The sequence below is a fragment of the Ylistrum balloti genome, unplaced genomic scaffold (assembly GCF_031769215.1).
Source record: "Ylistrum balloti isolate Yb309-2 unplaced genomic scaffold, AGI_CSIRO_Ybal_v1 Utg370054, whole genome shotgun sequence".
Classification (NCBI taxonomy): Eukaryota; Metazoa; Mollusca; class Bivalvia; order Pectinida; family Pectinidae; genus Ylistrum; species Ylistrum balloti.
In genome coordinates this window covers 336,798-408,886 of record NW_026782105.1, presented here as the reverse complement: position 1 = coordinate 408,886, position 72,089 = coordinate 336,798, and the positions used below count along the sequence as shown (strand labels likewise).

The 72,089-nt window shown below is 35.6% G+C and overlaps 1 protein-coding gene across 1 annotated transcript; it reads left to right on the top strand.

The window, feature by feature from the left end:
• The first annotated feature begins 59,628 nt into the window (after positions 1-59,628).
• LOC132549344 (peptidase M20 domain-containing protein 2-like) lies at positions 59,629-70,545 on the top strand. The gene is made up of 6 exons (XM_060213273.1): positions 59,629-60,003; positions 62,850-62,998; positions 64,316-64,458; positions 69,106-69,260; positions 69,659-69,899; positions 70,394-70,545. Exons 1-6 carry the CDS (start codon positions 59,629-59,631, stop codon positions 70,543-70,545), a joined length of 1,215 nt encoding a protein of 404 aa, XP_060069256.1.
• The last annotated feature ends 1,544 nt before the right edge of the window (positions 70,546-72,089 follow it).

The following is a 72,089-nucleotide window of genomic DNA, read 5'->3' as shown; positions in this document are numbered from 1 at the left end:
TAATGTCAAAAGAATAAAAGCTCTTAAACCAGAACCAGTAGAAGATTTTAGAAGCACGTTTCAATGACTACAAGATCACTTTCATCGGGCAAATAGCCAATCTGAAGCATACTAGTAATTATGTAGGTAGTGTAAGAAATGATAAAGAAAACTTTCAACTTTTCCGACTGTACTACATAATGGTTGATCGCAAAAGCTGATTGATCCTTTACCATCTCTTCATTAACCACTAGAACAGAAGTTCTTGTAACACAACCAGAAGGAGATTAGAGTGTTGTCTTCGAGCACCGTCACGACTTTGCTCTCGTATTTGTCGGTGTCCATGGCGACTTTGGCTTTCCCCTTGTCTGCTGGTAAAATCATGATAAATTTGTTCGTGCTGAATTGTTTAAGTGCAATGCGTTCTTCCTTTGATATGTTGTTTGCTGGTAATTTGGTCGATTTTAAGACACCTGCCACTTGACCTCAGTTGGTCAACCTTAGTTCTTACATTGCCTGTGTTGTGGCTATAATAAAATCATCAACTGGACCTTTGTCTGGGACAATGGCATAACTGAAACCCTTAGCTAATAGTGTTTTTTGTAGTGTGAGCTACTTGTTAGATATGTTAATTACTCACTTATTCAGCATAGTTTTATTGAAATTCCTATTTATTTTTGGGCTGTTGTTAGTAGATATCTCTATCGGACGTTTCAGCTTCGTCAAATGGCGGTCTTTGGTCGCGTTGAACACTGTTTCCACATATTGGAAAGTATTTTGTATTCCACACACCAGAGACGTGTGTTATATACGTCTCTGCTGTAGCCTAGGAATATATATCCTCTCATCTGAGAGAATGCGTTGGAACTCTGACACATCCTGACATTATAGAAGATTTTTTTTATGTCTGAGCTCGGACATGTTTGTGTACAGGTAAGTCAAAACTATAACAAGGTGGGGATAACTAGGCAAAATGGCATGTTCATACATCGAAGTCATAATGTCATAATCTACATTTGTAAACAAAAACAAAAAAATCAATATACGTTGTCTGTTTTGTCAATTATTCAACCATGAACTGCACATTATAATCCTATGGGCAGTCACAACCAGATCATGCACAGGTGTGTGAATCTATATGTAGAACACACTCGCCTGTGTAAATCTAACAAAAGGGCTCCATTGTTAAGTAAAAGATTGAATAGGGGTACTGTTCATCACTTTGGAAAAACTAGGCAAAACAATTTAAAACTTTTTGTTTGTAAATGTAGCTGATGGTATCAGTATATCAGCTGATCAGTCCATGAATGAAAATATGCCTTTTTAAGTGGTCAATTTTTAAAAGCAGTTTATAACTTACTTTTACACAAATGTGTCTGAATTCTAACACAAATGTGTCTCAGTTGAGACACAAAATCCTCAGTAATGAGAGGATGTCTCGGAGTTTCAACACATATTCCCTCAAATGAGAGGACATTCCCAACCTGATGAGTTCAGTATTGATACAAAATTGATGATTGTTCACTATAGTAGATTCTCAAAATATATGTATAAAATTTTAAGTACGCTTTTATGCTAAATTGAAAATCCGCGAAGATGGACATGATTATAAAGGTAGTTTGCCTTGCACAAGGTTTATCCAAAATTTGTTAATTCAGTATGTTATTTAAATCTTATTTTAGAGACCTCAATGAGCTGCCTTTGCCACCCATGAGACGTACTGCATCGACAGTTCCTAGATCCTGGAAAGAAGGATTGTATCCAGTTGTTATAGACGAAAATAATATTGATCCAAACAACACTGTACTCTTAGATGTTGTAATTTGAGCCCAGATTTATAACCTAATGTTTTGTAAGACTATGTTTCAATAATATGGTTACACCTTTCTGATTCTGATGTGAAATATTTAATTAGGTTTTATAACTGGTGACTCATTCTGCCCTCTGATTTGATGAGTGATTGTGTCACATGAAGATTCTCCAATGTCTTATACATGTTCAGACCACTGTCAAGATTAACCATTATGACGTCATTGGTTGTGTTGTAATAGTTTATGAAGTTACAAACAGTCAAATACAGTGTAGGCAGTGCATCTCATGCCTGGTTCGCATTGTTTCAAGGCTTTTTTTCTTCAGTAGTTCATCCATATAATTTACATGTACCATAATTAAAATTCACTCACTCAGATTAAAACACTCCATAAAGATCAACATCTCATAGACAAGTGATGACATGTGCAGCTATTAATGAGCATATTTGGAGGCTAATATAAACGATGTCATGTTTCTGGAAAGCACTTCTTGACATATAGTAACTGAAACAAACTTTGCTACTGACCTTCAAGATCCAATTTAAAGTTGCTATAAAAGAGCAAAATTAAAATCTTTGTGCTAACTTAGGAAGTAAACATTCAACAACATATTTTTTCATAATACTAAGGATTGGTGGCAGAATGGTTATGACATCTCCCTGTTTTTCACTTGCCTTCCATTTATTGCTTATGTGATCAAGGCTTACATTGAAAAGTCGCTAGGTACAGGTTGCAGTTCAGTGGTTTTACTTGAAATCTGCTGACCCTGGCTGTCCATACAGGACATCAGGCATCATTATGACCTTTTTTAATGAAAACAAATACATGCATTTACATTTAGTAATATATAGTCATTAATGCATTTTTCTTTAATTTAGGTTGGGACAGGAAATATGATGAATACAACAACCAGAAGATATTGTAGACACTAGGAGTGTACCAGATAACAACGGAATATTGATAGAATTAGCTGTCAGTATAAAGGAAAACCTTACCTCTGGTGGAAGCAAAACAGACAGTGCTATTTCAATATGACTGAAAATTCACTCTGATGTAGATGAAGTAATATCAGGAAACTGCTTAATGCGGGTGAAATTTATAAGCAATTTAAAAGTAGAACTGTCTACATGATCAACTCTAGAAGAGATTTGTGTCCACTACTAGGTGATGCATGGGATTACCGAGTTGTGAATAGCTCATGCGACAATTTTTATGTCAAAACAGAAACTCTAAGGTTTTATTTTCGAGAGAGACTACCTCTTGTGGATCTCCTGCTTTACCCTGACCACACAGAAGAACACTTCTTGGCGAGAGGGCAAATGTTGAATTCCTTATTTGTACGGTGTCCTGGCAACGGAGGAATTGTGCCAAAATTGTTAAATGGAAATTTTCTGTAAGCCACAACTTTCAGAATGAGATGGTAACACTGTCTAAAGATACATGTATTGATATACGCATGATTTAGTGAATATTCAGTCAAATGTTTTGAATTATTTAATTTTTTTGAGTTTTTACTGAGAATATTCAAAATGGTTGTCATACCAAATATGCTACTATTTGAAATTCTTCATGATACATTTTGGCATGACCCATTAACCAAAAATGTTATTTTAAAGTATGTTGAAGTGCTTGAAGACATTACTTCGCCTTAAAAAACAAGGTTTGCGTAGTAAAGTTAGGGGAGGAATGCAATTTCAAATTTTCAAGAAAAACTTGCATGAGTTAAAATATTCATGGGATGTACAAGTCAAGGGGCACTGTTGTGAAAAAAGTGTTGAAATGGAAAAAATGGTTTCACATGTAAAAGACATAGAAAATAATATCCTCAGATATGCCAAACTTAAGGAAACAGAGGAACAAACACTTCGAGAAGAAAAGAAAAATATAAAGCTACAGTTGAAAAAATGTGAAAAGGATTTAATCGAGAAAGAAAACATGATTGACAATATGAAATCTTCTCAGTGTTCCCTTTCCTGTCGAAAGCGAAAACCATTTCAGGAATGTACTGCTAGCAATCAAAGTAAACGCAGAAAATATGAAAAAGACTCATGTACACTATCTTCTATCGAAAATGAGTTGCAAAGTCACAGGTGTGATTCTAGAAAGAAATGGACTACGGGAAATTTTAAATTTGTTAAATGATGATGAAAATTCAACTTTGTCCGAGTCAGATAAAGGCTTGTTAAATACTTAACATTTTTGACAAATTCAATATCTCGCACAAAGCATATCATGAGTTAAGTGTTATTTTCAAAACCATTCCTAAAAGTCATGTTATTCAAAAACATATCTTTGAACTCAATGCAGGATTTACCATAGTGAATACACCTGATGGCTTGGGAGTTCAACAGTCCCTGGAAACATGGTTGAAAGAGGTAGTGAAAAAAATGCTATCAGAAAACCCTAGGATGTTTGAAAATGGTATTGATGGTAAGTTGTCAGCTGATGGAACTATGATAGGGAAACGTTTGCATGTTGTCAATGTGACATTTACAGTCCTAAATGAAAAGAGATGTTCGTCTGCAGATGGAAATTATCCTCTATGTATAGTCAATACAAAAGAGGGTTACCATGAGTTATGTTTGGCTTTAGCAGATTTGCTTAAAGAGGTTGGCTCACTTGAAACTCTACTTATTGATAATCAGAATTTTGATGTAAGATATTATTTAGGAGGAGATTATAAATTTCTTCTTTTAGCAATTGGAATAGGACATATATCAGCTGAATATTCTTGCATTTATTGCAAGTGTAGTAAAAAAGAGCGAGCAGATTTCACAAAAATGTGGTCAATGTTTGATCAAAATCTTGGTGCACAAGTATGTTACCAACAGATAACAGAAAACAAGGACAATGGAAGGAAAAGGAGCAAATCTTTGAAACAGCAAAATTACTCGCTGAACAATCCACCATTATTTCCAACCATTCCTTTGACAAGGGTTATTATAGACCATTTACATCTGTTTCTGCGGGTAACGGACAAGCTCTTTAATTTGTTAATTTCAGAATTAAGGATGCTAGACAATGTATCTGAAAAAAGTGTTTCAACAGCTTGATAGAGAAAAAATCAAACATGTTGCAAGTCTTGAACAAGTGGTTTTAATGTTTTGAATAGATTTTCACCTAAATGTCAACAAAGACAGTACCGTGATTTGAGTGGTCCAGAAAAACTTTTTTTCAAAGTGTAAAGGATCGGATCTTCTGGATGATCAAGAGTGATCTGCAATGCTCCAATCTCTTTGAGATCAGTTTATGGTCATTAACAATCATATCAAAACTGATTGTCCAAATCCTGATGTAATCCAGCCTGTCATTGAGTCCTGGTTTACACAGTATCTTAAGGTTTACCAGGCAAAGGATGTCACCCCTTACATGCATATCCTGAGATACCATATTGTGGAACTTACAGTTACTTACAGTTAAACGGAAACATTGTCAAGTTTTCTCAACAAGGTCTTGAAAAACTGAATGATGTCATTACAAAAACATACTTCAGAGGAAGTAATCACAATGGCTTGACTGCTCTGCAGCAACTGCTGGAAAAGCAGAATCATGTTGTTATGACAGAGAAATCTGAGAGGCAACTGGAACGTACTATCAAATGCAGTAAATGCAAGTGTCCAAACCATAATAGGAAAACTTGTGGTTATGAAACAGCGGAAATAAATTAATGATTTTGGCTTTCAGAAACGATAATTAATATTTATTCCTGAACACTTTTCAGTGAATGACCCATCTCTAAATAAGAATCTAGTCAGGTTATAAAACTGAAAGGTTGTAAAATCTCTCATAATTATTTCTGTAGACCAAATCAATATTATAGGATATGAAGGTTATCATTATTTACATGCATCCATGTTATAAACTAATTAGGGTATTAATTATGCCACGCATTACTGTATATTTAAGGTTGTTTAACAGCTTGTAACTGATTTGGTTTTAGCCCACCATAATCAGATGGTGGGCTTAATAAATCACCATTCATTCGTCCTTGGTCGTCCGTCCATAAACAATTTTTGTTATCACTTTTCTTGAGAAGTAATGGATAGATCTTTCTCAAATTTCATATTTAAATTTCTCTTGGTCCCTAGTTGTCTGATTTTGGGGCTGATCAGAAAATAAAATGGCTGACAGGTGGCCATCTTGGATTTGGATATTAAAAGTTTGTTATTTCACTTATTTCTTGAGAAGTACTGGTTTGATCTTTCTCAAATTTCATATGTAGGTTCCTTTTGATCCCTGGTTGCCAGTTTGACTTTTGGACTGATAACAGAAACCAAAATGGATGACAGGTGCCGTGGCCATCTTGGATTTTGACCGTTAAATGTTAATGTTGCTAATTCTTAAATTCTGTGAGAAATGTTCAAAAATCATATAATTCTTACCAAATAACAGAGAAATAAAGGCAAAAGATTAAACTTTTAAAGACCAAATAAAAAACAAACAAAATCCCTCTGGGACCTCTTGTTTAGTTGTACTTGCCCTGAAATACTAATAGACTGAATGAAAAGTTATTCGTTGTATTGGAATCAGTTGTTCAAGGCTGCAATAAGCGATATAAATTGTAAGAGCACTGATGTTTCTGAAGATCATGGCGTTGGGACATTCACATTATGCAAATTGTATTTGTATACAGCAGCTGATGTGTTTGATTTGTAGCAGTATCAATGATTACTGCAAGTTTCCTGACAATTCCTGTGTTATTTTTATAGCTGACTTGATCTCAAGTCGGGGAACGAAGGTTCCTTCCCCTTCTTGTCCATCTATTTAAAGACATTTTTTCATCATTGGTTACTTCATATAAATGAGATTATAATAGGATTCAATGGTTATTTGTATGTGGCAGTCACAGAGTTATGGTTATGGCATTATTTTTTTAAAATCTTAAATCCCCAGTATGTTTTATTTAGAAAGTGCCAAATAGGTATAACCATTAGTTTTGGAAAAAAAGTGAGCTAGTCAAAGAGATAAAGGTGTACACTTTATCTTGTCTGAAAAGATCTGAAGTTCTTCAGTATAATGATTAATTTCATATGTTTCTTCAATCTTAAAATGGAATTCCATCAGTGTATTGTGATATTGCATTTTGATGATTTAATCAAATTCTTTGGTATTATTATTAACTTCATGTATTACATTTTTCTTTAGTCTTGTAATGGAATTTCATCAATGTATTATGATGTTGTATTACTTACTTACTTAGCGATACTTAGCGATAATTTCTGGTACAGGATTTTTAGTCCTCTACACCAGACTCCTTATTTGTTTGATCTGGCTGTGTTTCTCTCACGCCACCTCCGATGTTTATATTGGCTCTATAGTTGTCATAAAGGAGTTCTCGGTCTTCCCAATGCTTGTCCAGTCTGTTCTTGAATGCATTTATAGATGGTGCTGTCACAATATGTTCGGGTAGGCTATTCCATACTGGCGCACTTCTGAGAGTGAAGTAGTTCCTCCTCATTTCTGAATTGCTTTGCTGGGGGTATATTTTCAGTGAGATCCCTCTTCTCCCTTGACGTAGTGTCTAATCTTTCCATAATTTCACATATTTTGTGGCTTTGGGGTCATAGTACTCATGTATGATCTTGTAAAGCTCTATCATGTATCCCCTTACTCTTTTATAGGCCAGTGTTGGTAGTTTTAGTCTTTAAACGATCTGGATAGGTCATTCCTTTTAGACTAGGTATCTGCTTGGTTGCTCTCCTCTGTACTCCCTCTATCTTATCTATATATTTCAGCTTGTATGGATACCATATTGTACTTGCAAAGTCAAGGTACGTCCTAACTAAACTTTTATAGAGCGGAATGAATAGCTCTCTGTCTAGGTGCTGGAAGGCTCTTCTGATGATGGCGAACATTGAATTTGCTTTGTTTATTTTTTCACATATGTGATTTTCAAAAGATAATTTGTTGTCTATTGTTACTCCTGTGTCTTTTTCTGCTACTTGTAGTACTACATTACCAAGTGTGTATCTCTGGATGCTTTGTTTAGGTGATTTCTTTAGGTGCATGTGGGTACATTTATCTGGATGGAATTTAAGGAGCCATTTGTCACTCCATTCTGCCATTATGTCCAAGTCTTTCTGAAGTATATTATAGTCCTCTGTACTCGATATTGGTCTGAAAATTTTGGTGTCATCTGCAAACAGAAATATCTGCGAACTAACTATATCTCGGAGGTCATTTATAAATATCACGAATAATATAGGTCCGAGCACTGAGCCTTGGGGAATCCCTGAGGTCACATCTGCTCATTCAGAATTACTCCCGTTTATTGTTACTCTTTGACATCTGCCAGTTAAGAAACTTTCTATCCATTAATTCAGTTCTGAGCTTAATCCATATGATTTTAGTTTGCTTAGTAGCCGTTTGTGTGGTACAATGTCGAAAGCTTTTTGGTAGTCCATATATATGCAGTCGATGGGGTTTCCGCTATCCAAAGCATTGGTCCATTCATCTAGTACCTCCAGGAGCTGCAAGCTAGTCGACCTTCCGGATATGAAACCAAATTGTTTGTCAGAGAAGAAATTGTTGTTTTTCATGTGGGTTATAATATGGTCTCTGATGAGCGATTCCAGTGTTTTACAAATGATGGATGTTAGACTGACAGGTCTATAATTCCCAGCTTTTCTCTTATCCCCTTTCTTGTAAATGGCACTTACTTGGGCTCTTTTCCAGTCTTTTGGTATTTCCTGGTCCCTCAGTGATTGTTTAAATAAGATTGTCAATGGGTAACTTATACTTTCTGTTGTCTCCTTCAGGAATCGAGGATGCATTTCGTCTAACCCTGGTGATTTATCCGTTTTCAATTTATATAGTTTCTGCTTCACCTCCTGCCGTGATATTTCAATGTTTGACATTTTATTTATGACTTGCTTTTCCTCAAGGCTTGGTATACTTCCTCCTTGTTCACAAACAAACACTTTCTTGAGGAAGTTTGATAGTACTTTTGCTTTTTCATGGTCTTTTTCTGCCAGTTGCGAATTTGGGTCTTCACTGTCTATATATAAGTCTCCGATACCCTCTTTAGTCTTTGCCTTTTGATTTTATGTATTTCCATACTGCCTTTGGATTTGATTTCGATAAGTTTAGCTCGTATTCTTTTTCTCCTCGTAATTTGCCTTACTTTATTTCTCACTCTCCTGTACTGGCGTTGGTTCTCTTCATTGTTGTTTTGTGTTACTTTCCTCGCTAACCCGTGCTTTCTTCTTATGAGGTCTACAGTTTCCTTATCCATCGGAAAATCTTTCTTCTTATTTTTCTTTGCTGGATTTATTGTCATAGTTGGGACATATTTCTCCTCAATCTTCTTAATGGTACTGTGAAAAACATCCCAGTTTCCTTGCATGTCTTTAATTAGTTCTTGCTCCCAGTTGACCTGCTGTATAACTTGGTTTATTCTTGCGTAGTCTGCTTTGTTGTAACATTTCCTATTCTTCAATTGGTTAGGTATCTTTGCATAGCAATTAAAATCAAAACATAATACGCAATGGTCACTCTTCCCAAGTGGACTTTGGTGGTCAATGCTAGTTACCATGTTCTTTTCATTTGTAAGGATCAGGTCCAGCAAATTTGGGGTATCATTTCCACTAAATCTTGTGGGGTTCTTCACATGCTGGTAAAGGAAATTGTCTTGGACACATTCGACAAATCTATATTCCAGTGATTTTGTTGATTCCAGTCTATGTCTGGGAGGTTAAAGTCCCCCATTAATACTAAGTGAGAGTGGTTTTTTTTATTTGTAGCTTGGTTTATGAGCTTTATAAGATTTTCATTGTTGTCCTTGCTCCCACTGTCTGATCTATATATTAAATCAATGAGTATCTTATCATTTTTGTTTAATTGAATTTCAACAAATAAATTTTCTTGGAAGTCATTGCTGACCTTAATTTCTTTTGCTGTAAACATCTTGTTGATGTAAATTATTAGACCTCTCCCAACATCATTGTCAACATTCCTAGAAAACATATTATATGATTCCAAACTGAATTCAGTTGGTTGAATTATTATATTATACTGATTTAATCAACTTTAAAAGTTTTCATGTATGAAAATACATATGGTCCATAATGGAATAACCAAGTGCTCAAATATTAATGAATGTCAAGACATCTAGTCCCCAATTCTATCATATCTTGCCACGGAATTTAACAATTTTATTGAGTACCATTGAGTTCCGCCTATTTAGAATACATGTTCAAATAAAAACTATTATGACTTAAAGGACGTGAACAAGACTAAACACACTATTTGCTGTAATACACATGTATGTTAATATTTTTTTTGTTAATAAAACAATTGTTAATATCCCATGTTTTTCTTCGTCATTGTTCATAATTAATTTAGATAAATAAACGGGTGGATTTCGCCCGTACACCGGTCGATAAGAAGACTGTTCAGATGGAATTACGGAGTCTATTTTGGGCAATCATCCTTGATATTTCATTAGATGGTAACAAATGTGTTAAATGACGTCATAGTAAAAGTAATAATCGATTGGTTGGCCACAAGTCTGGATATCCCAGACGGACCGAAATAGGTCGAGTGGCGTTCTTCACAACTCATGTTGTTAGTTTCGCCATTTCACTCAGATTTTTTTCTTGAATTACGGGTCCTTGAATCAGAAAGTTGTCAAATTATAATGTTAACGACAAAAGACTAATTAGAGGTACCTATAACTCAACGTTATAACTAAAGAATGCTGTAAATCGCCTGAAAAATGAGATTAAATGCATATTTTTGTATGATGGCCCGCGGTTAACTTGTGGGCGTGGCTGATTTAACGGGAAGGTAACGCGTGTTCAACGACAAAAACTTTCCAATATGCTATGGGCTACACTATTTCGACATTATTGTACATAGGATTCAAGTACATCTTAAAAGTCAGTCGATTCCTTACCATCTCGTACACTACGTACGTCAGTGCTAGTACGCTCTCGATGTATATATTTTGGATTTTTGCTTTTAAATTTTGTGTTTTATATAACTTGTGTAAATCAAATACTTGTATGGAACAATAATAGGATAACAATTGGTGATACGATTCTGAAAGGCTTTTTATATTGGTACATCAAGCATTTCAATACAAACACAATAGTATTTTCTTTATCGAAAGCATAACATCGATACTTATTGTTTGAAATATGATTGAAAAGTCTCAGTTTGGTAACAAATTTATGATATCTGGAAGCATGAACTGACCAGACTTGTTCTGTCTACGTTGCTTTATATAAAGAAAATACATAAAAAAGTAAAGGTTCGAAATCATTTGATGCCCTGTTAAACATATAGCAGAGCCAAACAATGAACTACACTGCATCATACAAATGTTTGTTCCGTCTAGGACTCGACTCATTAGCGGTGCTCAGAGCCTGAATCTTAAAACCTAGAAAGGACTGAAGAAAATCTGAAGTTATTGAAGTTAGGAAGGTGCACTTGCCGTGTAAATCAATAAATTCCTAATTTATTCCTAATTTATTCCTAATTTATAATTTCAGAAATTGTCAAGTAGATATGCATGTTCTGGACCGTGCTACTATTCGAATAATTAAAACGTGGTATGCAGTTTATATATTCACATACAGTGTATACTAATACTAGTTTCAACTCGATAGGGCGTATCATCGTAGTCAATGTGTTTGAAGAATTTGGCAATTCCTTTTACGACCAAAGTAGGACTTCTCATTGCTGGATACAAAAGAAATGGTCAATACAAGCACGGTGAAGACTTAAAAAAAGTAAAAAAAGCTTTGAAGAGCCCAGATTCAATAAGAGAGACTCATAAAAAGAACAGATGTTTTTCTCTAATTGAAAGGAACAAACTAGCCTCATTATCTTGTCCTATAGAGATTATTGTGGAAAGAGGTTCACAGAAATTACGAATCATACAATGTTTACTATTCTCAAAACTGTATATATCTCGTCAAACAAAAACTAGTAGCCTGGATGAATATTTTTAAGCACAAATACCAAAGTTGTCTGCACGTGTTTGAATTACTATTTCCAAAGGGTCATTTTACCATTTCATTCTGCGATATCGTATTGATATACATGGCTAGATTTAGGATGTCCCATCGCTGTATTGTGCTATGTCTTAAAATTCATCATAATACCACTGTAATATCAGCGACATAATCGTGGAATCGAAAGTCAGTTCTTCGAGCTGATCATCTGTGCACTTTGCTTAATTATCCATTCTTGTGGTATCTCATAGGTTTAACAAGTTTGAAACATTTTCAGACTTCAAAAAATGGCCTCATAGTGTGGTTGTGTATTGTAGTAATTATTGACTCTACGCTACGGTCCAAGCACAATAAAATTGGATGCCTCCGTCTTTGCACGTTCGACATTGCTTCAACTTTTGAAAAACCTCAGGCAATACTCACGTCTGAGTCAGTGTTAATGCATACTCGTCCATGGTCCTGAGTACGTTTATTTGGTGGTACATTTGATAGCATGACCATTGCACATCCTACTAAGGTGCAGTTGGCTGATTGTGCTTGTCGCGTCATTAACCATTACATAGATTGAATCTACAGGGTAGATAATATCGAAAATGTCGACTTAGTTTGTCTAAAATGTAAGCACCAACGGTCCACCAGGCCCCAGGATCATGAAAAGATCTTGAGATTAAGAATCTGGTTTTAAACAAAGTGTAGCCCACTCGATTTGCATAATGGGATAATCTATTGTTGCCACCTCATGTCATACAGTCTTGTCGCCATCTCGTCCCACTTCTTCCCTCTTAAGTGTATATATAACTATGGTATTGCCGAAAAGTCCGGTCGATCCATTCGTACTGTACATACATATACCTCACGCTTCATACGTGTCATTTGTTAAAATTATAGCGTAGTCATCAAAATATCACATGCTTTGTACATAAATTATCGAAGTGGTTGCGACATAAACGATAGAACAGTGACGACAAAAATATCCGGAATCGGAGTTATCTTTGCTTAGACTACATCCTGAAAGTAAAAATTATATAGACCAGTACAGTCATTTTCATAATTTTGTCACATGCTGCTGCAGGCCTGATTGATAGCAATGTCGAGATGTTATTACTTTTTATCTCACAAGCAACGCTTCGTTGTTTAACACCATCGTATGTCTATGATGAGAATATCTTAATTATTGAGAATGTTGGTTCAAAGTCTGAATAAAGACTAAGATAAGCAGGCCGTCGATTACACTTTAATGTTGGGCACTTACTTAGAAGTGACTTGGAGTTACATCCCTTAGGCCAAGCCCATGTTCATATAGCATTCTCTAAGATAAATGTTTAGCAATTGCCACCCACACTAGTATTTGATACTAACTACCATATGGATTAACATTTCTTTCTTCCATAAAGGATTTACTACGCTTGCCTTTATTTTCTTACCATAATTTCAAAGCTTCACAACATTAGTGGTGCGACGTCATTTTTATGAAAAGCGGAAGAATATATCCGTCGTTCATCTTGTAAATGTCATGAAAACTAACCCAACAATACAAATACACACTCTACTAGTATGCCAAAACTCAATACAGTTGTGAAAACTAACCCGACAATATAAATACACACTCCACTAGTATGCCAAAACTCAATACAGTCGTGAAAACTATCCCCACAATACAAATACACACTCCACTAGTATGCCAAAACTCAATACAGTTGAGAAAACTAACCCGACAATACAAATACACACTGTATTAGTATGCCAAAACTCAATACAGTCGTGAAAACTAACCTGACAATACAAATCCACACTCTACTAGTATGCCAAAACTCAATACAGTTGTGAAAACTATCCCCACAATACAAATACACACTCCACTAGTATGCCAAAACTCAATACAGTCGTGAAAACTAACCCGACAATACAAATACACTCTTCACTAGTATGCCAAAACTCAATACAGTCGTGAAAACTAACCCGACAATACAAATACACACTCCACTAGTATGGCAAAACTCAATACAGTCGTGAAAACTAACCCGACAATATAAATACACACTCCACTAGTATGCCAAAACTCAATACAGTCGTGAAAAATAACCCGACAATACAAATACACACTCCACTAGTATGCCAAAACTCAATACAGTCGTGAAAACTAACCCGACAATACAAATACACTCTCCACTAGTATGCCAAAACTCAATACAGTCGTGAAAACTAACCCCACAATACAAATACACTCTCCACTAGTATGCCAAAACTCAATACAGTCGTGAAAAATAACCCGACAATACAAATACACTCTCCACTAGTATGCCAAAACTCAATACAGTCGTGAAAACTAACCCGACAATACAAATACACTCTCCACTAGTATGCCAAAACTCAATACAGTCGTGAAAACTAACCCGACAATACAAATACACTCTCCACTAGTATGCCAAAACTCAATACAGTCGTGAAAACTAACCAGACAATACAAATACACTCTCCACTAGTATGCCAAAACTCAATACAGTCGTGAAAACTAACCCGACAATACAAATACACACTGTATTAGTATGCCAAAATTTTATATTTTGTCGTGAAAACTAACCCGACAATACAAATACACACTGTATTAGTATGCCAAAACACAATACAGTTATGAAAACTAACCCGACAATACAAATACACTCTCCACTAGTATGCCAAAACTCAATACAGTCGTGAAAACTATCCCCACAATACAAATACACACTCCACTAGTATGCCAAAACTCAATACAGTCGTGAAAACTAACCCGACAATACAAATACACACTGTATTAGTATGCCAAAACTCAATACAGTCGTGAAAACTAACCCCACAACACAAATACACACTCCACTAGTATGCCAAAACTCAATACAGTCGTGAAAACTAACCCCACAATACAAATACACTCTCCACTAGTATGCCAAAACTCAATACAGTCGTGAAAACTATCCCCACAATACAAATACACACTCCACTAGTATGCCAAAACTCAATACAGTCGTGAAAAATAACCCGACAATACAAATACACTCTCCACTAGTATGCCAAAACTCAATACAGTCGTGAAAACTAACCCGACAATACAAATACACTCTCCACTAGTATGCCAAAACTCAATACAGTCGTGAAAACTAACCCGACAATACAAATACACTCTCCACTAGTATGCCAAAACTCAATACAGTCGTGAAAACTAACCCGACAATACAAATACACACTCTACTAGTATGCCAAAACTCAATACAGTTGTGAAAACTATCCCCACAATACAAATACACACTCCACTAGTATGCCAAAACTCAATACAGTCGTGAAAACTAACCCGACAATACAAACACACTCTTCACTAGTATGCCAAAACTCAATACAGTCGTGAAAACTAACCCGACAATACAAATACACACTCCACTAGTATGCCAAAACTCAATACAGTCGTGAAAACTAACCCGACAATATAAATACACACTCCACTAGTATGCCAAAACTCAATACAGTCGTGAAAAATAACCCGACAATACAAATACACACTCCACTAGTATGCCAAAACTCAATACAGTCGTGAAAACTAACCCGACAATACAAATACACTCTCAACTAGTATGCCAAAACTCAATACAGTCGTGAAAACTAACCCGACAATACAAATACACTCTCCACTAGTATGCCAAAACTCAATACAGTCGTGAAAAATAACCCGACAATACAAATACACTCTCCACTAGTATGCCAAAACTCAATACAGTCGTGAAAACTAACCCGACAATACAAATACACTCTCCACTAGTATGCCAAAACTCAATACAGTCGTGAAAACTAACCCGACAATACAAATACACTCTCCACTAGTATGCCAAAACTCAATACAGTCGTGAAAACTAACCCGACAATACAAATACACACTGTATTAGTATGCCAAAACTTTATATTTTGTCGTGAAAACTAACCCGACAATACAAATACACACTGTATTAGTATGCCAAAACTCAATACAGTCGTGAAAACTAACCCGACAATACAAATACACTCTCCACTAGTATGCCAAAACTCAATACAGTCGTGAAAACTAACCCGACAATACAAATACACTCTCCACTAGTATGCCAAAACTCAATACAGTCGTGAAAACTAACCCCACAATACAAATACACTCTCCACTAGTATGCCAAAACTCAATACAGTCGTGAAAACTATCCCCACAATACAAATACACACTCCACTAGTATGCCAAAACTCAATACAGTCGTGAAAACTAACCCGACAATACAAATACACTCTCCACTAGTATGCCAAAACTCAATACAGTCGTGAAAACTAACCCGACAATACAAATACACTCTCCACTAGTATGCCAAAACTCAATACAGTCGTGAAAAATAACCCGACAATACAAATACACTCTCTACTAGTATGCCAAAACTCAATACAGTCATAAAAACTAACCCGACAATACAAATACACTCTCCACTAGTCTGCCAAAACTCAATACAGTCGTGAAAAGTAACCCGACAATACAAATACACTCTCCACTAGTATGCCAAAACTCAATACAGTCGTGAAAACTAACCAGACAATACAAATACACTCTCCACTAGTATGCCAAAACTCAATACAGTCGTGAAAACTAACCCGACAATACAAATACACTCTCCACTAGTATGCCAACACTTTATATTTTGTCGTGAAAACTAACCCGACAATACAAATACACACTGTATTAGTATGCCAAAACTCAATACAGTCGTGAAAACTAACCCGACAATACAAATACACACTCCACTAGTATGCCAAAACTCAATACAGTCGTGAAAACTAACCCGACAACATAAATACACACTCTACTAGTATGCCAAAACTCAATGCAGTCGTGAAAAATACCCGACAATACAAATACACACTCCACTAGTATGCCAAAACTCAATACAGTCGTGAAAACTAACCCGACAATACAAATACACTCTCCACTAGTATGCCAAAACTCAATACAGTCGTGAAAACTTACCCGACAATACAAATACACTCTCCACTAGTATGCCAAAACTCAATACAGTCGTGAAAATTAACCCGACAATACAAATACACTCTCCACTAGTATGCCAAAACTCAATACAGTCGTGAAAACTAACCCGACAATACAAATACACTCTCCACTAGTATGCCAAAACTCAATACAGTCGTGAAAACTAACCCGACAATACAAATACACTCTCCACTAGTATGCCAAAACTCAATACAGTCGTGAAAACTAACCCGACAATACAAATACACTCTCCACTAGTATGCCAAAACTCAATACAGTCGTGAAAAATAACCCGACAATACAAATACACTCTCCACTAGTATGCCAAAACTCAATACAGTCGTGAAAACTAACCCGACAATACAAATACACACTGTATTAGTATGCCAAAACTCAATACAGTCGTGAAAACTAACCCAACAATACAAATACACTCTCCACTAGTATGCCAAAACTCAATACAGTCGTGAAAACTAAACCGACAATACAAATACACTCTCCACTAGTATGCCAAAACTCAATACAGTCGTGAAAACTAACCCCACAATACAAATACACTCTCCACTAGTATGCCAAAACTCAATACAGTCGTGAAAACTATCCCCACAATACAAATACACACTCCACTAGTATGCAAAACTCAATACAGTCGTGAAAACTAACCCGACAATACAAATACACACTGTATTAGTATTCCAAAACTCAATGCAGTCGTGAAAACTAACCCGACAATACAAATACACTCTCTACTAGTATGCCAAAACTCAATACAGTTGTGAAAACTATCCCCACAACACAAATACACACTCCACTAGTATGCCAAAACTCAATACAGTCGTGAAAACTAACCCGACAATATAAATACACACTCCACTAGTATGCCAAAACTCAATACAGTCGTGAAAACTAACCCGACAATATAAATACACACTCCACTAGTATGCCAAAACTCAATACAGTCGTGAAAACTAACCCGACAATACAAATACACTCTCCACTAGTATGCCAAAACTCAATACAGTCGTGAAAACTAACCCGACAATACAAATACACTCTCCACTAGTATGCCAAAACTCAATACAGTCGTGAAAATTAACCCGACAATACAAATACACTCTCCACTAGTATGCCAAAACTCAATACAGTCGTGAAAACTAACCCGACAATACAAATACACTCTCCACTAGTATGCCAAAACTCAATACAGTCGTGAAAACTAACCCGACAATACAAATACACTCTCCACTAGTATGCCAAAACTCAATACAGTCGTGAAAACTAACCCGACAATACAAATACACTCTCCACTAGTATGCCAAAACTCAATACAGTCGTGAAAACTAACCCGACAATACAAATACACTCTCCACTAGTATGCCAAAACTCAATACAGTCGTGAAAACTAACCCGACAATACAAATACACACTGTATTAGTATGCCAAAACTTTATATTTTGTCGTGAAAACTAACCCGACAATACAAATACACACTGTATTAGTATGCCAAAACTCAATACAGTCGTGAAAACTTACCCGACAATACAAATACACTCTCCACTAGTATGCCAAAACTCAATACAGTCGTGAAAACTAACCCGACAATACAAATACACTCTCCACTAGTATGCCAAAACTCAATACAGTCGTGAAAACTAACCCCACAATACAAATACACTCTCCACTAGTATGCCAAAACTCAATACAGTCGTGAAAACTATCCCCACAATACAAATACACACTCCACTAGTATGCCAAAACTCAATACAGTCGTGAAAACTAACCCGACAATACAAATACACACTGTATTAGTATGCCAAAACTCAATACAGTCGTGAAAACTAACCCAACAATACAAATACACTCTCCACTAGTATGCCAAAACTCAATACAGTCGTGAAAACTAAACCGACAATACAAATACACTCTCCACTAGTATGCCAAAACTCAATACAGTCGTGAAAACTAACCCCACAATACAAATACACTCTCCACTAGTATGCCAAAACTCAATACAGTCGTGAAAACTATCCCCACAATACAAATACACACTCCACTAGTATGCAAAACTCAATACAGTCGTGAAAACTAACCCGACAATACAAATACACACTGTATTAGTATTCCAAAACTCAATACAGTCGTGAAAACTAACCCGACAATACAAATACACTCTCTACTAGTATGCCAAAACTCAATACAGTTGTGAAAACTATCCCCACAACACAAATACACACTCCACTAGTATGCCAAAACTCAATACAGTCGTGAAAACTAACCCGACAATATAAATACACACTCCACTAGTATGCCAAAACTCAATACAGTCGTGAAAACTAACCCGACAATATAAATACACACTCCACTAGTATGCCAAAACTCAATACAGTCGTGAAAACTAACCCGACAATACAAATACACTCTCCACTAGTATGCCAAAACTCAATACAGTCGTGAAAACTAACCCGACAATACAAATACACTCTCCACTAGTATGCCAAAACTCAATACAGTCGTGAAAATTAACCCGACAATACAAATACACTCTCCACTAGTATGCCAAAACTCAATACAGTCGTGAAAACTAACCCGACAATACAAATACACTCTCCACTAGTATGCCAAAACTCAATACAGTCGTGAAAACTAACCCGACAATACAAATACACTCTCCACTAGTATGCCAAAACTCAATACAGTCGTGAAAACTAACCCGACAATACAAATACACTCTCCACTAGTATGCCAAAACTCAATACAGTCGTGAAAACTAACCCGACAATACAAATACACTCTCCACTAGTATGCCAAAACTCAATACAGTCGTGAAAACTAACCCGACAATACAAATACACACTGTATTAGTATGCCAAAACTTTATATTTTGTCGTGAAAACTAACCCGACAATACAAATACACACTGTATTAGTATGCCAAAACTCAATACAGTCGTGAAAACTTACCCGACAATACAAATACACTCTCCACTAGTATGCCAAAACTCAATACAGTCGTGAAAACTAACCCGACAATACAAATACACTCTCCACTAGTATGCCAAAACTCAATACAGTCGTGAAAACTAACCCCACAATACAAATACACACTCCACTAGTATGCCAAAACTCAATACAGTCGTGAAAACTAACCCGACAATACAAATACACACTGTATTAGTATGCCAAAACTCAATACAGTCCTGAAAACTAACCCGACAATACAAATACACACTGTATTAGTATGCCAAAACTTTATATTTTGTCGTGAAAACTAACCCGACAATACAAATACACACTGTATTAGTATGCCAAAACTCAATACAGTCGTGAAAACTAACCCAACAATACAAATACACTCTCCACTAGTGTGCCAAAACTCAATACAGTCGTGAAAACTAACCCGACAATACAAATACACACTCCACTAGTATGCCAAAACTCAATACAGTCGTGAAAACTAACCCGACAATATAAATACACACTCCACTAGTATGCCAAATCTCAATACAGTCGTGAAAACTAACCCGACAATATAAATACACACTCCACTAGTATGCCAAAACTCAATACAGTCGTGAAAACTAACCCGACAATACAAATACACACTGTATTAGTATGCCAAATCTCTATATTTTGTCGTGAAAACTAACCCGACAATACAAATACACTCTCCACTAGTATGCCAAAACTCAATACAGTCGTGAAAACTAACCCGACAATACAAATACACTCTCCACTAGTATGCCAAAACTCAATACAGTCGTGAAAACTAACCCGACAATACAAATACACTCTCCACTAGTATGCCAAAACTCAATACAGTCGTGAAAACTAACCCGACAATACAAATACACTCTCCACTAGTATGCCAAAACTCAATACAGTCGTGAAAACTAACCCGACAATACAAATACACTCTCCACTAGTATGCCAAAACTCAATACAGTCGTGAAAACTAACCCGACAATACAAATACACACTGTATTAGTATGCCAAAACTTTATATTTTGTCGTGAAAACTAACCCGACAATACAAATACACACTGTATTAGTATGCCAAAACTCAATACAGTCGTGAAAACTAACCCGACAATACAAATACACTCTCCACTAGTATGCCAAAACTCAATACAGTCGTGAAAAATAACCCGACAATACAAATACACTCTCCAATAGTATGCCAAAACTCAATACAGTCGTGAAAACTAACCCCACAATATAAAAACACTCTCCACTAGTATGCTAAAACTCAATACAGTCGTGAAAACTATCCCCACAATACAAATACACACTCCACTAGTATGCCAAAACTCAATACAGTCGTGAAAACTAACCCGACAATACAAATACACACTGTATTAGTATGCCAAAACTCAATACAGACGTGAAAACTAACCCGACAATACAAATACACACTCTACTAGTATGCCAAAACTCAATACAGTCGTGAAAACTATCCCCACAACACAAATACACACTCCACTAGTATGCCAAAACTCAATACAGTCGTGAAAACTAACCCGACAATACAAATACACTCTCCACTAGTATGCCAAAACTCAATACAGTCGTGAAAACTAACCCGACAATACAAATACACACTCCACTAGTATGCCAAAACTCAATACAGTCGTGAAAACTAACCCGACAATACAAATACACACTCAACTAGTATGCCAAAACTCAATACAGTCGTGAAAACTAACCCGACAATATAAATACACTCTCCACTAGTATGCAAAACTCAATACAGTCGTGAAAACTAACCCGACAATATAAATACACACTCCACTAGTATGCCAAAACTCAATACAGTCGTGAAAACTAACCCGACAATATAAATACACACTCCACTAGTATGCCAAAACTCAATACAGTCGTGAAAACTAACCCGACAATACAAATACACTCTCCACTAGTATGCCAAAACTCAATACAGTCGTGAAAACTAACCCGACAATACAAATACACACTGTATTAGTATGCCAAAACTCTATATTTTGTCGTGAAAATTAACCCAATACAAATACACTCTCCACTAGTATGCCAAAACTCAATACAGTTATGAAAACTAACCCGACAATACAAATACACTCTCCACTAGTATTCCAAAACTCAATACAGTCGTGAAAACTAACCCGACAATATAAATACACTCTCCACTAGTATGCCAAAACTCAATACAGTCGTGAAAACTAACCGGACAATACAAATACACACTGTATTAGTATGCCAAAACTCTATATTTTGTCGTGAAAACTAACCCGTCAATACAAATACATACTCTATAGGCATGCCAAACCTCGGCGACGTCCTGAAAGTTACCTGAATCACATGTATTGATGACGTCACACACATGGAAAAAAAAGAATGAGATATACATGTATAAATAACGTCACAACACAAACACATAATGAATTGGCGATCTTTGAAAACCGCAGATTCGAGTAATCGGAAATGTCCTCGCGCATAAGCGTGTTGCCACTCTAGGTTGTCTTGCCAAAGTAACGTCATTTAAAAAACGTGTGATTTTGTTCTGCAAATTTGTTCAAACAGAATTCACTGACCATTCCGGAACAACTTGTCAATTTTCATTATACTTTTTCAGGAGTCATCGTATAAACATTCTTCCCGATTTGCCTTCGTTTAAATTTTGAAGAACTATCCTGCTACCTGTGTGTATTCTATCTGTTTTCATTGTCATGTTATATCTTACTTACAGCCAAAATATATTTTGCCTGAAATCCATCATGACTATATCTAGAACACCTGGAATTTATGTTTTCAATTCCAAATTCATTGTGAAATGCCGCAAACTTGGTTTTTATCTCTTTTTCCAACTCGTTATAATTCCCGTGTTTCCTTTATTGGATCCCTAAACTTCACAAGAATCCATATAAACAAGGTTTTATTGCTGGCTCGTCTAGCTTCTCCACCAAGCATATGTCAAAATTCCTAACCACCATTATAAGAACGTTCAAATCAGGGTTACAGTCTTATTGTTGTACTGTTTACTCAAGAAGTAGAATTGATGGTATGTGGATTTTAAAGACCTCAAAATTGCTTTAAACCAATCTTCAACACCCGCTTCTAAAATAACCTTTGATGTCCCCACCGTGTAACCTACAATTCCCAATTGAAAAGTGGAGGAATACCATCTTTCTCCTCTCCGAAAAAGGTGAACAGTGGTATATATGGTTGTGAGCTAAACTGAAGCGTATTTCGTAAAGATACGTCCAAATCAAAGAAGAAGTATACGGGGAACGAAATCATGAAAATGACCGAGTTTCTGGTTGGCAACATCTACGATTGGTGGTGAGATCCTCGAACAGACTATCAGCATATTTATGGGAAGTGACAACGCCCATCTTTTTGTTGACTTTAACATTTGTTTTCATACGAATTTAAAAAAAAATTATCAAAACAGGTCGGAAAGACATTGCAAAGTCGCTTAATTTCACTTTCAGATAGATTGTTGAAATTTTTAAATGACGAGAAATGTATTAACTACGACCATCGTATATACCCACAGGAATTGGAAATCAAAGACACCGACAGACTCTTCTAAATCAGCTGCTTATCTTGATCTTTTCCTACAACACCACGCTGTATGATAAACGTGATGGTTCAAATTTCCTTATTGTGCATTTTCCATTTCTTGATAGCAATACCCTGCATTTCCCACCTTTGGTGTTAAAGGGGCTATTTAGTCAAGCAACGTTTTCCCTATTCAGCTGGAAATGAAAATATATGTATCCAGACTAACAAATCTGTACATAATAGTTTCCTCTTAAGTAGCCAATGTCCAGTGTGGTCAGTTTAAAATCTGTGGACGCCCTCGCCAAAATTAGCGATAATCTAAATATAGCACGAAACGCAGCGCCCTCTGGCGGGAAGAAGACTATTTGTAAACAAATGCACGCGATATGGAGGCATCAAGTTACGGAACGGTGAGTCTGATTTCACGTTAACTCCTTTCGTAAGGAAATCATGAAAGAAATTGCGTGGTAAACCTTTGTGAAACACTATCACCAGCGATGATGACTTATTACTTACCAACACTCTAGGAGAGTCTTCACAACTTCTTCATTACTTTGGGAAAAGTTTTCTTTCTTGAACTTGTCCCACCCCTCGTACTGCTCTCCTATTGTTATTCGAGGGTGAGTTTTCTGTCACTGGCCTTTTATACGTTTTGTGTGCGATGACGTGACCCGTTTGCCACGGACACGCTTCGGCTGGGAAGCCATTTTGTTTGATTTTTTTTCAGACGCGTTTGTGCATTCTCACAGGTCCAAGTGTGAATAGACGGCTTGCTCATTTGCAGTTAATCGTGCTGTACAGACGATTAGGATTTCCCGTATAATTAATTAAAAAAAACCGATGGAAAACTCGCGCTTGTATCAATATGTCGGCGAGGAAAGTTCATAAGGATTATAGAACTACATTTTTACGGATGAATTTGTAACTAGAAAAAATAAAAATAAACTTGACTAGATAGTCCCTTTAACACGTCATTGATGATTTGATTTTCAAAGGCCTGTTCCCATTATTTCTTTGCTGGATATGTAGCAGGACGTGTTTGACGCTCGTAAGGTTGCCTGTTGGTTCCGTTGCTGTATATTTTTTTTTCATTTGAGAACGTGACATTACTTACTTGTGTTGAAAGTTACACAATGTGTGTAGTTGATGAAGCAGAAGACGCTTACTCTTTCGGGACATGTGGTCTTATTCTCTTTGTACTTTTTAAGGAGTCTGCGTGTAAATCTTTCATTTTTTTCAATTGTTCATATTTTACCCTAGTTTTATGGAATTGGAGTTTAGATTATAATTATGTTGGTATTTTCTTGGTTTGTTGTAAGATAACCTCAACCTTGGCAAATATTTATTGGTTACAAATCAACTTCCCAGTCATTTTGTCGCAAAGGTCAACCATGTGTACAGAAAAGACTAATCTTATTTCCATCAATTTACATGGAAACATTCCTTATGAGCCGAATTTTCTGTAACTTCTCAGTTGTCAGTAGTCGGTATTCATATCATCATCAATGTTTTCATGTAAGATAGCGATTTAATGCAAAATGAGATATGTTTATAAAAAGGGTCCATCACTGGTCAACATAATATTTAAAGAAGGTTCAAGCAAAATCAGGAAATTGATTATTGATTATTTCGTAAACTATTGCAGATGACAAGGACGCGTATTGTTCTAACTTCAAGCAAACATTGTTATAATATACATTAGTGTGAAATCAAATAGAATATCAACGAATCTAATTAACTGCTGACAAATTGTGATATATTTAGAATAATATTGATTCCTAACAGCAAGTGCATGGATGCACTCATACTTAGTCGTAAATGATTGTCAGCTACATGAAGCAGAAAGCATTTGGAAAAGTATTATTGTAAAAATATTTCATCTCACATAACAAAACAAAAACTGGGTGCAATAATACATCGCCCTATGAAACTCAGATTCCTCTGGCAAATTGACATAATGATATATAACAAGCAATTGTTTTGAAGAAAAATTACGATGCTTTATTGTTATACAGCAAACATAAGGCGTTATCGATCTTTTAATGTATCCGGTACTCCCTAACCGTTACGGGTTGTGTTTCCCAACAGGCCATCTGTACTGACGTGGCTGTTTCCCTATACATGACACTTTACCCTACTTCCTTAGGATAACATGCGACGGACCATTAGTATGTTTTCAGTGATGAAGTCACCGGATCCTGACTGATCAGGGGGCGATAAACTCAGCAAGCAAAACATAAATGCATGTTGTGACTTTATCTCGTATATTTAAATTTCAGATAAGATAGAAGTCAAGTTTAGGTGGGAAAGACGAATTTTACAATAAAACATCATTTAATATTCCTATTCCATTTCATCTGGTGAGTATATGGGATTTTCATAATTAAAATCTGCGGCATCCCTTTTTTTATTTTCTCTCTCTATGGTAACGTCAGATTGGCAAAAAGCAATTCTATCTCGCTCTAAGCATTCATACGCATTTTGCACACAAGCAATTTGTGAATCAATGCCGTCTTGGTTTGTCAGCTGTCTTTTTACAACTCCTCGAACTCTCCTGTTGAGCAGAATAAAGGAAACAAATATACTGATTCCCTGTAAGTTACTCATGATCGAAAATGAAAACCAAAATGTCCTTGACGCTTTGATAGTCGCAACAAGACAAATTATCCACGAAAGTCCAAGAAGAGTGGATATTTTGCCATAAATAAAACATCTAGTTTTTTCTAGGTTCTGAGTGTTTCTGGATCTTTTTGATTTGTTTGTTTCGATACCATGTACAATTATTACAAAACATATTATATTGAACATGATGGATAGACAAAAAGGCAGAAACAGGCCATATATCATTACTTGGTTCGCCGCCATACAAACACCACCGTCGACGATTGTTCCATACAACTGGATGCTATCATCCGAATTAATTATGACGCATATAAGTACGAACAAGGCAGGACAACCCCAGGCAACTAAAGCGTATTTTCTATAGCGCCTCTGGTCATTTGTTGCATGTCGTTGGTTTATCGCCGACTTGACACTGAATGTCCTTGCTAGATCAAAGGCCATGGATGAGGTCCAGACAAAAATGGACAAATAGCAGAAATGGAGTAATGCCCCTATTCCCGAACAAAGCTTATCATTGAGCGTTCCTACATCGTGCAAGAAAAGGATCTGTGAGAAAAAAATGGTTACAGAGAGGGACATAAGGTTTTTACCATGAAGATTGCGGAGTTCAGGACATGTCGCAAAAAAGAATATTGTCAAAAAGAGAGTCAATAATGATAGGATCGAAAGAACAAAATCTACAGTTTTTAAACTTGTTGCATCTAGCAAAAATCCAGAAATGTCGGTATTACCCTTGCTATCACATGTTGTAGGCCGCCCTATGAATTGGCGTGGGAAAACAATATAAATGTTGCCACGCTTACCTCGTGAATCGATCATCTTATCTAGTTGTGATGTATTACGATTACCACCATCTGTTAGATTGTATGCGGCAAACATATGACATGATTTTTCACAAACACACAAATATGATACAGGCCGTCGACGAGGTACCTCACACACATTTCGTTCACGAAATGTTCTGTCACTATCGAAAATTGTGAAATTGTCATTATGGGAGGCTAGCTGGACGTCGGCCATTGTGGCATCGACAAGACAAAACTCGATGTCGATTGTAATAGATCTGCTTAAGCAATTGGTTTCATCGATCTTCATCTTGATAAAATTCTGAGTGAAATTCACGGGCTTGAGTTTGTAGCTGACATCCTTTGAGAGTTTCCAGATAGTGCTGAAAAGTTTATCATCTTCGCTTGTATTCCCACTAACATACTTTGCATAAGAATCTAGAGTACAATTACATATTGTAGAATGGTTAGTCTTGCAATACATCTGGTTACGAACAGGAAGTGAGAAAGTACTATTTCCAGATTCAACAAATTCACTGAAGGACTCCGCCTTTTCCTCTTCTGTAGCTAAGCTTACAATGAAGTTGGATGTCCGGTTCGAGGTACCTAACACATTCTGTCCAATGATGTAAGAAACTCTCTGCGCTTCACATAAAACTATGCAAAACACCAAAACTGAAAAAGAACAGCATTATACAATTTATTGTGAAAGTGCGTGATGTCTACATACAGTTAAGACTAAAAGCTACCAAGAATCGACAAACAAAACAGCAGTCGGCTTGTGGTCGCAGGAAACGTTGAATTTTGCACTTATATCGATACTATCAAAAGAACCCTTTTCGATAATGTTTCTTAAACACGCATACAAATGTTTTGCTGTGCATTACATATTGATTCTGCGATTAATAACCATCGTTGATTTAATGTTGTTTCAGGAATTCAACATTTGCAAACTATCATTACCGCCTACTAGTATGATAAGTAGATATCTAATACATTTCATTGCTTTCATAGTCAAAGAAGTACGTTACCGGGATATCATATTCCTGCAGTCCAATTTCAATAATACCTGATTTCTACAAACGGTCTAGACAACCATCACTAACTAGCGTTTTATATCAAATGGAAAAGGTATGAGCATTGTAAATTGATTAATATATCCCTACAGCGCACAATTCGTACTTAAATGTCACGGAAAATGAAAACAAAAAAAAAATCAATTAAGAAGCGATACAGAAGACATTTATCAAAAGATATGTGATATGCTTAGATGGCCTACGCTAAACATTATATAAGGTCGTGATTGATGAAAACTCAATGTCAAGGTAGACAAGCAAATTAGGGAACACAAACAACCACCTTCATTACGTTAGTTGGTAAACGTCAGCGGAATAACTCTAAAAAAATGAACTAATGGTTAAGGAGAACTCTTTATCGAAATTAAGAGAAAGGTATAAATGTTCAATACATTCAATCACAATTACGATATGATCGACACATTTCTTTGAAATTTCTTTCATACGTTATTACGAACAAAAATATCAATACTGTAAGAGTAAAATTATTCAACTGCGTACAGAACATATCAAACATTTACTTGCAATTTGAAAGTCAACCGCCAGAATTTAACACATAGCAAATTAAATTGCTGGAGTCATATGTAATGCAACTATGATGGTTTTGCTATTTCTATCGAACGCCAAATCCTAAGGAATCATGTTCTTTAATCCGAAAACAATTTTACATGATGGTGACCTATCAGAATACCCAATTCTAAAGAAACCAAAGACGATTGTAAAGAAACATGTAAATATTTACCAGCTATCCAAACATGGATTGTTCTTTGGGTGACCATTGCATGCACTCCCATACCGTCAGTACAGGGCCTCTCAGAATCCCTGTTTGTCTATCTCCAGATGTCAAAATTCTATCATAATATAGATAGTTTTTGGAAAAAACCCAATATGCTTAATGGCTTGGCGACATACGGATGTTTAGATAGCTGTTCATGTGCTATCTATAACATGAAGTATTTAGATAGTTTTTATGGTATTGTTATTTCCGTAACACCATCTGGATGTATATGAAAGACAATCTTCAAAATGAATTACCGAATCCCAGCGCAGCCCATGATTAATCTAGAAATGACGTGATTTGTTCCAAAGGTAAATAATCAAGTAAAAGATGTAGAGTTAAAACGAATAGGAAATATATACTATTTAAAGGTTAATGTGTCATACAGCATCAAGCTGTATGATAAACGTGATGATTTCAATTTTCCTATTGTGAATTATCCATTAATTTCCTGAAAGAAGTCGTCAACTGACTGACAAACTCAGAACACAAGGGTTCAAAAGATTTGGGGGGAGTTTAATGGTCGCCATAATGTTCTGATTGAGAAATATTCTATTGCTTTGTTTGATATGAAGCTATTGTATTTGATGATCGTTAGTTTCTCGTTGATTGAGTACCTTGTTTTTATTTGAGAACGTGACAATTCTTACTTGGATTGACCAAGATTTAAATGATGGGTGTCGTCTATGAAGCACAAGACGCTTTCTCTTCCGAAATACTTGGTCTTAGGGCTTTTCACCAAAATGTGAAAAGACCTATTGTTTTTATTGTTATTCCGAATTTGTGGGTTCGTAATCTATATATATACAGTATGTTATGGAAGTACATCTAAACTTGTTAATTCCGTATTTTTAAGTAGGTCAAAAATCCAATATTGCCGCAATGACCCAATTACCAGAAATTCTAAAATTAGCAATAACTCGAAAAATATTTGTTCTTCAAATTTATATTAAATCTTATTTTAATTCAGAGGAGGATCATATCTAACTTTTCCCTACATGTTAATAGAAATTCTTTCGAAGAAAAAAGCTTGCCAAGGGGTCAAGGTCACCAAAAAATAGAAAAAAAATTGTTATCAAATATTTTCGATTTTTTAACCATAGTTCAATGCAGAATGTCAATCCGATCATTTTAGTGTCTACATTTCTTCTGTGACGCTTTTCTTTGACGGTTTACTTCATTTGGTTTCGAAATTCCGATAGTTCATTGTAAAGTGCAAACAAAAAGTTTGAACTTATATTATTCCAAGATCCTACTTCGAAATTTTGTTTAATTGTTATGGAATAAGTTTGGTAACGTGCCCACTAAATTCTGACGTGATTTTCAACTTTGTCGAAAAACAAACCATGCCGTGACATTTTGAAATCATCTTTTGATTTGTTATGTAGTATTGGAAGTAAATGGCACCTCTCAAAGGACGTAAAACGCCAGCTATAGAGACTTACTTTTGATTGGTTTAAGCAAACATTCTACAAAAGGCCAACGTCCGGTTTTCAATAGGGGTCAAATTTCAAAACTTCAATGTAGGGTATCAACGTATACGAAAGTTCTTTTCAAGTTTGGAAAGACCTAGATAATTGATATATTATACATATAAAGCCTATATAATTGTCTATAACTGTTATTAACATGGGTGACCTTGACCCACTTTCAAGGTCACGGGAGTAAAATATGTTAAAGTCATTAAATTACAATTTTGCCATTTCCGGACAGCAGTGACGATATAAGGTCATTTTCCTTCTGCTAACAATTGCAATCATCTGTTATTATTAAAACATTTTGAAAATAATTAAACTTAAGTTTTCCGTTAGGTGTCAAAGTTTTCTCTGAGTGCTATTTGAATTCAAACGTAAATCTTCTTGAATTCCGTGTGCACCTGATATTTGTAATTTATAGCATAATATATTATAAGATAATGGTCAATCGAGTTTAATAACATAAATGACCTTTACCCACTTTCAAGATCACAGGCCTCAATCATGTAAAAATATCCTTTGAATTCAATTTGATATTTTTAGAGGTAAACAAATGTGAAATTTCTTTTAAAACCTCCTGTGGTCCTGTGGACACTTACTATTGGTAAAAAGTATAATGTTTTCCAAAAATTCAACTTCTGGCTTTTTTCGCTACAATTCAAATTAACGTTATACAACATTGTTTTGGAAAATGGTACACTCGATGCTTTGATCTCTTACTATTGATGATTCCTTTTGTACTTTGATTTCATACAGAGTACCAATGTATTGCAGGCATTGCCTTAAATTACAGGCCAAAAAAGGTGAAAATGCCGTCAAAGTTATCTATGACAATTTCAAGTTCTCCTAGTACTTTTTTCAGTAGTCTCCGTGTCTTCTTTTGTTCATATTTTGTCCTAGTTTTATTAATTTTGAGTTTGGATTATGATTTTGTTGACATGTTGGTATTTCCTTGATGTTTATTTTTATTTTGGCAAAATTTAACAAAACTCGTTAGAGTCCGTTTCTTTTGGTTTTGATAAGGAAAAAAAACAGTTGAAGGATACCGCCCCTGAAGGCCTTTTGTTTGCTACATATTGTTATGCTTTTGATTGACATGCTTTGCAGTGCTAACATACAAAAGTGTACTTCATATACATTATATACATAGAAATGAGACGTATTTGTAGATGTGACCGGAATGAAAACAACATATACTCAACAAATATTTTCATTTCGGTTTGACATTTCAAAACAACGCATACGGTAAGACTGCATTTATTTTATTTGTAATATGAAAGATCTTTCACGATTTTCATGCCAGCGATATACTTAAAGTTTAGGAAAACCCAACAAAATACAATGAAATTATTTTCAACAAGTGTTAGAAATAACTAATAGTGACCTACATCGTCAATAATTTCGTTGTTAATTCTATTATCAATTCACAAAACTAACACACAACACAAGGAAAAATGCTTATCACGAGAAAATCATTTACATTATCATAGATTACGAAAACAACAGGTTATCAAAATATTTCACTAATCACCTGTCACAGGAGCAATACAAGATAAATTGACACTTTGAAGGACAAACCACTGTAGTATACATCATAGCACTAACAATAACAATAACACTAGAGTCGGGAAACTTTTTGAACACTTAAAGTACTCATCATTGGTTGTATCGCATGATGCTTCAAATAACACTATTCACAGCTTAGTAGGTCAAAGAATAGCTTTATGGGCTGTTTTACAATTTCATAACACATATCATTGATGTATCTCAAGATGCTATATATCACATCTTATTATGTGTAAATATTAGTCAAACTTTTTTTCCTGTAAAAGGCACTTTAGAAAGACAATGATGCAAAGAACATGTTTTGTTGTTCTTGAAAATATACAAGCCCTTACAAAGATGTAATTACAACAAATGAATAACAAAATATAGATAAAGACGCTGTAATAATAAATTAAAAGATCTGAACACCATCCAATCTTCAGCAACGATAACAAATAGGCTTTGATCAACATACCTTTAATTTCAGGGATGTGATAATAAAACACAAAATGTACACATCAAACACCAACTTTGAAATTACATATAACACATTTATGATAAAAAAATAATAACGTGCAGAATGATTGAAAAATACCACTTGTTATATCACCATTAGTAATTGTAAATGACATAGTTTGTAATTCTATTTGTGTGATAAGCGTCATGCTAGATATCGTTAATGGTATTGCACAGTCTGGTACTCTAGCAACAAACATCCTGTCCTTGATAAGATTCAACCTACATAAAACCTTTATGGCAAAATCTCATTACGACAATACATATCGAGCGAAAATCTTAACATCGTCGTGTTTTGTACAAAATAAATCCGTTTGCATTGCGGAAAATCAAATTAAAAAGAAATTGTTTACGTGAAGAAAGAGTATTTAGTGTGAAGCCTTGACCTACAATGCTTGCTATTATCAGTGTGATAATGAACCACATTTTTTATACTATGGCTAACATTTGTCGTTGTTTGACTCCAGATGACAATATTGATTTCTGTAGCTGTATTGTCGGTGTATCTTCACCTGTGGAATCTCCAGTTTCATGATTTTCTGAAATATCTGATAAACCGAACGTTTTATCCTTAAGTGTTTTGACTGACATGCAAATAATTCCAAATAGAATTTTCACCTATTAAGTTTATGCGATTCTATTAAATTAACAATACATTTCTGCGTATGTTTTCCAAATTTAACAAGAGCATTGCGCGTTCAGTTATGGTAATGATGATTGTGTACCAGTTTCACCTGGCATAAAGGCGTGCTTTTGATTTTGGCCTCCCTCATTGTGAAAAACGAAAAAAAAGTCCATTGATCACCGCGCAAACATTCAATGGTTGGAGAAATATCTGGGTTATGTTATAATCTGTTTTATTTTGTTACCAGTTTAATACAATCTATTGCATAATTGTCAATATACACGTGTAATATGACCAAACTGATATGTGATTGGCTGAAGGTTCTTAAGGATTCCTATGCGAATTCAACGAATGTTTGTGAAATTATCAAGAAGTATGTGATAAACAGAATCTACATTCGTTTCCATTTCGTATGATATTCCTGAAATTCGTCGCATTTTTTTTATTTTTTTTTTCATCTCGCAAGAGGTTCCGTAATATAAAATATTATCGTATGAAATGCAACTCATATAAAAATCCTCCATGTACAATACCTGTATATATAGTTTTAGTTCAGGATCGTCTAAGTATTATGCCATCCTATCATTGTTCCATATTTGCAATTTATTTTAAGACTTATATGATGTGTTATGCATCACATCATTGTTAAGTCCATCGTTTATCCATGATAAAGAAAACAATCTTAGTTCGACATATGTTTAAAATGCCATAATCATATTTTATTATGATTATCTGAATGATGTAAATGATTTTCAAATGTTATCATAATATAGAAAATTGGTGAAATCCGTTCATTGCATCAGTTTTGTTATACAAAATGCATTTTTTGTTTATTGTTTTTTGTTTAGTTTTTGTTTTGTTTTGGTTTTTTTTTTGGAGAGGGCGGGAGAGGGGGGTAAGCGTGATTGTTTGTTTGAAGTATTACTATACAATACCAATATCACTAGATCATACATATATCATATATTTATCCCCAGACGCTCGTGTTTGGTTATATATGTATATATTAGTTTTTTACTCGAGTTCAGCAATAATCTGCAGTAAAATCTTATTATTATTAGATGTATTGGATGTACACGACGATGCTGACACAATACGTTGTTTATTTTTGTAATGATTATTTACGATTGCAGTTTTGTTTCTGATTAAAACGAACGAAATGAATATGAATAAGTTATGGAGATTCCCTATAATCGAAAAAATAAACCATATTATCATTGATTCCACATACATAGCAACCAGACACATTGTCCAGTATATGCCTAGAAGGAGAATGATTTTTAAGAATATCCAACAGATATAGTCTTCATTTGCCTGCCATGTTTTTATAACACAATTCCGTTGTGAATACATCCTACACAAAATTAATATAAAACAGACGATATTGGTCATGAAGTATACACTCATAGGACTAACAAGACTATATATTGCTGTCTTTTTTGACAACATGCACATGTTTTGACCTATGTTATACATGTATATTTTGGAATCGTTCAGCTGATAAAAGTGTACGAAAAAACATGCAAGTACCACAGGTATCGGTCCTAACCAAGAACACAATGCATGCCTTATGTATTCCCTATTTGTCTTTGGCAAAGTTGTTTCTAACGACGTCCTTCGCCAGTAGATCATCATTAGCCCATATGATAGTATGGAAATCCAGAAGAAGATTGCTAACCAGCAGTAGTGCAAGAGAACTCCAATAACGAGGCAGGACTGGGGATCGTGATTCCCTGCTTCGTAAATACAGATGAGATGTGAGAAGAGGAGTGTTAAGGACAATGATATCATATTCTTACTATGAATATTCCTCAATTCTTTGAAGGTGGCAAACACAAACATAGTCATGACGACAGATAAAGAAGAAATCGTTGTTAGTACAAATCGGATTATTTTGAAACAAATTGGTCTGCCAATGAGTGGTTCTTCGTTAGACATGTTTTGCTTATGTATTTCGTTCCGATTTATACAATATTTCGGAAGTATTACATACGTCATTGGTAGAAGGTTGGATGTTTTGGAAATCATCTGAAATCGTCCCGATGAAAGATGTGACATTTGGACAGAACAAGTCTTTAGATGTTCATATCTAAAAAGTGAGTGTGGCGACCTTGTTAAACAGGAGCAAATATATATATGCCTGTCGGTGGCGTTGTTACATCGAGCGTACATGTCTATAGACAATGAATCACTAGTCAACATCCGTTCATGTAACTGGATGATATTGTTACAAGTTCTCAGAAAGACTTGGTGTTTAGACTCAATACATTCATGGAGAGAATCACTCAAATGACGTAATTTCTTTTCTCCTTGATATTCTGATAAAATCCATATCTTAATGGGGACTGTGTCGTTATCAAAACTTAATTTTGTTGGCCTGTTGCATTTACAAATCTTTTGCTGATAATGACAGTAGAAGACTTCAAGAAAGATATGCTCTCCACTGGTATTATCAATCGATATCATTTCCACATCTTTTGTTTCATTCATACGTTGTACCTTGTCAAGAGAGAAGAATGTAGTCTTATTCAGATGGAGAGCGTCATACTGAAGCATTCTCTCAGTCACTGAAGCAATGTCGTATCCGCAAGTAGCCGGCAAGGATGACAGGATTCCTGAAACAGAAGATATTTATTTGATATACTGGGAACAAAATGGCTTCTTCGCATTTATTTTTCCCGCAGGTGGAAATGATTCAGGTGCAACGTATTGCTGAATTCAAGTTATTTTCAGTATGAATCTAGTAAAGCAAGATATTATGACGCCATATGAACTGGATGAAGAAGTTAAGCATCATGTTATTACATAGAAAAACGAAATATTACTTTAAAGATAAGGAAATCATTGAAATGATTAATGCTACCAATAGCAGATTACAAGGAGTACCATGTTATGTCAAACGTTCATAAGAATTGAGCAGCTGACAGTATGGACAATAGTCCAGAAATTGATATAACAAAGTGAATTGGAAGTATGGCCTCCGTTTACCCTTTTATCCACCCTGCAACGTGTCCTCACTAATTGTTGGTGCAGCTAAAACCCATCCTTCCAAATTATTCAAAGCGTGCTAGATGGGGTTCAAATCAGAATATCAACTACTGTGGATTCATTTATTTTCGTTGGGTTCAATTTTCGTTGTTTCTACAAATTAGACAGTTTCGTGGACTCATAAATTCGTGGATTTTTGATTCTGTGGGAAAAAAATAAAAACGTTAGAATTTTCTCTTTTTGCTTCCAGTCGAAATTTTTTCTGTTTGTATTAAGGCTGTGTTCACAGGAATTAACACTAATGACAAGAATAAAAGAACGTTTTTTTTCAAGATGGCGTCCTGTGTTTTTATAACTGTTTACAACAGTCTCGCATTAAAATATCAAACCACCAATCAGTATATATCCTGGCGTGTAATCAATCGGTAATTATCAGAAACAATTGTTTTCAGTGGATAAACATTGTGTGCTGATCTTCAGTCATATGAAAAGACCACGCGTAATCCATGTGTGTAAACAGGTGTGTAAACAAGATCTGCATTATTAATAATTATTGTGAACCTGTAGTCGGATAGAAATACGGATCCAATCTTCAATCGACAGGATGGTGGGTGTCCACAGTGTCGCTAACGACTGCGATCCCATCATACTTAGCATCACAATGGGTACTTACCCTTTGTTATGTTTAATAATATATAATTATATATCGTTGACACCAATTTAGCGTATCCATGTCGAGCCTCAGACTACCCGACTCCCGACTAATTACGGGGCTTCTGTCATTACCGGTGGACGTTTCCGGTGTTACTTGTTTCAAAATTACTTTAGTAAGTAGTTCATATTTCGTTGTGTTTTTAAATTCGTGGATTTGTCAATGCTAAAATGAATCCACAGTAACCAGTACAAAAAAATTGTCTTCATTTGAAGATAATCGTTCGATAATCGATAGTTCTCGCTGTGGGCCAAACTATAGAGTTTACCTATCGTCGATGATACAAAGGTCTGTGTGGATGTCAATGCTAATCCCTCCCCAATCAATTATTATCCCATTACTAAAGTGGTCACGTTGGATAATACAGCAGTCAGCATAACGTTTACATTGTGACCTCAATATTCTCTTCCTTCCGTCAATGGTATTCAACACAGCGCCTTGACCTATCAGTATAGAGGACGTAACTGTCTGCTAAAATGTTGAGCAGCCCATTGCTGTCTAGATTTTCAATGGAGACAAAATCGTTCGCAGAGAGAATCTTCGAATCGTTAAATGAGGTATGGAGCCTATTTCTTGCTATCAGTTATGAATCCTTAAATTTGTGTTTTGTTGAAATTCATTGTTTATAACAGGAGCACTTACGAACTTCTGACATCGTACCCAATTCCAGATGACTCGATTCTGCCGGGCTGTCGTACGGCAAGGTTGTCCAGAACTGGGTCATTGTTGAACAGTATTTGTCAGTTTATAGCAACTACAAAGCCTTCTAATCACACTCTGATAAACAAGACGCTGAAAAGCCATATTTTCCTAACTTTTATCAGCTTGGAGTAACCATATATCTGTAGATGTTTCCTTCGTCATTCTAGAGTTCGTGGAAAAGGTAGAAATCATCCAAATTGGACTGAATTTAAGCTATAGATCTTTAAAAAATCGACCTTTAGAATTTCACCAGCTGTCATTTCTCAGTCACTTTTTCAAATCACAAGCATAACAATATAATCTCATGATGCACGTGCATACTTAATTGCCAACACTCTGGGAAAACATTTAGGAAAATACTAACATCTACAATAGTGTTATATCAGTTCACAATAGGCATTTAGTCTAACAGACTCATTTGAAACATAAAATGCATGTAATTTTGAATCTGAAACTAATTTGAACAAAATATGCAAATAGTATTAAGTAATTATACATATATTAAGACGGAATAGTATATAGCAAATATATGTCACGTGACAGAATCTGCCACACCTGCAGGTCGTGGAATTAAGGTAAGAATGCATATATTAGTGTTATAGGCGACTAATATGAAATCAAATGCAGAATTCCGGATTTGTGTTTGTGTTTAGGTTAAAGACACGAAAACTACTGTTGGTTATACATCATTCAATAAGAATTCTTTTTCTTTTACAATTTTGCTGATACGTTTTGGAGTTCGTTGAGGCGAAAAATACCTCAATGAAATCAAAGTGATTCTGAAAAAAGTTTACATCCTATCCCATTAAACCATGTGTTTGACCAAATGCAACATCTAAAAATTAATAATGAAATAAATTATGCACATATAAAACTCTTTCGTAACACAGTGGAAACAATGTCATCAGTTGATTTGGTAAAATACCAGGAACAGGAATGCGTAATACATCAAATATCTTCTTTGTTAAACAGAAAAATACTTATCGATATGCAATATTCTTGCCCAAGTGAGAAAGACTTTAGACAAACCAAGCCCATGTGCTGTTAACTGTTCACAATGCGCTTAAAATAACTAAGTGGTAAAGCCTGGTTAGTCCGCTGTAACAGAAGTGAGATCGAATGAGGTGTTAAGCTGCCTTGTGGCATTTCACTATGGTAACACTTAGCAAGCAAAACTAGCAGGCAAACCATGTAAGTGGTTTTAGGACGTCATATTTCGGTCATTAATTTGAAACTCGTTTCCTTTAGGTATGTATAACTTTAAACATATCCTGACATGTCAGTATAATAAATCTCTTTATGTAAGGGTTGTGTAGACATTTAATAGCATTTCCGAGAATTTAACGGGATGATTATTTCGCAAGTGGTATATCGCTTTATGCGTCTTAATGCTAGCATGTCGTTAACGACAAATTGAGAGATATATAAGTGGCTGGTCGTGTCATTATATAGGTAATTCACGATTCGTTTCCGTCAGGAGCGGCAGGAACATTGACCCTTAGAGACTTGATCCGATACCTATAATTATCCTATAAGGCCATGTAAGGAGTGAGAGAAAAAAATCTTTATTGTGTACACATGCAACACTCAATTGTACATGTAGAGCGTAATATAGCTGTTGATAAAGGTTCGTGCATCTAATTACTATAGTAATAAAATCAACCATCTGACGTATGTATGCTTCCCCATAAATCGTTTCACGTCACTACCCAATGTCACACGACACTCCGATGTTGTTCTTTATTTGACTCTTTGACCCCATCTATATCGTCGTACCATTCTGTTCTCACAATCCCGCGAATTTGATATGTAAATCTAAACTTCTGTCTATCACCCAAATTAAACACTTGTCTAAACAATTGTTTAGGTCCCTAGCACGACAGCTCCAGAATGAAAAATGATAATTCGATTTTTATTAAGCTGTTATTGCAACTTAAATGCAAGTATGAAATAATTAAGTATTTAGATTTGATCGCATGCTTGCATACTATCGACAGTGAATAAGTAAGTATATGTGAAGTAAAATGTTGACTTATGTAGTCATTTTCGACTGCATTATGAGGTGTATCTTCATAGCTTCAGAACGAGACTATAATTGAACAATAACATTTACTGTGTTAATCTAGTTAGACTAGACATGTTTAAAAAAAACTTTCAGCAAGTGTGCTGTTCATTATCGTAAGAAACATTGAATTATGTTAAATATTAATTTGATAAAGAGCGGTATTGGCTTTTCAAGGTGACCTTTCAAATACAAAAGGGGATAGTTTGGTGTCACTGTAATGATCGTCGTACTTTTTATCAACGTTATATATTGTTCATTATTTATTTACGACTGCAGTTGAAACCAGAGGCTAAAACATAGTTAAAAAGTCACGATGTGAACGTTACTGCTAGTATGTGATAATGTTAGTGCACACACACTGTGATACCCAGCCCTGATGTCGGCAGCAAAACACGAGACTTATGTGGTTTTATTGCAGCAGGTATCGATGTCTAAAGCGCAAGGAATCATCAGAGACCAAACCACAGCTGAGTATGTTATTGGAATGACACAGAAGTGTCAAGTTCACAGTAATAATCATTACAATACCGAACTTATTGCTGTCGCTTCAAGTGGTGTCTACCATTTTTGTGGAGGTACAGTTATTCTAGCTGAATGACTGGCAACAATCTCGATATAAAACCTTGCAACTATAACGTACATATTGGTGACATTTTGAACGTATTGGTGCTGTTGATACAAATACAAAAATATTTTGATGAAATTTCCAATATGTAATTATATGTTGACAGAAATAGAACAATGACATTGTCACATGCCTTTTCTATGTATATATAGTAAATCATTATTTTATGCCGATAAATGATTTATGTTAGCCCTAGAGTTTCAAATTAGCGCGCCTTTTCTTACCCGTCGAGCTGTACGGGGCGTACGTGCGCAGGTGCGACAGGTGAGAATACAGGTAAATAAGCACGCTTAGCGGGTGTTAAGACGTGGCTCACTACGACGCCTAATATACAGATTGGGGTGAGTATTTTTAATGTGATTCATCCAAATATCACCTCATAACCTTATCACTAGTATTTGGATAGGTTTTTTGTCTGTTTGAATGAGATTTTGAGTTTGAAAGGGTCGTTAAATGCCACCGTTATTGTTATGGGTGACCGGGTACTACTGGCGCTCGTGCAGTTCTTTGTTTATTAAAAGCGTGTATGTTAACGAATTTCACTAGAGTTGTATATGTATGTAATGTGTGGTTGGTAATAATAAGTAATATTAAAATAGTTTATTATACAGTAAGGGTAAAATACAATTCCTATATTGTTGTAGCTTGTTGGGCCAACACCGTAGCGATAGCTGACACTGAAAACCCACTCGTTGTGTGTATGGAAGCCCTGAGGCGGGGTCGAGTATTGGTCAGTACCAAATACCCAGCGTATATGTGCCTTGAACTTCACCCTTAGTAATATGAAAGGGTTGGATATACTGTATGGTATATGATGTATCCATTTGTCTCGTGATATGAATCGACGACGTCAATTATTTGTATAGAGATGTATGGCGTCAGCGTCCTGGGAACGTCATCGCCGACGTGGGAACACAGTTCCACATGATGTCTTCTCTGGGGTCGATTGTGATGATCTGTTGATACCTGTTACTTGGCTTTGGATGTGTGGTCTATGTTCTTACGACCAGGTGTACTCAAGGATTCTGGGAATATTGCTTGGCTTTGACAGTTACTTATATCTGGAACAATTGGTTGACGTCGGACGACAGCGACGTTGTGGAGTACTCTACGGTGGCCTGACAGTGACTTTTAGGTTACTTAGTGTTGTTGTAGTTTGGTAGTCATTTATGAGTATGTAATTATGTATGCATGAGAGTGAAATGCGTATGTGGTGATATAACTAACAATGTGAGGATCATGTTTGTAAATAAATGTCCGGAAATATTATTGTAGGAAAACTGTAAATAAATCTTGTGAATATTGTAGTCTGTCTTCTCGTGTGAATGTCAACAATCCCGCTCAGAGTTACGTTACAGACATGCCTACAAAACCACAGTTAAAACTCAAAATAATCAAACTGTCAAAATAGAAAGAAAGTGAAGATATATCAGAAACCGATAATATGCGTCTATTGTTTATGATAGACATTGATGTTGTGAATTGTTAATGTGACTCATAAAAAAACGAACCTTTTCCAAATAAAGTTACTTTTCGAAGTTATTCCCTTATATAATGCATTGACCTTTATCCTTTCTTGTAGTAAAATAAAAAAAAATTAAAACTTGTCTTAATGGAATTTATTCTTGCATTTTTTTTTATCATATTTTGTGTAAACCCTAATGTAATTATAGAAGAAGTCATGTGAAGGGATGAACGATGTCGTCCAGTGGAATACTCTTGTGCAACAAAATGTTTTAGAAGATTATAAATGCGAATTACGTAGCAGTTTAACTTCAGAAGATGAAGACTATTGATGAAGTGGAATAAAGTTTGTCCTGACAAGGTCGATGATTCATCTATTTAATCGTTTTTGTTCATATCTTTAGAGTGTGAAATACAATATGTACTTGATAAAGATCTCTTTAACTGCGTTACGATATCTTGAGTTCTTGTACTTGATATTTGTTTGATAAAATGTTTGACATGTGGCCTTGTTAGTTTAAGAACGAATAATGGATTTGTTCTGAACAGTTTGAGAATTCGTTCTGGTCGTATGGTTTGTATGCTCGTTGCATTTCGGACATTAAACAAATTATTCAACCTATTATGTTACTACATGTACAAATTGCAGTGAACGATTTGGGTTACGAAGGTGTGAACGATACGTTGGTTAGTTAATGGAGGGATTTCGAGTTAAAAGTATCTGTTTTATTTAGCTGTTTTATCGTAAAGAACTTTCAATTGTTCGTGTTTTCAATGACAATGTGGATCAAATGGATCTACCTGAAACAACTATGTATTGGTTTAACAGAGTGTTTCTATTTGGACGGGAAGATCTCAAAGATGGTGTATTTGCTGAAATGTGTTGTTTACTTTTCCGCTTGCGGGATGCGCAAATACATCTATTATGTTCAATGTGTTGTGCTATAGAGATTGGGAGTTGCTGATGGCACCGTGTGACCTTTCCCCCTCCTTGACAAGGTAAGGATGTTCCGGGGGTCACGATCACCTTGGCCTTCTGCACCCCTGGGATATTTCAAAGCAAAATTATAGGTTCCATTTGCGATAAGATCGGATAAAAATAAGAAAAGTAGTTTTCCAAGGTTGAGATACGGTATGCTTAGACCAATCAAAATACTTTGCATGTGCCTTCAATTTTGAGATGTCCCAGAGGTAAAGAGAACGATACTGAGCGTAGCCCCTGGAGTATCGAGGATGGATTAGGGCATGCATTGATTCAGTTCTGTTTACCAACACTTGATCTGTTTGAGGATAAAGTGGTGCTATTAGCGCTAACTGCACATGTATGCTAGGATATTTCCGCCCAACTGTCACATATTTGATCTTGTTGGACCTCCATACTTGCTCTATCGCCTCCTTAACTTTAACAGTATACGTTGGTTCACGTTGCGGAGGCTTTACATGTGACTTGACGTTTATTGTTCTTGAAATGTGTAAAGATGTGAGTTCACAGCTTTTATTCGAAATGAGTGTGTTAAGTGAGACAATTGCTTTCATAACCGTAACCAGAGGTTAACCTATGTGTAGGCGAAATGAGAGTGTTAATTGAGACAATTGCTTGCATAACAGTAACCAGTGTAGGCTAATGCTAATATCTTAGCTCATGTATGTGAAATCAATGTGCATTAGAGCGATTGAGGTAGATTTGACATTTAACGCATTGCTTTAAAATCCTTTTTGCTACTTTTTCGGAGGCCCTTGAGTATCTATTCATACTAACATTAAAGTTATGCATTTTCACATTGTCCTTGACATCGCTGACCTTTAAAATATTTCTTACGACAGTTATCTGTTAAAAGCTAGCCAGCAATGTTAAATGATACGTTTTATCTAATTTGTTTTCCAGCAAATGAGCCAACTTCCATAAAAAGAATGCCTAGGAGAGCAGCCATTTAGAATAAAAAGACAAACTCCTAGCGGGTTACCTCTATTACCACAGTCTATTAACACTAAACAATCGTCATCTCATCTTCAAAACCCAATAATACCGATCAGCAGGTGGTTCCTTACTCTAGACAGCTTTACAGGAGACTAAGATTTCAATTATGAAGAAAGATACCATTAAAAATCTCGAAAATAAGTCTAGCTTGAAAATAAGGCTGGAATTCCTTTCAATCAATGATTTCTTTAATGTTAGTCGGCTTCAACATTAGCCGGTGTTTAAAAATGTCTTTGATACCTTGCAGACAATTTTCATTTAAAGATAAGCCGGAGGATGTGTGTGGGCGTGTTTTACTATTACCACTTTACTTTGTATCAGTAAAGAACATTTATTGCTAAGCATGAATATATTTTCCAAATACTTTTACGAATACCAGTAGTCATATGACTCATACAGGCCTCATTCTAAAATCGTTTATATATTGAAGTGTCGGAACTTTTGATACTATAAACAAATGGTGACATGGTTATAACTGAAGCATCAAACAAGATCTAGTGCGTTACTGGGAAAATAAATCATTTCCTGTGTTTCAGCAATAATTTTATTTACTATATTTATGACTTTCGAGGATTAGTCAACTTGGTCTGGACAGTTCATGAAATAGGCCGTCTGGGATTCCTTACGAAAAATTAGAATAAGTCGCGGCTTATTTACGAGAATTTGGGGTATATGATTGCTGTTCCTTCAGGATATGCAGCAACGCCCTCTAGTGCTAAGACACCATAAGTGCCTCCTCAGGATATGTCACCTTAAATGGACAGCTTATACACTGCTGTAGCATTAGGTGTTTACGGGTATACCTTACAGCGGCAACATGATGTCAGACAATTCTAGCTCTGACGTTAAGGTTACGCTTTCAAGCAATGGATTTTCAATGCTGTCTTGAAATGGTACTGTTGTGTCCGCTCAAGCATTGGTAAACATCAACAAAATGTATAATGTATCAAAGTTGATGGTGATTCTAGTTTTTTCTCATACCAGCATTTTCCATCTTTTGACTCCACGTTGGTGCTAAACAAACATAAATGAGAGTATCAAAAAGACTAATGAATACTACCTGAAAACAACTTTATTGGACATAATTTTTAACGATATGCAATGATTATGTAATAATGGGATTTTTAGGCCTGAATATGGTACTCTGCATCTTAGATGATCATTGTATACACCAAGATTCATAATCCAAAAATCAGTGAACGCAAAGTTATGCCATGACACAAAAACTTGTTTTTAAAGGGCAATAACTCTTTAGTAGAGGGATTACAGGCCCTGATTTTGATACAATGAGCATTACTTCAGCATAACTTATCTCTACGCAAAGTTCCATTATTCTACTTTCAATTCAAGCGGAGTTATGCTTTTGACATAAAGTTTCGTTGTCTTCGATTAACAGTTGAAAAAGTTATTTCCGGACGCAAAATGGCGGATGGAGGAACGACAAAGTGGTCACTATAGTTTGGAGCAAATTAAAATTGGTTGTCTAGTGCACTTAAGTGGCCAGTGCTATAGAATGAGGCATGTTCTAAGGGATAATTTGTATTATACGGGGTATAATGACTGAACCTAACAGTTAAATTGACTTTGGCGTTTTATGTCCGGAGAAGCCATACCTGAAACTATACATTAGCTTGTAATGAAAAAAAATATATAAAAAAGAAAGAAAGAATGGTTGTATAGTCGTTTGCTTACTATTGTTCATTTTGTACATTTTATTTCCATACTCTTTAATTCATGCGTGTATTTGTAAGCTTATTGTTTGCAACGGAAATAGATGTTTATGTTTATACTTCATGTTTCCATTCATTATAATTTGCTTATTAAAAATATAAGGAGAATCTTCCCGCATGCATTTTTTATCAATTTTTTTTTACATATTTTGGTATGTGCTTGTCCTGTTTTAAAGCTCCAATATGCACAGCTTTGCTTAATCGATGTAGAGACAAAAACAGTATATATTTTATCGGTATAGTAAATAGTAACATATATGAAAAGAATACTCAGGACGATATCGTGCGTCTGTAATGATATAAAAAAGCGGTTAAATTCATAGTTTGTAAACATGTTTATATCTACGATCGTTCGTCTTTTATACAAACGCATGTACAATAACATGGCCATCTTGTTCAGACAACAAGGCTAACCATTGAATAACTTTACACATGCATTCTACCTGTGATGTGAGGTGACATCAGGAAAAGCGTGCACCACTTGCGACATCGCATTTTACCTGTAAACGCGTCTGCAACACATGTACATCTATTTGCATGATCGCTTCCAGAACATTGTGTAATATCGGTTTGTTTTGCGAGCGGGACCAACTTTTATTAGCGAACCAAGCGAGCGCTTTACAGCATGCATGAAAAAAATCAAAACCAACAGTTTTCAGCTGGCAGTACGATCAACTTTAAACGGAAATGTGGCTAGAACATTACTAACAAAGAAATTACCGCAGCACGTAGGGAGAAATGTCGCCGTGTTGAATGCATTAAAAACATTTTGACCGACACTTATAGTTTTGATTAAACTATTTTTTTTATTTATTAAACTTAGTTTTACGGTAATTGTTTGAAACGCATGTAACCAACAACTTAACCATTCAAGATAAGAGCACGTTTGTTCTCCTGTGTACCTTATTTCTGACTTAAAGTTCGGGAACTTTCGTCACTTTCCGTGAACGAGAAATACATCCTCTCTTACACGAAAGCAGTCGAAAGGTCCCGATTCGGCCTAAAAAATCCGTTTTTCCTGACTTCATTAAAACCGCAATATTTGAATATACTTACGATGTCTGTTTGAAATTAATTATAATTAGGTACATTTTTATTTGAATGTAAAGAAATTTTCAAGCTGATATATGGCACAATAAAAGGATACTAAATTTCGAAATTAAATATAATGTTGGTGGTGAGGGTGGAATTTATTGTTATTTTTTGATAATTATCTTAATTACAATATATTACAGAACGTATTGGGGAGCGTAGATTTATCAAGCTCTGTTCTACCATGGAGAGTTAACTTTGCACTTTTAAAAAACTAAGTGTTAAATTGCATTTTATGATTTGTTAAAGAGAAAGAGCAAATGGCAGGTGATTTTTTTTTTTATTTCAACGACGCAAACTAATTAAACAATTAAGCACCGCCTTTAAAGGTCACTAAAAACCATAAAGTCAATATTTCATTATATTTATTTCTAAGTAGTGAACATGCAGTGCAGCTGGTCTTCCCTGTTTTCCTCATTATGGATTAATACTGGCAGATTACTCTGCAAAACTTGACAAAAGTGTAGTTAGTAATACTGGAGATCTATTTGTTACTGGAGAAGACCACCTTTACACTTATATAGACCGCATTTTGATAACCTGCTTTTGGTTCGATTTTATTCATACTTAGACAATTTCATACCAGGCAATTTGACTCTGTGTTGCGCTAATTTATTAGCTAAAAAGAATAAATTTAAAACAATCATTTGTAGTATATAGTATTATATCTCATGTAACAGAAGAACAAGACAATAAGCAAGAACAAAAATTCATAGCACCATGAAAACATGTGGATACCCTGATTGGGCAATCATGGTATCCACCAAGGAAAAGAACAAAAACGGAAGGACAATTTGTCATCCCTTACATCAATTACCTATCAGAAACCATTCAGAGAATTTACCGTGGTCACAGCATTTCAACAGCCATGAAACTTCACAAGACACTTCCAAATATCCCAGTCCATTCTAATGATGAAATTCCCAAAGAGAACTTCGCAGAATGCGTATACAAAATCGGATGCAAGAACTGCGACGCATTGTATATCGGAAAAACAGACAGGGGATTCGGGGTCTGACTCAATGAACATGAGAAAGCCGCGGAATCCTAGGAAGGAAAAAAAAATCAGAGCGAAAACATTTTTTGGTCCTTGATCAACAAATATGCACTCACAGATATTCCAAACAGCAAAATTATAGCATGGACTGGGAAAATTCCAAGAGAGTCGACAGGGAAAACAACCTTTTCAAGCGGTTTGTTAAGGCAGTTATCTGGATACGCCGCTGCGGGTCAGTACTAAACAGGGACGAGGGGGACCACAGACTCTCGACCATCTATGACCAAGTAGCCACATTGACCATAGTACATTGTTATCATCGTGTGTATTTTTGGTCTATGATTTGTTCACCACCTCGTCACTCTGTTTTCGACCTTAGTGTGCATAGGATAATGCCACAGCTGAAGAAGTTGGTCGATTCTTAACCATCCCGTACATTATGTACGCCAGTGCTAGTACGCTTCATACTGGTCATTTGTCTTATAAAGGTGGTCGTGTAGCCATCGAAGCGCCACACTCTAATCTTCTACTGGTTGTGTTATTAAAACCTCTATTCTATCTGTGGTAGCAGATAACGCAGGTGAAATACGTGTTAATGAACTCAGGGGAAATATATGGTTGGTTAACAACATTTTTCTTTGTCATATAAAAACGGGCAAATCGGGAACTTCCCATCCTATTTTTATTCCTTGGCTTGGAGGCAAAATACTCCTCTGACAACTCCAGTGTGAGAGACTTTGCAAAGTTCACATCATCATGGTTCATGATAGGTAACAGATCGGGGTGGTAGGGTAGAGGGCACGTATTTGCTTTGTTTACCTGTCCCTTCCTACATCATACTACTGTGTACTGCTGCCAGTCTGTGATGACCATATCCATGCTCTGAAGGCTACTCTATCTAATGATATGAGGATCACAAAAGTGATTTCACACCTTAATCTGAGATATGAGGTTCATTGTTTTATAAAAAAAATATATATATCGCCTTGATACGTTCATGTATATACACACATTTATATATATTACATATGTAACACATACACATTATTGTCCCACACCCCTAAGACTCCATTAAAATTGTACTCGACCACAACAAAACAAGCATTTTATGTACTATGTGTTGAGTAGAAATCCTATAAAAGGTTACGACGAAAAGAGAGAGATAAGCACGGATGTACATTGGAATGCACCCTTGGTTATGTCTACCGGTATAGTGTCCTTTTCTGTATTAAAATATTATATCATATGATTAAGGTTTTGTTAATCATATCATGGACCTTCTTATATCTAACTTCATTATTCCTTTGTGTGTCTTTTCTACAATCCAAGTCCTGATATTCCCATTATTTTATTACTCTACAATTATTGCATATTAATATCAGTGTATTTAAATAATTAAGCTTGTTAAAATTCAATATTTAGGTATATAATTCCAATATTTATTAAAATGCGATGCGCGTAAAAACATAAAGACAAATTAACGTTGATACAGTATTCCTAGTATGGATGACACATAGTGTACTTAGAAGAATCATAATTACATGTTTAATCCTTTAATTCACTCTATCTAACTTGTGAAAAAATACTACCTATTTCAATATCGTTTTCTGTACTAGAAAACACAGGCGTGAACAACGTAGTGCACAAGAGTAAACGACATAGTGCACCAGAGTTAACACTGTAGTGCACTGGAGTTAACATCTTAGTGATCTGGAGCTAACACGATAGTGCCCTTAGATTGCACTTTCTTGCTCATTACATGTGCACTACAAAGTGCACTAGATACAGCATTTACTTTGGTACAAACTGTTTATGCTCCCCCGAAAATATTCAGGAAGCATAAACATTTTAGCCGATGAGTTAATCAATTAATCAGTTAATCGGAACCATTGAACATTGGAAATCACTATGGGTCGCCCTTGGAGGTTAATGTCATTTCCTGAATAGGTTTTACTAAGAGATTTCCTCTTCAGTATCATGATCCGCGTCGGTTTTTTTTCCAAAATTTAAATATGCAATGCGTAACCCAAAAAAGGGACAAAGAGATTTGTTTGGTACGAATTTAAGGCCTTTTTCAATATCTTCCTTTTGGCCAAGTACCGACGAAGGAACAAAATAAGCACCGGGTCATTTACCATTTGTCTTACTCAGAGGAAGCATCCATTGCTGATAGTATAGATTCAGAGGAGTCGACAGTGGCCTACCAGATTATTAATGGTGTTACAACCTCATCAAACATTTTATAATTTGATTCCTAATGTAAAATACATACATTGTGTCGACCTTTCGCCTTATCGCCATTCAGCTTAAGAATGATACCTATTTAGGTTTTCAGATAGATAACAAATTTAACTAGTTTTGCCAATGGCACCACGATATCATGGAGGCAGGGTTTGTTCATGTATTAGATAAATTATTATTTGTAGCACCACCTGCTAGCACAAATAATTGTAAAGATGTTTAGACAATTTCCTGTCTAGAACATTTCAATCAAGCTAAACAAAACAGCACAGCCTTGTAAAACATTAACCTTTTAGGGACAGAGAGTAAAACAGTTAATAAATGGAAGCTAGACATCATAATCACAAAGTAATTAAAACCCGTGAGTTATCAGACAAATTCTCACAGCGCAGGACAGTAAACTTAAGAGCATTACAATCTTTGATTGGCTTACTACTAAATTATGCTTGTAAGGTTATTTTAGCAGGGCGTATTTTTATGGCGTCTGATCAATTTTACAAGTAGTCTTCCAAACACCTATCGTCAAGTTGTGTGAAGCATGGCAGATTTCTCTGGGTTCATTTAATGTCATTTCAAGGTTTCGCGATAAAAGATTCATTACTACACTCATATATATGTGTACGTCAGCAATGATGTTTTGGGGGCCATTTTTAACTGCTCGATTCTTTTGGCCTTGGGCCCGCATCTTTCATGTCGTATCATATCACAGAGAAAGATTTCTTTGCAATTGTTTCAGCTGTAAAGTCATATATTCCTATTTACGTAATAGATGTTAAGACTTTTACGGTGACAACGCGGATATAATCAACAAGTAAACAACTAGCGGTCACACGTCGGTTTCAGGTGTCGTTTTGTCACCGCTTCCTTGTCATTAACATTCTTATTTCAGCGAATCCCATTCCTGGTTAACAAAGTATTCTTGCTAACCATCTGTCTTGACTGCAGGTGAAATTGTTCATAGGAAATGGTAGTTTAGGCCGATTTGAGAACACCTCTTGACAATCTGAACAGTGCAATGGTTAAAGGAATATGTGTTAGATAAGATTAATGTATTTGTCCTCGGAAAATACAGATTATTATCATTATCAAATTATCACACATTATCTCCACAAACAGGATGATTTATGTTAGGTACTTTCATATTAATGATTTCAACCGTTCCTTGCTTGCACTTATCCATGTATTTCTATTATGTATGAAATTGGATTGGCAGCCTAAACTATTTCTTCTTATGTTGTGTCTTCTACTATTAACGCCTGTCATGTTGACAATATCATTTGAGCCCTTACTATTTGTGTGTCGGTTAGATCTGCAATCGCTTCATAAGTATTAAAATTTAAGCGTTAAGCATTATCAACGAATCCTAGGACAGAACAGCTGTAATATACAATTCTCAAATGTGCAACTTTAAAACGTCGTTTAATGTAATAAACAGCGATATTCAAATAAGAGAAAACTAACGTTTAAAGTCACGTACTATGGCTTTGTATGAGATAATATGGCGGGGGATAGGTCATTTAGTTCAAAATAGTCATGGTTTATAGAAATGTCATTGGTAACGTGACACCACTTACTTGGATTTACTAAGAATTCTATGGTGGTCTTCGTTAATAAGATATTTTTTTCATAATTTGTTCTCGATTCATCGATTCTGATCTATGTCAAATATAATATTGCTGTTGGGTGTCTTAAAGAATACGAACAGCGGATGTTGGATACAATATACGTATTTTAACTTTGATCATATTGCACTTGATTCAGAGCTGTAGACTGGTGTTCTCATCCGCAGATGTAGGCTAAAGAAAGTTATACAAAAATACGTTATCAGCGCATAATATGATGACATGACTTTGCTGACGTGTTGATGGTACAAAGGTTTATTTAGCATTCTTGTCTGTGCCAGCACATCATAAAAAGCAGTACGCGCAATGATTTCCGCGACCTTGTCTGACAAAACCTATATAACAAAGCGGTGATGATGGTGTGGTGTAACAATAAACAGCATCCATTTCACACCCTGACTTTGTATTCATACATATAGACATTACTTAAGTCAGAGCAGGGGATCAACTATGAAGAATGATGAGGACATTGTATATTTTAAAATCATTTGTATGAAGATATAAAATCTACCAGTGGCGCAGGGTTAAACAAAAAAAAAAAAATTAAAAACCCCAAGAAAATACCATGTCAACATGATCATAATCCAATATATTAATATATAATTATATATTAAAAGAGATTTACATTGAGACCTCTGTAAAAGGCAAAAAATGATAATAAGACCAAGGGTTCCTAAAGAGTCAGCGTCTTCTTCTTTATCGGCGATCTCCGCCATGTATACGTTGGTCAATCCAAGTAAATCATGTCACATTCTCAAATGAGAACGGCGTACACAACAACACGAACAACAATTAAATAAAATATTTCTCAATGAGACAATTATGACGTCCGTAACACCTAATAATTTTCATCTAAAAAGATATCAGCTATTTCACCATCACGAACAATTACTAATAGATCGCTGCGTAGCTTATCAGGGTAGAATTCAGGGGTTTTCATTCATATGTAATAATCTTACACAGTGTTAATTTACTACGGTTATTATTTAGCTGAATATCTGCTGTTTTTGGAGATATCTATTGAACTGATATTGGTAGATATGACCGCCTTCATGTTGCCATATTGTAAGCTAACAAACCTCATTTCATGCTATAGGAACGTTTTCACTATCCTAAGATGAGATTCAAATCTAACATAAAAGCAAATGGCCGTACAGGTGTATGGCTGCTAACTGCAATGGAGTACATTTTTGCTAAAGTAACGTACTAAGTCAGCTGTGGATGAACTCGTGCAAACAGCTAAAGTATTTTTCATAATTTGATGGCCTACAGATTAATGTCGTCTTCCTTTGCTTTTATTTTTACTGATTGTATCGAAGAAAGTACCAAAACAGAGTATAAAACCTTTAAAAGGTCTTTCAACATACGTTTTTAGATTTATTCATAATGATTTTTTCATTGAATAACAAGAAAGGCATTATCATGTGTACCCGATATATTCAAATCCGAAAAATGAAAAATCCAATAGATTTTTAAAACTAGCAACTTTCTACTTTTATTACATACTTGCTACCATTATCATCGCTTTCAAATCAGAGTTGCAATCATATTGTAACTCTAATTACTAAAAAAAATTAGAACTAATACAGTTTAGAATTAGTCCTTCTAAACCTCGTCAGTGATGCTAAGGCCAAGCTAGAAGGCGACTGAGGTAAATTCCAAGTGGTGTCAAAATCAAGATGGTAAGTTGCTCTAGCCCTATGATTAAATGAAGTTCGTAATTTTCATACATCTGATAATCAAGAGTATGATAAGCCTGTCGTATAGAGAAATTATTATGAGAGTTCGCGTATGTTTTTCATAAATTTAACTCATATGATGAATATAAATCTTACTTTCGTTTCCAAATGATATGAAATGACTGAATTCGTTTCATAAATTTCATTTCACATCAACAGCCACACTCATAAATTGCAGCTGCAATGCTGAAGTTCGATTCAGTTTTAAAAACTTCGTTAAAACATCTTATGTTCTATGAAACAAATAGCATATGTTGATTATTTGTAGAATCAGTGGCGATCACAATCTAATTGTTTACCGCTGTTTTAATCAAAAGGGATCATTGTACTCAAAAAATCAGATTCTTTAGGTTAGTCAGGCAGAGATTTTCTCGTTCTGTAGTTATTCTTCTTTCCTACGAGCAACTTCAAAATTACAAGCTAACTTCTATTTCCCCTCATCTAACATATCATTTTTAATGGGCATTTTCTCACCAACAAGTGATTTCCCTGTTGTATCGCTTACACCTGGTGATTCATGTAAGATCATTTATATGAGTATTTCTCAAGGAAAACTGACTATAAACATATCGAATCAAGAGATGAAGCCCGTTTTCGCACTGAAGTTGATATATGAAATAATGATATAAATTGGAAACCTTTAACAACTTTTTCGAAGCGGGAAGCGCATGGTCTTGTGTTTCATTGACAATATACACCATGAAGATCTATGTTAAAGCCAGAAACAAGTAAAAACAATGGGATTGACAACGGAGCTCACGGTAGAGAATAATCAATACACATTTTCTCTCCTGTCGCAAAACAATGCATTTGAACTATACTTTCCTAAGAGACATATAATCAGTAAATTCTTTGATTTGCTAAATGAGAAAGCTTTAACGGACAGTTGGTTATTGAAAGAATTTCATTTCTCTTATGCAAGCATGAGTAACATATGAGTTCATTTCTAAAATCGTCTACTTTTTTAAAATTAAAGTTTATTATTAATAACACACGTACTAACTCATAGTGTAAATTATAGAAAAGAGAAAACAATTGGTTTACGTAACAGCAATAAATTCTAACGTTATAGTACTTACCTATCACAATGATTGTGTGGAAGACACCAGACAGCAGGTTCCCAAACTTGGTAGCCATGCTCTAGGGAGTTGATAGTCTACCGCCAAGACAAGAAGTTATCCAAATGCAACAGTGATTAGCAGTCCAAGTTAAAAACCAACCTGGCTGTTCTTGAGCGGCAAAATTAACTTTTGTAAAAGGCAATCCTAATTCCACAAGAGCTGTAAGTCAATAACGTAGTCATTATTTAGTCTTAAGGCATTCGTGCTGCCAAATACGTTCTGGCATCTCGAGGAGATTCAGCGAGAACTGTTCGCAGCTCATTGCGCCACAAGTTCTGATCAATAATTTATCTCATCATGTATCAAAGTACATGCTTCAATTTCTCAGTTAATCTCATTACTGTTAAGGACATTTGTGGGTAAGTATCTACCTATGTCCAAGGTTAAGGATCTGCAGTGGTGTCTCGGATACACGGTTCGGATATGTTCAGATATCTATAGAAACACTGACAAAAACAAAGGTATCTATGATGTAAATGTTAGGCTGGACTAACAAATATCAAGTACGTCTCAGCATCAATAGAGATGTAGAATGTGAACCAACTTGATAAATCATTATGTGTTTTATAAAGCTAACGCGTGACCCTACCCTGATGAAATAAATGACTATATCTTAACACCACCAAACCCATATATTGATATGACCCTATTTCATTCTTACCTTTCTCTTACCTCTCACACTTTTGGGTTTCTATACTTGGTTTTTTTAATTGTGACTGTGACGTCGTTCTGTTGTTCTGACAATTGAACCCCACTCTCTCATCCAGGGTGTGAAAATGAAATTTCACCCCCTCTACAGCATGTACTTTTCTCTAACGCTAAATGGGTGTATACCCGCTTTTATTGGAGCGAAACTTACTTGCCATAACCTAGGGCGAGATGAGGGATTCCCTGGTCTTAACAAAAATTACATGTGAAGTCGTCCCGTCAACAGTTCGGTAATGTCGCGTCAACTATTCAATACCGCAACGTCAGCAATGTCAAACATCATAACCTCAAAGGACACCAAAAAGCTAATAGAACATATAAGCATTCACCGCATTGAGTGTGAAATACCAAGTAATCTTAAGTGAGTGGGTGTTCTCAACCCTCGGGGAAAGGCTATTCTTTTGGTAATCACTCTGCGAGCCACGTGTTTGCCAAATGAAGAATCTTTCCCCACGAGTTGAGATCCATTATTCCAATATAATTCTTTGTCAAATGTGGATCTATTTGTATATAAATGTCAAATGTAATTGTCTTTAAATCGTTAAAATGGGTGTTATGTGAGAATAAGGAACGACAACTCTGGTAGAGATTGGCACCAGAAATGTTATGAAGTCAACACGAAAGCACACAGATAAAAGTTAAAATGAAATAAGGACTATACGGTGAATCTTTGGGAACAATTCCAGAAGGTTTGTATGGAGAGACGTGAACGACAACCGCAGTGATATATTCTGGAAAAAGATGATATAAATCGAGAATGATAAATTCAAAACGTTGAAATTTACATTATTGTATATAATATTCTCCTGATGTTATGATGATGGCGAACATTAAACTCACGTGATTTCCGACTCCCTCGTGGACAATAAAAAATGTATAAGGAACGGGTCGATGTGGCTTGTATATAGTGTAAAATACGGTCTATGTCACTCAGCTGACGGAACATGCTTCTTTGGCGCAGTTGATAGAGCCTGTCGATTATCACGCCATAGACTCGGGTTCGATTCCTTGTCGGGGCGTTCGACGGGAATATGTATTTTCCCTGTTCTGTCACACTTTCCATAAATATGAAACAGAAAATCATATTATTATCAATTAAGCTTTGTGACACTTAACCACACTTAGCCAGCTTCACTACCATACTAAATAAATGCGTAACAGATGATTCAATATTCAAGGGCTTCTTTTAAAATATCGGAATTCCCTTGACAGATCACTAGCTAAAAACATGAAATGCCAAGGCTAAGATAGAATTAAGGGATGAACGTCGATTAGGATCACGGAGATGTTTTATGGTTGCCAGCTTCATTAATTCTTTTTCTTCCTGTATCTTCTTCGGCGTATTCGATGCTCACAAGTAGATTAGATTTGCAATGTTACTATTTCAAACGTAATGTTTCTAGATTCTAGTTTGTCCGGGTTTAACGTAGCGTGTGTCGGGGATGAAACAGATCCTTCTTGCATACCCTGTCTGATTCTCTTGATTTGTTTTAAAAGTCGTCTAGTTAAATCAGATTTTAAAAATGAAAATGAAACTTAAAAAATCAAAATGAATTAATTAACAAAGTTTTAGGTCTCACTTGCACCCTAGATGTCCGATGAAACAATAATGTACTTCGATTATCGAATCAATGGAAGAATGAGCATTCTACTTTTTTTATCATTTTTGTATTTGATTTTACTGGTAGGGAAAAACATACAAAAGAGCATTAAGCGGGACAATTAGCGGGGCAATATAATAACTTACCAATAAAATAGATTGTCGTGAAAGTTTCTTATTTGAAGAAAATATTGTGATGATAAGAAAAGCCTATTTTGTCTTCATCTTTTATCTTGTTTTTCTTTGCATTTAAATACCAGAGACCATTAAATAAAATATTGAAATGGATTTTCGATGGATAGCGGGATTTAAATCATCAAAATATAGTATCAAGGCCTAAAAACCTCTAAATATAGTACAATCGGCGTATAGGGCTTCATACTATGAATACAAAACTAATTAGAGGAGAGTTCAGAACCTGATGACAACTGTTAAGTGATGAATGCTTAAACGAAATGGAGAAGGACATTTTGTGTGATAATACACACATAAATCACTATTGTCGCAATACAAACATTTGTCTGTATTTGAAACAATCACTTACCACTGCGCTAATCAATCCGGAAGATGAAGTCTGACCAATACTTGTATTTGGACCAGCTGTGGCTGAGGATTAGCCCCGGCATACCAATCAGGGACCTCTTTCTTTGGCCGATATCACTTGTTAGGGATAAGCTAGACAGATTGCTGGTGTACTCTGAGTCTGCCTCTGATTATCTGGACCAGGCAATATAAATATGTTGCTCTCCCTGGGAAAAGGTAGTCGACCATGTGTTTCAAGTTTAGGTATTAAAACATTTTGATCAAAGGGCTAAACAATGTGATTTTATGAATGTTATTTGTAATAGTGCACAATGTAGGTATCGAACTATTAATACTGTATAAAATGTTATTTCTTCCTGTTCTTGTTTCTCGTCAATATTGTTTTCAAAGTGAAACATACATTTTAATTCAATCAAGGCGGATTCGTGTAAATCTTGTGTTTGGGTCTGGCCAAGTAAGAAATCCGGATGATCCTGTTGTTTCGTACTGTATCAACGTATGACACGCTAAGAATTTCAAATGTAAACAATATTCATAGAGAAACTAGACCATGACCTGTTAGGTTGCCCAATCTGTGTACTGAGCGGTCCAGGATAACGTATCGTCAAATAATTCTCCGTCAGGTCTTGACTAAGTCTTTTTCACAATGACAAAAATATTGTCATGCATTCTGATTTGCTTCTTTGTGTGGCTTATTAGTATTTCTATACATCAGCAGTTCATCACCTTGATTTGATGCAATGCGTAATCAGTTGGATTTTCTTTATCTAATAGTTACTAATTATTTAGATTATGAAATTTATCTAAGCAATCAACACCGTAATACTGATATAAGTAAAGGCTTGAAATAGTAAATATGATATTTCTTTACACTGAACTATCCACCAAACAAAGATAGATAGATCTTTTTAGTGGTAGTCTCCTTTGTAAGTAGGAACTGTGACGTTGCATAGATAGTAGTTAATTTAACCCAATGCATTCAGTTTGAAGATAACTGCGATCTACTACCATCAACACCAGTAAATATATTCAGACAATATAAGTATCATTATAAGTAATGTATAGCATTATTCATCTACAAACTTAATATTGATAGGCACGGAAGAACATTTCTCTTGCTTGTTTTTACCCCCACAACGTAGACGCGTGTGACATATGCTATCTTTAACGCATCGGCAGACGTAGATGAGGCAATAATATGGTCCAAATCCAGTTCTTTATTATTCTATGTATCTAAAATATAACTATCAACCAAAATATTGTTATACTCTGTGTTAAAAGGAGATTATTATTATTATTAGGTATCTAACATCCTGTCACGATGACTGGCGCAGGTGTTTCACATCTCATTTTACAGCAAAATGATTCATAAAACATTACTGCGAGTGTAACACCTTTTTAAGTGTTTATTTGATTTCTAAATGTACGATGGCCGATAGCGGCCGGGCACTTTTCATTGCTTTCATAGCTTTCAAAAGTGAAGTATGCTTCACTTTTGCAAGGTTCACTTTTATTTTACAATTTTTCTTTTAAACGAATGATACACATTTTATCATTTTTATGAACAAATTGAGGTGTGCATATGTCCTTCGTTATTACTTCATCGGATCTATTAGTAATGAATCACTCCTAACATGAATGGCGATTTCTCAACATAGCTTTACAAGTTGAATATGTCAAGTGGAAATATTCTTTACATCAACTGGAAAGTAGACTGGACAGGCACTTTAACATACTTGTTCTTCCTATGTTGATTCTTTCCCGTTTATTGTTTCCATACCTTCGAAAATTGCAATTTCTATATCCATACAACAACCAGTTGAGCGTTTTCATGCGATATTCTGTGAAATGGTAATCTTCGAGAAATCTAAACTGAAAACATTGTTTCTGTTATAGTACCCAGCTGAAAAGAATATTTTATTCGCGTTACAGCGTGCGTAGTAAAATAATGTTTGCTTAGATTCATTCTGTTTCCACTTTTTGAACAGATTTGTTTGTTTCAACTGTTGGATTTCCATAATGCTGACCTGTCGATGGTTATCTGTTACAAACTAGATAAATATGTACTGATCAAAATGTATTATTTGGTTCAAAGATAAACGTATGTATGACACACAACCTACTTATACATATTTGCTCAAGATAAAATGTAGCAAAAGATCGCTTTCTATGCTGTTAGGTTAGATGATAGGAGTTTGCATCACCATATACATCTGCAATGGGGGTTTTTTCCGCTGCAAAACTATGACACCTAAATTATTGAATGCTTATCTCCGTAGGTGAATGCAGCTTACAAGCTACACTATATACAAGTACTTTTCGCAGAGTCGGTAGCGCCATTTCGTTGACAAACTTGGATAGTTGTATCTTTATAATCCGTTGATAAATTCCATTGCTTCGACCAAGAGAGCGTTACTCATTGAGACTAAAAATCATAAAGAAATTGCCGACACAATTTCATTAACTAGCATCTCCCGAGACCTTGATCTTTAATTTGTGATCAGTTGTTGACATTTCATCTCGTCTAGTCAAGGAAGACCTGTAAGTTCGACAACATAGGAAAGAGTGTGATGAAATCACGTCAATCTAATGTAGGCAACACTTTCACAGAAAAACGGATACTCCGTTAGAAGTGCTCTTCAATGGCACCCACTGACAAAGTAATGACCACATACGATCGCATAACATAACTGGACCGGTCGAATAGGCATTAAGAAATGTCAAAACAGTAAAGGGATATAGATTTGTAAAAATCCTATGGTGTTACCGACAAATAATGACTTATCAACATACGTTTATTATGCCTTCAATATATACACATGTGGTATCAAACTACAGTTACGCTTCATAAACGTTTACACGATATGTAAATTGGTGTAATTTATGTATGGCTTTACCTCTTTTTGATATACCCTATAAAGTTACATCACCTGAAATATTTTAACATGCTTTAGTTCACCGACAGGTCAGCATTATGGAAATCCAGCAGTTGAAACATCTCGTCGAACAAACTATAGACAAAGCAGCAGAGGATCTTAACGAGCTAAGCCAACAAATATGGAGTCACCCGGAAACCGCGGATAAAGAAGTTTTCGCACATGAGACGTTAACCAAATTTTTGGAGGATCATGGGTTCGAAAGGGTGGATAAAAAGTACTTTCTTGAAACTGCGTATAGAGCCACTTACGGTGATCCATGTTCTGAGGGAGCACATGTAGCATTCCTGTGTGAATATGACGCACTTCCGGGGATAGGACATGCATGTGGCCACAATCTGATCGCCGAAGTCGGAATAGCAGCAGGTCTGGCGTTGAAGGCAGCTATTTCACAATGTCCAAGTCTAGGCAAAGTACGTATGTGTAGTTAATAACTCAAATCTAAAATCCAAAGTCGTCCAAAACAAATCAATCGAAAGCAAATCAATCGATGATCCAGTTATACTTATGACGTCATAAACAAATGCTAAAACGTTTTATGCAGTAGAGTATGTACTAATTTCACACCTTATAATATTATGTGATAAAAACGAAATTTCATATAAGATATTCTACGATAGCTCGCCACCGGCTCAATGTCTTAACTTGTTTATTATGATCATGAACATATATACGTGAGTGAACAAGTTCCCCCATTCATCAACCAGCTCGTACAAGTGAATTGTGTTTAAGCTGCTAAACGCAGGAGAGGACGAAATGTAAAAGCAATACATCTACTTCTTTAATATAGATTTATTACAGAAACCTTTACCGAGGCGACGTTCATGCTCTGACACAACATGCTATTGAAATATATGGCCAGCATCTACAAGCTTAAAACGTCGGCTTCGGTGACGTACTTTACATGAGACCTACATATTACCTCATATATGTCACAATATATATTCTTATAACCATTCCGAACTTCAAACTGTCTCACCGAAAACTGATCCGAGTAACGGCACAGCAATGTCCAATGCGCGTTTACTTCACGTATTGCGTTTCTCGCTGCCAATATGGCCAGGTACGTGTATGTGAAATTGTTGTCTGTAATTGCTATTTTAGGATGAGTTATCGACTATTTGTAAGCGGTCACCGATGGCTTGTGTAGAAACACGACAGACACGCTCATTATATTACTCTCATTAAAAGAAACGAAGTCGGTACTACAGACATTTCAGAGTCTCGCGCTGGCGATCGCCAATGGCGCCATTGGCGAAAGTGAAATGAGATTGGCGATTTCAAATTTCTATTGGCGAAAATGCCGATTAGAGACATTTCCAGTCACCGATGACTGTATAGAGAAAAATCACTGGCGTTTAACTTATTTGTAACGAGTGACACAGGTAAATTTTGCTCCGACATCGTTGTGTACTACACGGTCACGGCTGACTGACTCCCGCAGCTGGGGCAAGGTCAGCTATCGGAACTCTTTTGTGTTTTGACAGCAACGTTTACCCGTCTAAACAGCAACACGCCTGTACTGAAAATCGCCAATTATCCAATGATGTCTCCATTGTCTTAATCCGAGATAGCCTCTGCCGTGAACAATAAGGTAAGTTAGCTGAAGGAAAGATGTTGTTTTATCGGGAATGGGCTTACGGTAGGTGGATCATTAGGTGTGTCGATGTCGTTAATTGGGCACGAGTTTGTGATTTCTGCAGACATAACTTAGTAAACTAGTGTATTTGAAAGGGCCCGAAATAGGCTTCTTAATCTTTTTGATCGACTATTAAAATAGCAAGAAACACAAGATATAATTTTGTTGTTTTTACACTATGTTGCCGATTTTGTTTTATATTTTTGTACATATTTTGGTCACATCAGATTTGGCCCTTCACTAAGATAGATCGTTAGATGAAATGGGAAAACGTAAACTCCCCTTTAGTGATAGGGATGGGAAAGTACCCAGATTGTCATCATTTGGTTTTAAGACACCATCTATTGAAAAGGAAAATGACAGCCCTGATCAGGTTACTAACAAGGGCAGTAGTTCAAGAAAGTTTCTAGATAGTTGGAAAATTGGCAGGCCATGGCTTAAATATGACCCAGAGCAAATGCTCATGTTTTGTGACATATGTATGAAGGCATTAGTTAGAAATAGTTTCACTGATGGCTGCAGTAAGAAAGAGTGCTTGGTTAAGCATGAGAAAGGATCAGGTATATACAACTATTCATCATTTATGAACAGAAAATTATGTAAATTTAGATTAAGTAATTCAGAAATGCCTAGAGGATGGTACAATATAGTTACTCATTACAGCCTGCTTGGCACATGGATTAGAAACACAATCTTTTAGTTTAACGATTATGTCTTTATTATCTCTGAAGTGTTTTTAAGATATATATTACTTAAGAAGTTACTGTAATAAGTATAATACTTTGATGGTGTAAAATAAGGTTCAATGTAATCCTGTATCTCTCTGCAAATGTCCAATTCTATTCTAAATTTTATTTTCAATTTTACAGATGAGAACTCTCTGCTGCAAACTGTCGAGATGCAGAAGGCCTGTAATAATTCCATGTTTATAAACTCTTTTACCATATACTGTATTATGTTTGATGTATTGTTGTTAAAACAGTGAATAAATAATGTAATTATGTAATTTGCATATGTGTTATTATTATATGAGGGAATTAAGGGCTCGTCGGGTGAGGGTGAGGGCGAGTTCCGGAATCTGTTCGCGCGCTTATAGCAAAAAAAATTTGGTTTGGCAAACTGAATTTTGACCCAGAGCTAGCTCTGAGAGAGTCCTCATTGGCGATCGTAACAGTGGGTCTGTCACTGTTAAGCAATTGAATGTCGACCAAGTTTGGCTTGGAGGATTCAATGAAATATCTTCTGTCTCAAATTCGTGCGTACACACACCGTCGTGAAGTACGTGTAGCAACTTCAATTTTCTCAGAACTATCATACAACTTAGAATTTTAATTAATTCATCTTAATTTTGACAACTGAAAGGAAACAGTGTGTTTAACTGTTACTACTCGCTCCTATGATGTAGATGTGTCGCTTGGTATATATGCCTCCAGAGGTGATAAAGGGCGATTGGCTTCCAATTCTTTTTTTTAAAGTACCAAAAATAAAGTTAAAAAGTACTTGTCGATGCAGGATGATTTTAATCATCTATTTTTCAGTAACAGTTATTACTCTCTTTAACTTTATTCAAAGCATGGTAGCCAGAGCTGAACAATTATTGTTTGTTGTTATTAACCCTAGCTGACTATTCTTGGAACTCCGGCAGAAGAAGAGAATGGCGGCAAGGTTAGGTTGCTGAAAGCCGGTGCATTTGAAGGAATTGACGTCGCCATGATGGCGCATCCATCTAAGTATGAGCTTCTGAAACCAAATTACGTGGCCCGGAAAGAGTAGGTACCCTATTTCTTTTAGAGGTTGATTTCTGCGCTTTTGCAAATGAATAAATTTATGCATAAACCATCTTTAATCGAATGAAGACGTGTCCTAAATGATTGAAATATACCGAAAACCACAGGGAGCTAATTCAATGTAAATAACATTTATTCAAATTAAGTCTATTTTAGAAAGAAGTTCAATTGAAAACCATACATGCAAACGACGAGGGTTTTTTTTTCAGAACATTTTACATTTGAAAAAAGTAGTTCAAACCTCGATTTTTTCACTGCAGTTTTTTCGTAATGACAAAATTCTGTTTGAGTCGAAATAAGTTCCGATTTCAGATAAGCCGACCTTCTGACCGAGGCTTTAATTCCGAGATCGCAAGGCAATGCGCAGATTTCTTTTTGACTCAAGTCAAATATAGAAAACAAGTATCACTGCTTTTTCACTTTACTGAAATATTTTTACTCTATAAAACTTTCTTTCTCTGTGCTCAGTTGGACACGTGCAGTGTAAATACTGAAGTGTTAATGTAATAAACAGTAATAAATCAGTTAAATTACATTTGGTGAACTTGCTTCCGAACCCTCTCTAAACCAGCCAAATATTCATGTCCTATGCATGGTTGATTTGGAGAAGTTTCTCTGTATATCATTTTCAAAATATGAAACTATTTTCTCAATCGATTCGTTTTCTAATTTTCTTTTAATAGAGATATGGTCAATTTTGCTTTTCAGGAGGTTTGTGGCATTGTGTCACAAAGAATATAAGGTCATTAGATAAAATTGATATCATGTGTCGATTATTATTCTTATTATTATTTCAAAATTATGTATTTTCAGTTTGTTAAAATGAAGATCGCTTAACATTTTCAAATAAACGTATAACAAAAACTGCCATCTGTTTTCAATGGTACATCAATGTAAATATATCTCCATTTCGACTGTAAACGTTTCAGTATTCATACAATACAGAACTGACATTTGGTAATACTCGATATATGTTTGGACGACAGAAGAGTGATGATATACAGTTTTGATAAAAGCTGATACATTCTTTCCCTTTATAGTATTTATTTGAAGGCCTTGTCCTTCAGAGTTTGCCGTTTTGTGCTTGCGCTTTTTTCTAATTCTCAATAATAGTTTTTTTTTTTAATGTTAATCTGTGTTTGTGAGGAGAGCCTAGAAATTGCTTGACATTAGTGAGGTAAATTTCGGCGCCGTTTGTGATGTTCCCTTTGATTCTTTTTTCGAAGGCCGACTCTCTGGAAATCTCCAGACAATACACGAGCTGCCAGAAACTATACAATATAATGTTTGACTTTTTAGGATCAATTTCAAATACACAGGAAAGGAATCGCACGCGGCGGAATGGCCATGGGAAGGGATCAATGCTCTCGACGCAGCTGTGCTTTGCTACCAAAGCATATCTTGTCTACGACAACAAATGGTACCAGGCTGGATGGTGCACGGTATATGCTTCTAACGTATCTCTATTTCCCCAGGTTATGTTTCGTTATCCGGTCCCTTGGTGTTTGGTATATATCTAATAGCTTGGCCTATTTCCGTTTTTTACTTCATACGTTTCTACACTGGCACTTGTTTACTTATGTTACTGCTGCAGTTTAAATACTTGGTAATGCTACCAAACAAACGTAGAAAATGAGATGTTTTAGTACTTTGTTTTGTAACCTACTTGTCGGTTTGGACCAAGTAATTTTAGTTCTGCTACATAGAAAGCCTCTTGCAAACTACGTGCCATCCACATCAAACCTGTAACAACATTGCTGTGTGGCTAAATGAAGCTTATTTTCATAAGTTAGAAGTTAGTTTATTAAGTGCATATCCAATGAATCCTGACCTATCGGTCTAAATGATGGAATTTCAATTTTAATCATTCTGCTTGGACAACATTTTAGATCAATATAGGAATTTTTGGTTATCAAATTATTGTGTCGGGTTCAAACTAAGAGAAGTAAACTCAAGCAATGCATTTACAGCCTGTAAAACTGTCATAGTATTGTATCAGAGTGTAAAACAAAGCTGTAAGAATGTTAGAGCTGAATCATAAACAGAGTTCTCGATATCTGACTCTTTAAAACTCATCCAATGAAATATTGAGAATTAGTCTAATGCTGTTTTTGAGTCTGAATAATTGGTAAAGCTGAAAAAGTTGCAACAATGAAAATGCCGACATGTCTAGAGAAGATAAATACAAAATCGAAATCAATGAGTTGATGAAAACATGGGGAAAGGTTTCCTGCCGTCATCATTATCTCCGTGGGAAGTATTCTATTTCCTGTTGCGTATCGTGTTAGATGTATTATCGTTAGTATGTTTTGTGGTTTCGTGTAATAAACATGGCTGTCATTTAAGAAAGCAACATCACTTATTTGGATTGAGTAAGATTTCTATGACGGATGTCGTGTATGTAGTTGAAGATTCAATAATAGCTAATTGTTTTTCTTCCTGTTTTCGTCGATTTTGAGAGTGCATACAGGTTAGGTTATCATGTAGATATCTTCTTGCTTTCACAGCAGAAATGTATGGCACTGCAGGGGTAAACAATAGTTAAGGTTTTAATATAAAAAAAGTATATGTTTAATTATATTTACCACTGAAATAATGTCTTTATTGTGTTCATGTCGCAAAAGAAATGGTCTAAACACAGTTTATGTCAATGCTTAGATAAATTATAGCAACACTATGTAAACCACCACTATTAGAGAAGACACTGCTGACTATATGGCATTTCTACATGTATACAGGTAGTAAATACTTGTTAGTTGTCAAGGAGCGGAGATGTGTCCTGATATCAAACATAAACTCACTCCATAGAACAGAATGCATTCCAGTTGATTATCTCTTTTTAAAAGAATCGAGATTACTTCCAATAAATAAGGGAGGAATGTGTTCTACTATGACAGAAATATCCATTAAATGAGCTATGTTAGTTTGGTGTGAAATGACAAGCTGTGAACATTCCGAGAATCAGATGAACTTAACGAGGAATACATAAATAGTTGTATTACATCAGATCGCATAAAAGAATAAGAAAATTGCCAACGAGTCAGCAGAATCATAATTTTAATGTATAACCGGTAAAACGAAAGTCGGACTACAATCATTTGTCTCCTTTAAAAATGTCACGTGATTAGAGGTAATATCAATAAAATGGCATTACGATGAATAGAAGATAAGGTTACAAACTTTCATATTGCTTACCAGACTTAACAGCTCTTCACAGAAATCATCCCAGGCGGAAATGAAGGACTTGACAAAATTTGATTTTCGTATGAGAGAATGCGTTTGTTTTACGCGTCCTTACAATTCATCAAAACATGTATACCCTTATTTTTCTCTCTAGACACCAGTTTTTCCTTAGCTAACTAGTTAAAAGCACATGTTTTGAATATATACCTAGGAAGTCGAGTTAAAACCGGGAAGAAGAGTTATACATAATATATATTTATATGTATAAAAACATGTTCACGAGCATAAAGTATGTGCCCATTAAGAGATGACTAAAAAAGGGACTCTCGCAAAATCGAGCTTTGACTATACCTTCAGCTCTCGGGAAATCATAGAAACATTATCTTAACATCATTCTTCACTACTTTATCACATAGCATCTATTTTATTTCTTGAAATTTCCGTTGTCACAAGGCCCAGGATATCAGTAGAATACGGGCATCGTGAATAACACCCAAGACAAAAAATATAGAAATTTAAGTTTGGTTAGGAATAAAATCGATATTAGTCAAAAGAAAATGTTAAAATGTGGTTGAAAGAATGCCCTGATCCCTTAGATATACCTGTACTTCTTACATTTTCAAAATTAGAGTTTTATTTATTTATTTTTTATTATTATTTCATATTTCATCCCATTTGTTTCATTTTACCTGTTTAAATTAATGTAGTCCTTTTGAGCAATGCCACTATTGATATAAAAATAAGTGTTGCATGCGGCGTTACGGCAAACCCTACGGTGTAAAATCACCAGCAAAGTCCATCGCCTGAAATTTGAGAAGAATATTCAATAGCACCATGTATGAACAATGTTAAGGATATTTTACCCACAAGGGTTGCTCTGAACGACATCTGTAAGGAAGCGTTGAATAGTTTCCAGCGGTACAGATAGTTGAATAACATCCCGACATCTTGCTCACTTTTACGCGATAATCCAACACAAACTCTCCTAAATTTATGAACAAAGTCATGAAAAAAAAATCATAAAAAGAATCAAGCGGGTTTACACACACACACCCACACCCTCACACACACACACACACACACACACACACACACACACACACACACACACACACACACACACACACACACACACACACACACACACACACACACACACACACACACACACACACACACACACAAACACACCCTCACCCTCACACACACACAAACACACCACACACACACAGACAGACAGACAGACAGACACACACACAAAAGCGTTTTGTATTTTTACTTGTGTTGTTTGTATCAGGAGAGACCGCTCTACATGAAGTTATTTAAACTCTCTCTCTCTCTCTCACTCTCTCTCCCTCTCTCTCTCTCTCGCTCTCTCTCTCACACCCTCTCTCTCTCTCTCTCTCTCTCTCTCTCTCTCTCTCTCGTTTTTTTTTTTTCGTATATTATAATTGTATTTAAACATGTCGTCTTGTCTTGCTAATACGTATTATGTAAAATTTTATAGGAAAGGGCTTTATATAAGTTAGAAAACTTGTGCCCAATCCTGCTTGTATACTTTGTACAATTAAAATATGTTTAAATCAAAACACACACACATATATATAAATTGGTTAAAAATCGGAAATTTTGCGTCCGGAGTTGTATGGATGTCTGCCGCTTTGACACTAACCATGTAAATCTAGTTCAGATCTCGGTATTGTCACGATCTTTTAATGAGAGCAGGCGTGGTCACAATGGATCCGTCAGGCATACTTAAAGGAACGATTCAGCCGCTGTCTCATTATCGTCCACACAAATGATTTTTTTCTCCGCTAAATGCGTGAACATTTAGTTTGTCCATGGGAACTGTCGCGCTAATCATGATGCGTAAGACAGTAAAATTGGAGAGATTTACAGGGATTATTCTCCCAATTGAAGCCATAATACCTCAGCTTCAAACAGACAACCGATCATATAATTGTCATAGAAATACATCGATGAACAGTATAAAAGGTTTCTGAGATTTGTATTATAACTAGAGAGCTGGTACAATCCCCTACATTAGCGCACCTACATCTTACGGCAAATGGTACCGCCTTGTGACCTTCAACAAAACATGTATTCAGTCACTACTCACTCAGTCAATGCAATACCTTCATATCCTTACTGCTTATAGAATTTTAAAAAAAAAGCATTTGAAACAAGGTCCACGTTAAATAGTGATGGAGACTTAAAACGTGATTTTAGGCAGATGGTAGTTTGAAATCAATATTCATAACAGAAGGTTGTACTCTGCATTCACACACGTGATGATACCATACGATATTGTATGTTGAGTACATTCACACCCTAAAGGAAATGCTGTGTGTTTGGACACCTGCATCTAAGAAACATGTTGAGACATCGATAAAGCACCACTGTGTTTTAAAGCACATACTCAGAAAAAGCAATATTTTAGTTTCGTACAATCATATAACGGCACTGTATGTTTAGGTATCTAATATTTATCAAGCAACATTATATTCAACCGGCAGTTTATATCCTGTGACACGCGAAACGCTATTTTGTTTTTCCACTATCAGTTGAAAATTGAGGCCTAACGCTCTGTCATGTATCTCTAACGAAAGCAGATATATGTATTTGTCTCACAGAGCTTCTTGGCCTTATTGATAAATCTTTAATCTAGTAGGTATATTCAATTATTCACTTGTCAATACGTTGGTCATACAGTGTATCGGTTGTGTAAAGAAATACAGAGTCGTTACTGGGGATATTTAACATCAAACTTAACGAGAAAGTGACTTCTCGTTGGATTACGAGACCCTGGTATGGTTTGTCTGGTCGTGGAACTTTACATACACTATTTATAAAAAGAAAAGTTGTTGAATATTTTTCTAACGTAAATTGGTTTAACTTATTTTAAGGTGTAATTTCCAATGGTGGACATCGCCCTAATATCATCCCCGGGCAGTCACAGGTAGACTACTTCATACGTTGTCCCACCACTTCTGAACTGAGGGTCTTCGAGGAAAAGGTGCTGAAGTGTGCTGAAGGAGCCGCCAGTGCTACCGGTTGCAAGGTATGAATTGACAAAATGTCGCCACAGTTATGTAGCTTGAAGACGTCATTAAAAGACAAATCAGTAGATTTTTTTTCTGATGAGGGCCTCGATACTCAAATTATTGTAATGATGAAAAAAAAAACCAAAACAAAATATAGCAAAGGGTTTTTTAGGAACGAAAAGTAAGATTCGTGAACCCAACACTTATATGTATAAAGGTTTCAGACTGTTTATATCGTTTAACGCATCTCTTACTTGTTTAAGTTTAAGGCAGAGTATTCCAAATACAGTATATAAAAGAAGTCATGCTTATACTATATAAATCTATGGATATCAATTTCAAATATAATGAATATATTTGTTCATATGTAAGATTTTTGTCATTTTATCATTTTTTTAATTATTGTTTCACATAGCTGGAGGTAGTTCCAGGACAAGAGTACATGTCACTGATGACCAACGAGACCATGGTTGACCTTTACGAGAAAAATGGAAGCTCCCTCGGTATTGAATTTGAAAGGAGGGAGAAAATAACCAAGAAACTAGGAGGATCATCGGATATGTCTGACGTATCTCACTTCATCCCTGCTATCCATCCGGAGTTTCGGATAGGGACAGACTTCAATAGTCACACCCAGGAATTCACACCTGCCGCAGGTAACAAACCTTATTAACAGTAACAGCTATCTTAATTACAACGGTAATGTTAACAGCTTACTTTTTATATAGCAAGCATGTAAGTAATACTAGGACAGGTATCCAGTAGCAGCACTATTGAGATTGAAGTGACCTCCCCTTGTTGTATACCTTGTTCTCATTTGAGAACGTGACATTACTTAATGGAATTGCCCAATATTTACATGGCGGTAGTCGTCGATCGATGAAGTAGAAGATGCTTACTCTTTCGGAACACCTGTCTTATTCTCCTTGTACTTTTTCAGGAGTCTCTATGTAAATCAATTTTTGTTCATGTTTTAACCTAGTTTTATTAAATTTGAGTTTGGGTTATGTTGAAATTTTCGTGTTTTTGAATCTGTTTATATCCATCAACTTTCAATTTTTTTTATCGAAACTATATCATTTTTATCTATCATATGTAGAGTGTACACTATGTACGTAGGTAATTTAAGTACATTGATTGTGTGTTACAGGAAGCTCGGAGGCACAACAGAACACGTTGTCGGTGGCCAAAGCTCTGGCTATGACTGCAATAGACATCATGGCTGACCAACGCATCATGTCAAAAATCTGTGAGGACTTCAAAGCAGGTCAAGAACGCGAGAAAAACAACATTCCGATGTAACGTCATCCTCGCTTACTTAGAATTATAACCAGTTCCTTCCTTCATACTAGCCTAGCAAAATTTATGTTACGTTTGGGTATCTCAATTAGTACATAACGTATTATACACTGTTATTTTGTAAGATTTTCAAACATAAAAGTGTTAATAAATATTTGAATAAACTCAGAACTCTATTGTGATGGTGACCTCAACTCCCGAAATTAATTGTTGTGAAGTGGTCGAATTAGAAATGCTTTCACCATTTATTGTTGGAATATTCTGTTGAATTGGATATACCTTCTGTTAGTGTTATCAGAGCCAATGACCTCTTACAACGTAGTTCTTCTGTTCACGTATCGAACACTGCTGCTTGCGATTGATGTCTAGATTCAAGATCGCATCTAGCTTGATTAAAAAATAAGGCAATTTTCGTTAATATATGAAGAAATGTAAAGATTTTATCGATGTAAAATTTCATTTGGAACACGTTGAGTAAGTTAAGGAATGTATCAGTTACACAATGGAGAAAAAGAGTAATACCTATTGTCTGCCCGAGGCGTTAAAGAATTCCAGTTCCGGACGTCCTGAAAGTGAGGTGTCGGTGAATTCTCTTCTTATCTACTTTACCCAAAGCCTGAGATTTAATTTACCGTTTCTCAGAGTTGTTGAAGTGATTACCTCAGTCTGTAGGTGAGAGACTGTAAGTAAACTGAATGTAAGCTTTAAGCAATGTAATAATATAATCCCCTATCAATTATGTAAATGGGTTTGAATATTTGAAAAGAGCAAATGACTTTTAATATTGATCTTGCGCTTGTACTCCTGCGGAAAGTTGATCTCATTATACGTAACCACATTGGCTAATTATCATTCTAGACGTACATCTTATTGTTGTCACAATTAATATTGTTTAGAATTATTTCTTCATATTCTTAAAGCGCGTTGATATGAGAGTTCAGATTTACACCAACACTGTTGCATCGCCATTGACTATTGATTCAATGATACAGACTTTAGCCATCATGTCCCAAGAACAACCAAGCTATCGCCAACGGGGCCACGATAGTACAGCCAGAGAGCTGGCCTATGTAACTTTAGGTGAAGATACAATGACTGTGGTTCAACGATGCCTACCCGCGGCGGTTTGTGTTGACCTGAGAAACAGATATGTCTGTGATATATTGGTTGTGTCCTTAGACGTGGTACTTTATCCTTATTGCTCTGGATGACATTTGACTAGTCTCCTTATTTAAGTGAAATAGCTACCAGCTAAAAGGTGGCCACGCCTCAAAATGTATCTTACAGTTCATTGAGCGATAAACCCAGCAAGCAAACAACGCTCTGTCATCAAGAACTTGTAATTAATTTCTTTAAAGACATTTTAGTAGGCAATGACGATATTGATTAAAATGGAATTATATTAAACCAGTGTACAAGATACTTTCTGTAAAACAGTGTGGTTATATTGCTTCCATACTATTTGAGGGGATGTTGATCTATTATTTTACATAGGAAAGATATTTCTTGATATGTACGTTTTATATAACGGTTTATTAAACAAACTT

What these genes read in the sequence shown, in the direction of transcription:
- LOC132549344 (XM_060213273.1), top strand. Translation starts at nt 59,629, where the DNA reads ATGGAAATCCAGCAGTTGAAACATCTCGTCGAACAAACTATAGACAAA. An exon ending in AATGTCCAAGTCTAGGCAAA is followed by an intron (nt 60,004 to 62,849) that starts GTACGTATGTGT and finishes TATTAACCCTAG; the next exon opens with CTGACTATTCTTGGAACTCC. An exon ending in ACCAGGCTGGATGGTGCACG is followed by an intron (nt 64,459 to 69,105) that starts GTATATGCTTCT and finishes ACTTATTTTAAG; the next exon opens with GTGTAATTTCCAATGGTGGA.